We start from the raw sequence: 72,089 nt of genomic DNA on the forward strand, positions 1-72,089 counted from the left end.
GATTGAGATGTATTACTATAAATTTTTATAGAAGTGAATTTTTAAATCCTGCTTGTTGAGTCTTTTCAGAATCTTGATTCTGTCAACTGTCATATTAACTTACCCTTCTAGTCTGAGGTCACCTGAAAATGTGATAAGCATGCCTCTTTTATCTCTATCCACCACACAGATAAAAATGTCTCACAGGACAAGGCCTGATATACTGGTTGCACTTCTTTTTAAATCATGGACAAAAACTTGAATAAGTAACCATGGACACACAATAAAATTAAGACAAAGCTTTAATTAGTACATAATGAAATTAAGGTAGAAACATTCAGTTTTTCTTTTAGTAACCATGTCAGTGTAAGCTAGCAATGCTAATAATAAATATTCATAATTATAATACAAATGGCTATGATCAGGTTAAGGATAAGAAATAAAATAAATGTAGTGCCAGCCCATGGCATGGTGGTTGAGGATGCTGGATCCCACATAGCTGACTTCACTTTTCAAGTCCCAATTATAGTGGCTTAAAAAAGAAAAACACACTGGGCACATGTATGTGCATGCCCAAAATGTAGAAAAGAGTGAAAAATAGGGGAGAAGAGGTTACGGTGTGACCATTTTCCTTAGAGGGTTTCTTACTTTCTCTCTCTGGTGAGCATATGTGCCCTCCGGCAAATTTGTATTAAAAAAAAAAAAAAAGAATATCAAGTTTATCTATTACATATATTTAAAGTTAAAAGAAAATGACAATGATTGTTGTTTGTTTGTTGTTATTTCCAAAGACCACACCAAGTCCCCACCTAGACCAAACCCCTTTCTCTTATCTTTGAATGACCATTAAAATTCAGGGTTCCTGAGGCTGGCAGGTGGTGTGGTGATTAAGGGCCCTGGACTCCCACATGGCCAACCATGGTTTGATTCCCAGACCTGCTGGCTTTCTTTCTCTCTCTTTCTCTCACTCTCTCCTGCCCTGGCCAAATTAAAATAAATAAATAAATAAAGTTAAATAAAATAGTTATTTAAAAACAAAACAAAACAAAAAACCTCAAGGCTCCTGTTGCTGCTTGCCTCAGGTAGCTGTGGAAACAGCTCCCTTCTTTGCTTTCCAGCCATTTTCTTCACTTTGACCTCTTTGATGAAAATGCTCCCAATTTCTTTCATCATCGCCTACTTGTTTTCTTTACTGTCTTTAATCATGGTATCTGAGAACATTCTAATATTAAAGTATGAAACTAGGACCTAATTATTCTGAGTCTAAGTAGACTACAGTAAGATTAATATCTTCTGAATTATTATTCTACACTTTTCTAATGTTTATATGTATTATCTCAATTTTATCTTTCTGTTCAACTCCAAACAATATATTCTCATTTTCAAAGTCATTTAATCCATATTTGTAGTTTTTATTTTGCTCAGTATAGCCTATGGCTAATTCTTTTTGCCTTACAAAGCCACTTTTTAAATTTTGAATATTCTCTATGTTGCTAATAGTATCATTAATATTATATATTTGTCAAAAAATAAACATATTTTAAGGTATGTTAGAACATAAGTCATTATTCTTAGTATTCACTGCTTAATCATGTGAATATGAAGTATGACTAAGTTTATTTATAATTTGTATTATTGAAAACTGTTCATTTCAACACATCTGCAGTTACGTGTGTTACTTTTTTTCCCAGATTGTAAGATTTATGTATAATGTGCACAAACATATTCTTTTACACATATAAGGAATCCAGAGATAAAAAATAGTAATAGATTTGATTTTTGAAATTACTTTTCACTCTATAAATTATCACCCTTCCTTGTTTGAGCTACCAATATTCTCTTCAAATAGAATCAGTCTAAAAGTGAGCATTCTCTCCCACATGCAGCAAAATGAAACTCTCTTATCAAGAGTATACTTTTGATAATTTGCATGTCTTTATTTTTTTTCCCTCTTTAAAAAATTTGGTAATAGATTTAAAGCTTCAAAAAAAAAAGTTGAGTCATATAATTCTGTCTCAAAACAGGAATATTTTTGGCAGGCATCAGGACAATACCACCCTCACTCCCTCACACAGTACTCTTTTTCCAATTCAACTTGACCTTGAATGTGAATGTTTTTCTAGCCGCAAGTGCTATTCTTAAATATATGATGCCTACTGTGTCGTCAGATGGGTGGCAAATCGGAAATGTGCAAAATGAGAATGAGACATACAGCCAGGTGCACAGTTTGTGAAGGCCATATCCAGTCCTGTTGTGATGAAGTGTTAACATGAAAGGACTGCTAGTCATAAAAAAGGCCCTCACTTTGTACTCAGCTTCACCTAAATTCAGCCAGTTAATGCAGGATCCACTTTGCTTGAGGTAAAATTCATATGAACTGTAAATGCTTGATCAGGAATATTTCTCTGGCTTTGCCTGGCAAAAGAGACCAGGGAGAGAAAAGCCGCAGGCGAGAAGCATTCTGCTGACCAATCAGGGCTGGTCTCCAGCTCAGAAATGAGGGGAGAAATGGGGCATCATTAGGCTGCATGGAAAATGCAGGCTTTCTGACATTTCAGTTCCTACTGAAAACTCCTCACTATAGTGTTGGGTTATTATACATTCATTTCATACCAAAAATGTATTACAAAAAATAAAAACCCAACCTAGAGATACCAAACTCCTTTTTCTGTTTTCCATTTGTGTTAAGTCTTAACGTAGTAATTGGTGTGAATATCTGAGTTATCATGACTGCCAGTGTCAGCAGGTTCTTTTTCATTTGGTTTTGTTTTCTGTTTTTTTTTTTTTTTTTCCTAAGAGATATTTTTGCTATAGGGTACGTGCACTGCACTCACCAGAGAGACAGAGAGACAGAAAGTGAGAAATCACTCCCTTAGGGAATGGCCACACCACAATCTTCTCTCCTCCATTCTTCTCTCAGGATTTTGGGCACACACATCCACACACAAGTGCCTGGGGTAAGTCTCAAGCCAGCAGTTCCAGGATTTGAACTGTAGTGGGAGACCAGCAACATAACCATAATGCCATCTGCTTATCTCCGTCAGCAGATTCTTAGAAGTTGGGTTTAACCTTGGTTAAAATGGGAATTATGTGAGAGTTATTCAGGGTAAATCTGGGAAAGAACTTGAGATCTCCATCTAGATAAGTGGGACTAGGAGAGGACCAGGTAGTTTCCCAAAGGCAGAACCAGGTAGTGAAACTAAATATGGCATCTTGGAGAAATATTGATTGACTGATTGATTGATTGAGGTTTTTGCCTTAGGGTACATGTTATTGTTGGAGAGAGACAGAGACACTGAGAGGGAAAGTGAGAAATTGCACCCTGCTCCCCCGAGAAGGATGATTGTTTTTCTAGGATCTTGGGCATGCACGCACAGATGCCCAGAGTGAGTTTTAAGCCACTGGGTTCAGGACACAAACCATGGTCAGTCATATGGGAGTCCAGAGACATAACCACTATGCCATCTGCTGGCCCTGAGATTTTAAATTTAAAGAATTGAAGAATATTCCTCAGATCACATACCAATATATTACTGAATGTAAAGGCTGATGCTTACCTTTGCCTTTCTTGAGAATAAGAGAAGAAAAAGCCAGATCAAACAAAAGAGAAGAATGGATAAGATGGAGGCAGATGTGGTGACAGTGGCACAGATGGGTGGCTCAGAACATATTTTTTCCTTTGACAAATATTTATTAAGCCATTTTGCTGTTGTTGTTGTTACTTACTAAACCACTATTTTATTGTTATAGACACCATGCAAAGAGCTGGGGAGAGTGTAGTATATAAAACTAGATGCAACCCCTGGCATCCCCACTCTATTGAAAAAAGAATTTCATACATATACCGAGTCAGAACTTTGCTACTACTAGAAAGGACAGTGGGCTGATAAGAGGTCATAGTAGGGAGACAGCACTTATCATAGTCCAGAAATGCTTCCTTGAGAGAGTTCTGAGTTGAGAACAAAAAGTGAGTTTGCTAGATGAAGGAGGGAAGGAGGGAGAAAAAGCCTAGGCATAGAAAATTGCCTACTGAAGACCAAAACTATAGCTAACGGAATATCCAGAGGGGCTGGAGATAAAGAATGAAAATGAGTACAGGGAGAAATGAGGATCCAATCTGATTACTCAGGGCCTTATAAGCCACATAACAAAACTCTAACTGCATTTTAAGAGAACTAGAGACTGAACTACAAAGAGAACGAGTGTCAGTAGAAACAGATGCAGACCTACTGGGAAGGTAGCTCTTCTATGGGTGAAATAATAAGTTGATCTAGGGTTTTGTTTTGTTCTGTTTTGTTTTGAGAGGTTTTTGCTTAGGGCATGTGGACTCATTGGAAAGACTGAGAGGAAAAGTGAGGAATCACTCCCCAGGGGGATGGCCATACCATAATTTCTTCTCTATTCTCTTCTCAAGATTTTCGGCATGCTTACCCATCCAATGTAAGTTTCAAGCCACTGGGTCCAGGACTCACACCATGGTTGGTCACATGGGAGTCCAGTGCCTTAGCCGCTATGCCACCTGCTGGGTCTCATCCAGGGTTCTATTGTAAGAAATTGATAGAATGGGGAAATATGAGACACATTTGTGAGAAAAATTCAATATGCAAAAGTGCAACCAAAACCAGCCAACCATACATCCTCCCCACAACCACCAATAGCAACAGTTGTCAAGGTACTTCCGATGTAGGACAAGTACACCTGGACAACATGGGTATAAATGTCGCTGTCTGGTTTAGCTTCAGGCTTTTAAAATAGTTTTATTGTGATAAGAATAAATCTTAGGATGGAAACTGCAGGTGCAAGGAGGTTACCGAAAATACCTGGGAATAGAAAAAAGTACATTGAGCAGAGGGAGAGCAAACGTGTCAGCAGAAAATCTTATTACTTCTTTTTTTAACTTTTCTTCTCTTGGACTATGTGTAAGTTAAAGGCACTGCCCAAGCTTTGTGTGAGTGTGATTATGTAAATGGGGTGAATGAAGGGTTTTAGTGAGTGATGGTAAAGGATATGGAAAACCAGAAACGCCCTAGAAACTGCTACTCAATTTGCTTGGCTTCATCAGGAGACTGATTAGAAATTCAGACTCTCAGGCCCAAACTCAAGCCGATTAGGCTAGAATCTGTGTGTTAATAGATCTTCCTGAGATCTGGATGCAATTCAAAATTTGAGAGTTACTGATTTTTTGGTTTTGATTATTTTGTTTTTGTTTTAAAACAAACAAACAAAACACTGAGTTTCTGACCTGGCCCTATGGCATGGTGATTAAAACTGTGCACTGAGAACTGTATCTTACTTAGCCAATTGTGGTTCTAATCCTGACCCTGATGGCATGAGAAATGCTGGACATATTTGTACACATGCCCAAGATCCCAATGGAAGGAGAAATGGATAAAAGGGATTGTGGTATGGCTACTACACACTGGGGGTGCTTTCTCTCTACTCTCACTACTCCTCTCTCTTTCTCTCTCTCTGATGAGTGCTAGCACCATTTGACAATACTTTTTATTTTTTTTAAATCTAATAAACATCTGAAATCAGGATGTGGGGCTGTCCCAACCCGCGGGACAGTCGATCATTTGCCAGGGGGAGGGAGTGAGAGATGGGACAAACACACCACACACACACACACAGAGTGGAGACAATACGAGGTGCTGATCAAGTCTTCCGTCTTCTGTTTATTGAAGAAGAATTATGAGTTTATACAGGCTGGTGGGCATTGATTGGTTGCCCGAATTGCAAATGAGATAGAACAGCATGAACCAATCATTGGTGTGGGTGGATCTTTCCCGTTGTCTAGAAACCCAACGCCCCCAGGAAGAATGGTTGGTCACATGATTTCTGAGAAATGGTTTGCTCAGTCAGGAATTAAAACCTAATGGTTTCCAAGATGGTGGATAGCTCTCAAGATGGCGAACAGCTCAAGATGTCTTCTGTATGCAATGCCCTCCACATGGGGCACTTTGCTATTACATGGGATTTGGCAAATTGTAGTCCTCTTGCTGATCAGCCTTCTCCAAATGCACATGAAGACAATGGGACCTAAAAAGTATATGCTCGAGCACTGCATCAGCCTTCAGTCTGTTTCCTGCTATTCAAAATTGAAATAAAACTAAATCGAGCTTTGAAAATTACAATGGGTGAAAGTAAAATTGATAGCTATGACAAGTTTGGAAGACAAACATAATTCAGATATCATATCTAATAAAAAGAAAACCCCTTTTGAAAATCTGAGAGAGAATGTGCTGCTAACATAAATTTAAGTTAGAAAATGAAAGGTTTCTTTCAAGGTGACTATCTATGATGTCTCTTAAAATTTCCTCCTCTTTTCCTTCAAAAGCAAATTGCAGCTCTTCTAGTTAATCTACAGCTACATAACAAATCTCACCAAACTTTAGAGGCTTAAAGTAATCATTTATTATTATCTCTCATAATTCTGTAAATTCAGTGGCCATATTTGGTTGATTCTAGCTTGAGGTCTTTTTAGTTAGGTCGAGTCCGGCCTGGGAAGATTTGAAGCTTTGACTGGTACTAAGTCTAAGATGACTTTTCTGGTGATGGGCAGTTGGTGCTGGCTGTCTGTTGGAGACATGTTGACAGGAATGGCTACCTATGGTTTCTGCATGCCTTTGGCCTCTCATTGCAGAAAGGGTAGTTAATGAAGAGAGGGAAGGAGAGAGAGAAAGTAGAAGAGAGGGAAATGGAGTATAAGAGAGACATGGGGGAGAGGAAGAGGACAGAGAGGGGGAAAAGAGAGTGGGAAGGAGAGAGAGAGAGAGATATTTGTGAACACTAGATAACCTTAAGCAGAATTTCCACAGGTAGAACAGAATATATTATCACCACAAATCAGATGCTGTTTTTCACCCCTCCCTAAATATAGATTTCATTTGCATCATCATCTTGTCTGCTAAATGTCATTTTTAAAATGTGAATTTTTAAATGTCAGCTAACAAGAAAGTATGACTCCTCAGTCTCTCCTGCTATTCTGACTCCACCAGTCTATTATTAAGGACATTTTAGCAGTTGATTGCTGATATTCCTAATTAAACCTTGGTATGTGTAGATTGATTTAAGGCGACATGATTAAAAAAAAAAAAGACATGTGACATAGAATCTGCTGGATAGTTTGGTTACCTATCTCTTTTTTGCTCAAAATGCATTAAGCAAATTTGTACAAAAAGAGCTATAATTGCAATATAATTGCTGAAACTTTCACTGTGCCACAAATTACACACTCTTAAAGACCACTGCTCAGGGATTTCAAAGAAGAAATTTCTTTTTTGAAGGGAAGACTGGTCAAGAAACCTAAACAAACTAAAAAACCTTCTAAATCTTTCTACCTTGATGATCCTATAATTCTAGTGTCCACTCTAAATTTAACTCAAGCCAACAATAGTGGGCTTTCACTTTAACTCAACTCCCTTGGATGCTTCTAAAAGACTCACTTAATTGTTGTTTCCATTGTGACAATCAAATTATCTATCCTGTGAAAAATCTGACTCTCTAATTAATGCAGTAGCATATGTGCGTTTATCTGTCTTGTCCTTCAGGTCTCTAATGAGACACAAACTTACTACAAGATCTTTCTTAGGAAATAATAAACCCACTGACTCGGCATGACACCATCACCTAATTAATAAAAATGGTGACAATTTTGAAATCCCTGTTCTGCGATTTTTCTTTAAAGAAAACTGCTCTGCAGATTTGCAAAGGGACACAAAAAAAGGATGTAAATGTAGCAGTTAGCAACCTTTGACTAAACAAACAAGGGATTAGAAGGAATCAATACTGCCAGAAAGAATTTCCCCCAAACAGTCCAGGAAATCTGGAAATGCAAACAAAAATAAATCCCTACCAGAGAAAATGGTCTGTTTATGGTGACATCTAGTGGTAATTGTTTTCATGCTCGCCCATTCCTGAATGAACTCTCCAAGAAGGTATCAAATACAGAAAACTTATTAATTACTTTATTCAATAAAAAGATGTAACAGTTGTATTGTATGTAATTGGAGCAATGAGAGTAAATATATCACAGAACTACATAAATCAGTATCAACTTAGGATTTGAAGAAATTATTTTTGAAAGTGGTATGACTGAATGGATTGATACTACAATGACCACAAGAAAGAAAGTAATATCTGTCCTCAAATATTAATAAATGTATTTCTTGGCTTTGAAATAGTAACTATTGGGGGGTTTTTATGTAACTTTTTTTCTCCAGGTGAATAGAATCAACCAATCAGGAAATTCAGAGTAGAAAATACCTTTGTGAAAAGTAAATTCTTATGACAAATTTATCTTAAACTAAGATAATTCAAATTGCAATATTTTCACATGGCTATCATGCAAAACTACTGACACCTCTGTTATCTGCTAGTTTAGTTGAAAGAGTTTGGCTCAACTGTTAAAAGTGTGTGTGTTTGATGCATGTGCATGTGTGTGTATATGAACACATGATAAATTTGTTCTGACAATCAGAACAAATTTTTGATTAGAATGCATTTTGTTTAAATGGTGGAGGTTAATAGAAAAGTAAACTTTTGAAATAAAATAAACTACAAGAATTTGAAATAGTTAATGCGATAATTTTAAAAAATTAAAAATTAGACCAGCACATGACCTGGTGGCTGAGGTAAGCCATATCTCACATGGTTGACCAGGCAATTCAAGTCCCAGACCTAGTGGCTTGAGAAACATGCTGGGTGTGTGTGCATGCAAACCCAAAATCCTAAAAGGAGGGAGAAATGGAGAAGGGATTACAGTGTTACCATTCCCTGTGATCCTTTCTCACTTTCCCCTCTGTCTCCATCCGGTGAGTGCACATACCTTCTGGCAAAAAGGAAGATATAATCTTGTTATAATCAAGAGGGTTATAGCATTGCTAAGTAATACTCCCCTTAGCTACTTTAGAAGAGAAGAAATGTTGGCCAAGCTGCAGAGATGCAGTAGTAACACAGCATTCTGCAATGTTGAAGCCACATGAGAAGTTCTCAGGTTTGCATTTCAAGGTCTCCCTGTGTGTGCCCGGCATATGCTCATGAATCCATGGTACTGGCTTCTGAGACTGGGGTGAATCATGACATGGGTACCCTGTTGATAGTCTCTCTCTCTCCCTCTCTCTCTCAGAAGCAATAAACTTAAAAAAGAAAAAATAGGACAATATTTGACAAACAGCACTTTTAATTGGTGGAAGGTTTTGCTCTTTTCTGGTTCTAACCCTAATCTTTCTAGAAGGTCCCACAGAGAAATCAACCCACTGAGTTAGTCTGATATCGTCTGGATCTCACTAGAACAGAATGCATTCATTAGTGGAAAGATGAGTTCATTTAATAATTTATTCAACTAATATTTATGGCCACCCATCTGTGAACCTCAGTGAAAAGTCTGAACTGGGACAAGCCCTTGATCCCTAAAAAGTCTGTCTTCATTTCTTTATTGAAAAGAAAACTTACCTGGTATCACTAAATTTCTGTCTCCACAAAAGCCCCTAGGACTGTCTTTCTGCAGTTGGTACCAATGCTATATGATAGTAAGTACAAAGTAGCAGAATGTCCTTAAATGGTATGTCTGTCCACTTGTGTCCTCTGCACTTCAAGGCACTAAGACACTGCTTTGACATTTGTAGCCATTTCTTTACTCACAAGATGAGTCCCTTCCAGCCTGACAAAGTATTACTTTGGAAGCTCATTGTTCTTCTTGCTCCAATATGATAACCATTTGCCTGCAAGTGTCATGGGTGAATCTTTTGAAAGACAAAATGTGACAAAAATATCTCCAAGTTCTACTGTGAGCATTTTGGAAATTACCTTCTCCCAAGAATATATAATAAAGTTAAGTAACTTACCTTTTTCAGACAGTAAATTTGTCATTGAGGCATAAATTAGTTATACAGTGGCATGATTGAAATACCACTTCTTGCCCACAGTAGGGAATTACGGTAAACAGATTCATAGAATTTCTAGCCTAAAATTTTGTCTGGGTGTTCTAGGGCATAGCCACAGGCATACTTCAGAAGCCTTTTAAATATACGAATTGAAAATGTTTCATACATGTACCTAAGGATAGTAGAAAAAAATTTTACTTTTAACATCTATCCACAGGGTTGAATTTGACTGACTTACAAAATTTTCCTAAAGGAACAGTATTAGAATTCAGTAAAAATATTCAGTGATGCAACGTGTCAAACACTTGGTGTACACCTGCAGCCTTAAGAGTCAATGTCGTTCCCTTCCATCACCTTTGGTTTTACTGCGTGCTGAAAAATGTAGGCACTGCCTGGCAAAGTGTCATCTTTCCAGTCTGAAAAAAAAGAAAATCAGTGAGATTTTGTTAGTTTGACAGTGGCCAGAGCGTCTTCAGTATTTTGCAAAAAGCATGTCGATGGTAGCATATAGTCAATAGCACTTAAAAGTGTGTACATGCATGTATTGAAATTTATCACCTATATTTTTAAATAAGTAATGAGATATTTATCTTAACTATCATGCCACCTGAAGTGTCACATACGCCTACAGTAATAATTGTAATAAATATTACAAATGTTTTTACTCAGAAAATTATGGGCTATAGTAGCTCTCCTATTTATCTCTCCTTTTTCTGGCTGTCTTTTTATTTCATTTAGCTGATGCCTCATGATGGCTAAATCCAATGAAAACTTTAGTCAGCTGATAGTCATCTTTCTAGAGCTGACCTAGCTTTCAAGTTCAGCATGAGTTCTATTGTCTCCATAAAGGATTTTCTGATTATTCTAAACTGGTAGTTTCCAACTCAACTTATATATTGGAACCATGAGAGGACCTATTAAAAAAAAGTATGGGGACCAGCAGTTAGTGTAATAGCTATGTCGTTAGACTCCCACGTAGTCGACCGTGGTTCGCATCCCGGACCCGGTGGCTTAAACTCATGTCGGGCGTGTATGCGTGTGTGCCCAAGATCCCAAGAGGAGAATGGAGGAGAATGGATTGCGGCGTGGCCATCCACCTTGGAGGGTAATTTCTCACTTTCTGTCTCTCTGTCTCTCTCTGTCTGTCTGGCAAGTGCACATGCCCTATAGCAAAAACTTCTCCCCCCCAAAAAAAACAAGTATGTGTGAGTGTGTGTGTGTGTGTGTGTGTGTGTGTGTGTGTGTGTATTTGACAATTTATATATTTGACATTATTTCATTACAAATACATAAGTTATATGCCATCTATACAAGTAAATGTATCTAAACATTTATTTGTGTGTACATATGTATATACACACGTATATGTGTCTGTTATAAAACCAGGTCCAGAATTGTAACTGTGTGGTCAGCCATGTGGATCCTATATTCCTTAACCAATAGACCACAGAGCCAGCCCAATTCCTTCTTTTTAACAGTGGCACAATTTCACACTCAATATATAGAACACAATCTGTGTAACCCATCTCCACAGCAGTATTTCAATCTTTATATTTGCCTCTTCACCACTATCACATGTGTGAGAATATCTGTAGAATAAATTCATAAATTGGACATGTTAGATCCAATATTTTATGCATCTTTCATGTTGATCGTTAACATCAGACCTCTTTTCTGAGAGATGAGATCACCTAATACTCCCATTAGAAATAAGGAATGCCTTCATATCTATTGTCAACACTGCATATCAACAGCATGTTAATAACTGCCAATTGGATGAGTAAAATAAAGTCTCATTGTTTTACTAAATGTTCATCTTTTCCAGGGATAAAGTTGAACACCTTTTCTTATGCTTAAACTCATTAGTATTTCATCTTTTGTGTACTGTTTGTTCATATCTATCACCCATTTTTCTGTTGATCTGTTCATTTTTAACCTATTGATTTCAAGGCTTATTTTTATTAACAAAATCATTCTTCTATTTTGAGTTTCATTTGGTGGTGATTTTTCTCCTACATAAGATTTTCTTTATTATTCTGTAACTAAATGTCTTAATTGGTTTTTAATTGTTTGGGTTTTCAGCCATAATAAAAGGAATGCCTGTACTTTAAAATGATGTAAATATCACAGATATTTCTTATTTTTATAATTTCACTGTTACATCTAAATATTTGACCAATCCAAGATTTATTCAGAATTTGTAATTAGTGTTTATTAGTATTTAAATTTTGTACTTTGATATTATATTTTAATTGTATGTTGTTTTTTAATTAGATCCAAACTGGTATTTATAAGGGTTAATACTACATAATAGGTGAAAAAGTTTAAAATAAGTAAGAACAACAAAGAAAAAAGAGTAAAATAAGGCAGAGACACGTGAGTTTGGTATACAAATTGCACTTAAAAAAGAAACTGTTATTCCATCTGAAAAAGGATCACAAATTTGGTTATCAATTGTCTGATAGTGTGAAAAGGAAATACTATATAACCAGTTATTAAATTCACACCATTAAAATGAACATTTCCTAACACACACACACACACACACACACACACACACACACACATGCACACATCTTCTTTATCAATGAAATCAAAATACTTCCTAGCACTAAAAATAAAAAGAAATTTCTTGAGACTAGTAGATGGAATAATGGTTGTGTCGCTGGACTCCCATGTAGTCAGCTGCTGTTCAAGTCCTGGACCTGGCAATTAAAACTCACACTGGGTGCATACACTTGTGTGCCAAGATCCCAAGAGGAAAATGGAGGAGAAGGGATTGTGGTGTGTCCATCCCTCCTGGGGAGGATGATTTCTCACTTTCTGTCTCTCCGGCAAGCACATGTACCCTATAGCAAAAATACCTTTCTCTAAAAAAAAAGAAAGAAATTTATCTTTTTTATTTGTAGATAAAAGAAAACTAAATGAAAAGCTACACCCTAGAAAGCATCCTTAAACACAGTAAATTTTGTTAACTGCATTATTTATTATTTCTTAGTAATGCTGGCAGCAGCAAACCAGACACTCATGTCAGAAGATGAGTGCTATGTGGGACATTAATATGATTTGATCAAGGCATAGGTTATTTTTTTAATTACAAGGAATTCTTTTTTAACCCAGAGAAATGATGGACAAATAGCCTTCAGACAATCTCTAAGAAAGTAGCTTCTTTCAACTGAGCTTTGAAAAGTACCTAACTCTGAAAAGTATCTGTATTGAGTAGATGCAAGTTTTAAAATATACTTATTGAAAGTATACCTATCCTAAAAAAAATAAAAGAAAATATACCTATTCTGTTTGCCAATTAAATGCACAATCAATAATACTTATTTTTGGACTTGTATTTCATAAATGACCCATTATCTATATTATGAGATCCTTAAAGGCAGAGGTTATATTTATATTATATAGAGATATGTAAATCTATAGTATATAACTTATGAGTAGAGGGTTAATTCTCAATAAAATATAATTAATTTATATATAAATGATTCCACTTTTTTGGTAGTGTCTATCAGTAGGAAGGGATTTCAATTTTTAAATAATCAAAATTGTTATAATTTGCTAAGAGTAAGACAACTATATGTTGAAAATTATTGATCTGTTTTGGCTTGATTTGCTCAAGTATTTTTTCTGATCAATAGATGGAGATTAAATAATAACTTTGTTACTATGGTTACCATCAGACGAAGGCAGTTATCTGTCTTATTCACATCCATATTTCCAGCATGAGCATTATATGTGTTTTAATAAGCGGATAAGGGCTTATGTTAGTTTTTGACTAACATAAGGTAGCTTTTTTTTTTTTTTGGAGAGGTTTTCGCTATAGGGCGCGTGCGTTCGCCAGACAGAGAGAGAGAGAGACATAGAGACAGAAAGCGAGAAATCACCCCCCAGAGGGGATGGTCACGCCGCAATCCCTTCTCCTCCATTCTCCTCTCGGGATCTAGGGCACGCACGCACATGCGCCCTGCATGAGTTTTAAGCCACGGGGTCCAGGATGCAAACCGCAGTCGACTATGTGGGAGTCCAGTGACATAGCCATTACGCTAACTGCTGGTTCCCGACTTAAGGTAGCTTTTGACTTTAGGCAGTATGTTAGTGCTACATGATTACACATCTTCTTGTGTAAAACATATCCCTTCCTAGACTGGGTGGCACAGTCGGGTTGGCCTATCTGACTACAGTGCTGGAAGCCATATGGCTAACCATGGGTTAGGATTCCCAGGTCAATCTGTAGGTGCATCTAGCTTCTTTGCTGGCACCCAGGATCCTCAGGATCTGGAAGGCTGGGTAACAGAGATCCAAGTGTGATGAGACTTTGTGGAGGGTATTCTCTCCATCTTTCCCTTTCTCATGTATGTGCATACATTTTGTGTCTGACACACACACAAAAAAAAAAAAAAAAAAAAAAAGAATGGCTTGTAAGTGTTCTAGTATGAGGAGCCTTGGGATAAAGTGGTAACTAAGTAGTTTTTCTAGAAAGTGACAGAATCCTATTACTTTAAGCGAATTACTACTGTATTTTATAAAATTTCTTAGTCTCACTGGACCTTTGGTGAGTAAATATAGAAAATATTTGGTTGAATTAACATTATATTTCTATGTGAGCTAAAACAATATTTTACTCAAATTTTTATTGACATGATAATTGTATATATTCATGAGGTTCAATGTGATATTTCAGTACATGAATCACTTTGTCACATAACAACATTTTTTATGATCTCATTTATTTATGTATTTATTTATCTTAAGTTTTTGCCTTAGGGTGGGTGTGCACACTAGAAAGAGACAGAAAGGGAAAGTGAGAAATCACTCCCCAGGAGGGATGACTATGCCTCAAATTCCTTCTCCTCCATTCTCCTGTCAGGATTTTGGGAAGCATCACACCACCTGATGACCCATGTCTCTATTTAACTTCAGTTACTTTCATAGAGGCCCATCTCCAAATACAAAAAAGACTTCATCATAGGAATTTGATGGGACTACAAACACTCTGTTCATAACAACTAGAAATGATTTTTTCAGGTATGTCTCCCTCTTCATCGCTTTCTCTTCTCCTATGCTCTGCTTTCCTCTTTTATTAACTCTTCCTCCTCTGCCTTTCTTTCCTTTACTTGAACTCTTATACAGCATTTCTACTTCTAAGATATCTACTTAACATTTTTTTTCTCTCTCTTTGTTATTTTCTATTTCTGTTTCTGTTTTTTTATTTTATTTTATTTTTGTTATTAATTTGATCTTCCAATTATCTTCTTTATTCATCAGCTCTCTTTCTTGGGTGATGCATCTTATCTATAATTTTTTATTCAACTGCTATCTTCAAAATTTATAGTGAGGGAACCAACAGTTAGCGTAATGGCTATGTCGCTGGACTCCCATGTAGTCGACTGCGGTTTGCGTCCTGGACCCAGTGGCTTAAAACTCACGCCGGGCGTGTGTGCGTGCGTGCCCAAGATCCCAAGAGGAGAATGGAGGAGAAGGGATTGCGGCGTGACCATCCCCTCTGGGGGGTGATTTCTCGCTTTCTGTCTCTATGTCTCTGTCTGTCTGGTGAGCGCACGCGCCCTATAGCAAAAACCTCTCAAAAAAAATTTATTGTGATTATTTTAATACATTCCATCTATTTTTCTATATCTTCTTTCAATGTTTCTTTCTTTCTATCTACTCTTTTATGATAATCTTTATTTATTTATTTATTTATTTATTTATTTATTTATTTTGTGTCCTGGGATTTCTTCAATGTCTTATTTTGTTATTTTAACTAACTTTTTATTGTTTTAGTTGTTAATTTCTAAAGTTTTATTTCTCTCTTCTGTAAATTCTTCAAGGTTGACTTTTAAGAGAGGACCAGGAGCCTATTCTATTTGCACTCTTATTAAAAAGCAGAAGTCCCTGGTCTTACATGCAAGTGAAATAAAGAAAATACACATAACAATAGATGAATAGTTAATTGTACTTTTGAAATTCTACTTTGAAGCAAATAAATAAGGTCTCATGAGATAGTGGACTAGGGAAGGGTGATTTTAGAGGACCTCTTCCCTTTTAGATTTTTGCCACTGAGCTGGTGGACTTGTTAGAAGTAGACAGAAACAGAGAGAGGAATGTGAGAAAGCAATCCCTGGGGGATGACCATGCCTTAGTTCCTTCTCAGTTCTCTTCTTGAGATATTGGGCCTGTATGTACACGTGGCCAGAGTGATTTTTCAGTCTGCCATGTCCAGGAACCAACCATAATCACCCTGTGAGAGTCCAACACCTTAATCACTATGCCACTTGCTGGCACCAAAAGGCCCTCTTTTAAGAGATGATATTTGGGCTAAGATGTAGAGTAAGGAAAAGCCAGCAACATGCTCACCAGCATTCCAGGTCAGCAAATACATTTAGAGCCCTCACAATGAAAATGTTCTTGAAAGGTTTAATTCCACTGTAATTAAAAAACATACTTTGCTTGATTTCAGATGTTTTTAAATTACAATGAATAATACAGTCTGTCTTTATGAATGTTTTGTGTACACCTGTAAAGAATGAATACCCTGCTGTTGTTCTCTGTTCTATAAATGTTAGATATATCTGGTTGATGGTGTTGTTCAATTCTTTTATGTCTTACTGCTTTTCTTTCTAGTTGTTCTATTAATTTCTGAGAGAGGAACATTAAAGTCTCAAGTTATAGTGATAAACTTTTCTATTTCTCCCTTCTATAAGTTTTTGCTTCATACATTTTGAAACTATGTTCTTAGGAGCAGAAACATTTAGGATTATTATGTTTTCTTGGTGGATCATTTTATTTTTATGTAATGACTGTTTTTATTCCTTATAATCCTCCTTGTTTTTAAATTCACTTTGTTGATATTAATACAAAATTACTTCAGCTATCTTGTTTATTGGTTGCATAATACATCTTTTTTGCCATTAGTTTACTTCAATTTTTAAAATAATTGTTTACTTAATTTTATTTATTTATTTTTTAATTTGATCAAAGAGACTGAGAGAGAAACAGAGAGGGAAAGTAAGAATGCAAGCCACCAGGTCCAAAACTCAAAGTATGCGGGAGTTCAGCACCTTAAACACCACACCACCTGCCAGCCTCGCCATTAATTTACTTCTAACTATATGTAAAGTAGGGTTGCTGTATATTGACATATTTTTAAATACATTCTGATAAGTTCCATCTATTTCATTTTCAGTTCATTTATTTATTTTTCCATGAGCAAGAGAGAAATAGGAAGAGAGAGATAGAGACAGAGACAGCACCCTCAACAGAGTTTTCATGCTTTGATCCTTAACCCAGCTTCAAGCCTGCCTCAGATTATGGCTCCATGCACAGCTGCATACTCAGGTTTTCATGAACAAACCTGGACTTTCCCATGGGAATCAGCTTCAAAGTTCATCTCAGTTTGCTGTTCACTGCCTTCTGGCCCATATCTGTCTTTTAATTAAGTTTAAATAACTTACATTCAATATGTTTATTAACATGTTTGTATTTAGGTTTACTATTGTACTATTTGTTTGCTCATGTTTCCACTTATTTTCTATTATTATGTTTCTGTTTTCTTCTTTTGGCTTTCTTTTGGATTAGTAAAATAATTTTTTGGTATTTCATCTTAATAATCCATTTATACATAGTTTTCTTTTTTTTTTTTTTTTGAGAAGTTTTTGCTACAGGGTGTATAAACTTGCCAGAAAGACAGAGAGAGACAGACAGAAAGAGAGAAATCATCCCCTGGGGAGATGGCTACGCCACAGTCCCTTCTCCTCAATTCTCCTCTTGGGATGTTGGGCATGCATGCACATGTACCTGGCATGAGTTTAAGCCACTGGGTCCAGGACTCGAATCATGATCAACTACGTGGAAGTCCAGCAACATAGCCATTATACCATCTGGAGGTCCCCCCATTCATAGATGGTCTTTGAAGATATAATTTTGTTTAGTACTTTTTAAATTCTTCCTAAAGGGATTATGACCATAAATTTAATTTTTTTTTACATTTTACTTAGACTTAGTATTTGCTACTTTAATAAATAAGAGGAATATCTGCTGTAGCATATATTTGCTATATATGCCACATGTAGCATATATAGCAAATATAAAATATATATAAATATAAATGTTTATAGCAAATATAAAATATAGCCTGGAGAGCCTGGGCTTTAATTTACCTGCTCATCTATGTACTTTGCATAACTGAGTCTGAATTTGGAGCCACATCATGGAAGAATAGCAAAAAGGAAGCCACAGAGATTTCTGTGTTTTTTCAGGATCATATAGAGCGTATATAGCAAATATGAATGTTAATAGCAAATATAAAACATATATAAAACATGTTGTTTTACTCTCCCTGCCTATTGTAATTTTCATACAAGTAGATACATTAAGCATCTCATTAAATGTTATATTTTTTACTTTCAATTATCAGGCATTTTATTATTTTTATTTTTAGCTTTATGCCATAGGGTGTGTGCACTCACCAGAGAGAGACAGAAACAGTGAAAAGGAAAGTGAGAAATCACCCTCCAGGAGGAATGGCCACACTGCAGTTCCTTCTCTATTCTCCTCTCAGGATTTTGGGCATGTACACACCTATACCCAGGGTGATTTTCAAGCCACAACTGACTTGAACCACAACTGGCCATGTAGTAATTCAGTACTTTAACCATCATGCCACCTACTGGCCTATCATGCATGTTTTAAAGAAAAAAAAATAGTCTATATTTTTAACTAGATTCTTATTATTTATTAATATGTCACTTTTCCGTTATTATTATATTAAAGTATTTTTATTGGTAATAAAGTCTCTGTAATTAGTTTCATCAGAGAATAACTTTCACTTTGATTGATTGATTGATTGATTTCTTTCTTTCTTTCTTTTTAGAGAGAGGTTTTTGCTTTAGGACATGTGCAATCACTGGAGAGACAAAGAGACAGAAATTGTAAAATCACCCCAGAGGGGATGGTCATGCTGCAATCCCTTCTCCTTCCTTCTCCTCTTGGGATTTTGGGTATGTGCACACATGAGCTCAGTGTGACCACTTGCCTTTAGAACATGATTATAGTACTTCTTTAATATCTTTCTCTGATAAATAGAACAATGCTGTCATCTTGATTGTGATTTCCTTTTCTTAAGAGTTAAGAAAAGACTTCTCTGGTTCCTCATATGCCAAGTAATTTTGGATTGTATCCTGGACATTTTTAATATCATGTTATGAGACACTGACTCTTATTTATTGTAAAAAAAAAAAAAGAAAAAGAAAAAGCTGGTTTTCTTTTTTTTAGAAGGCAATCAACCTATTTATGAAGATGGAACAAGCTCAGATCTCTTTTTTGGATTATGTTCCCAAAATCAGTGTATTTTCTTTTCTTTTTTCTTTTTTCTTTTTTTTTTTTTGAAGAGGATTTTGCTATAGGGTGCATGTGCTTGCCAGAGAGACAGAGAGACAGCAAGAAATCACCCCCCAGGAGGGATGGCACCGCAATCCCTTCTCCTCCATTCTCCTCTCAGGATCTTGGGCACCATGCACACACACCCAGCATGTGTTTAAGCCACCGGGTCCGGGACTCAAATTGCAATCGACTCCATGGGAGTCCAGCGACATAGTCATGCCAACTACTGATCTCCAGTATAATTTTTTAAAAAGTGTTTACAGTGTTATCCTAATCAGTTTTCTACTAGCCATTGTAGGTGTGGATGACAGCCTACATTATGCCCTAATTTTCAGAGTTTTGACACCTTGTGACAATCATTCTCACATGCTTAGTTCATTGGTTCATTTAGGAGTTCATATATTGGGTCATCGGGAAAGTACTGACACATTTTTCCATATAAAAACAGAAAAATACATCACGACTTTCCCAACCACTTAATACAATTTTATGGGATCAAACTCTCTGTCTCTTTTAAGCCTCCTCCTCTGAGGGATCTCCCTGATATTTCTGAATTCTCTGAAGTCACCCATGCAGACCCTCTCAAGCTTTCATTTACCTATTCACCTATGTACTTTGCATAACTGAGTTTGAATTTGGAGCCACATCAAGGGAGAATCACAAAAAAGAAGTCACAGAGATTTCTGTGTTTTCTCAGGATCATGGATTCTCTCCCGAGAAAGGAAAGTTTTCTCTCTAGAATTTTCTGGGTCTCTCGAACCACCACAGCTGCTGGGTCAGTTATAGAATTTCCTGGGGATTAGAGTACAGGAGCTAACAACAACAGCAAAACAAACAAACAAACAAACAAAAAAGCAGTAAATAATGAAGGGATTTCTCCCACTCTCTTGTTCTTTTAGGAATCCTCTTTTTATTCCTTGGAATGCCTGAGCTTTTTATGTCTTCATCCCGTATCTAATTTTGTGCTTCCTATAAGTCTAGGCCAGGCAGTATAAGAGAGGAGAAGAATAGTAAATTCACCAGCAGTTTAGTGGCACTTTGAATTCTGTTCTTGTTTTCAAGTTCAACTGCTACCATTTATTTGAGTCCTCAGAAATCTGTTTTGCATTCAGTGGGAGACGCCCCTGTACAGGTACATCCCTTTCTTGGCCTGTTTAAAAACAGAATTTTAAAAAGAAATCAGAAAAGAGTTGGATTGGAAATTGGAGAAGGGGAGTGCAGTTGAATATTACAGACAAGGGCAATATCATAAGTGTAAGGTGTTTAGATTTATTCTAATAACAATTAGACATGCCTAAGATTTTAATTAGAGGATAGATATAGTTACATTACAAACAGATCACTTGTATTGTTGTATTAAAAATAATCTGTGGGAATTTAAGATATTGTTGGTAGTTTAACCATCAAATACTAGTTCACACACACACACACACACACACACACACACACACACATATATATATATTTTAGAGGTAGGGCAAAATAATTTGCAATGGACTGAATGTAGGAGAAGAGGAAACCAGGAGAGAGAAATGATGCTGATGTTGTTAGCTTAAATAATTAGACAGATGACAATAACATTGACTTATATGTGAAAGACAGGCAAAAAGCAAAGATTGGGATTAAATCTAAAACATGTTTTTCCCTTTGGATGTGACACATTAGACACACTCATTGGTCACCCAAGTGCCAAATGGTAATGTCTGGTGGGCAGTTGGATAGCTTTTATTCAATTGTCATGGATCCGAGTGTTGACAAACTATTTTGCATATATTTAGCATAAATGCTTAAAAGAGAAAGAGAAAATCTTTGTAAGAGTATTCCTGAAACACTGAAGTATATTTGACAAATATTCATGATGGCTTAGTAATGCTGTATTATTATGCACAAATATCATTCTATGTTTTTCCTTAAAACTTTCCAGAAATGCATTTGATGACTTGAGTAGAAGTCATTCCTAAAGAAGCCCCTAATGTTTAAATTTTATTGCATTATCTTACAGATGTGAACAATTATTTGTCTCTTTGGTCTCTTCTACAATCAAAGCACAATATAATATAGTATCTTTCTCAATGTCTGGATGATTGGATCTAGAAAACTATCTTTCAGGGTTTTTATTTTATCAATAATAGCTCCCAGAGTTTTTTCTCAGTCCATGTCACTCTGATCTCCCTCTGTGTATGATGAACCCATGATTGTTCATCCTTCATTTAGTCGTCTGATGTCTAATGAGTAGCATTACTTAGAACACCCATTTAATGAAAAAAGACTCACTGCTTTCTGAGCCTTCTTATTACATAAAATTTAGACCTTGATGTTTCTACTTGCTCGCAAATCATGACAATCTTTCAACTTCTTATTATGTCATAATTATTAGCCTAAATCAAGAAATGTGTATACACTCACATACACCGTACACATATAGGCATATACACTCACATTCACTAAATGAGCAATACTGAGGTGATGTGTGCTTTCTACTTTCTATCTGTATTTCTCAGGAGGTGGCATGTAATGGGAGCCATGTTTCCCTAGCAAATAAGAGACAGAAACAGAATGGTATCTAATTAAAATGTTTACAACATTTCCCATGAGGTATAAGCCACTGACATTTTCCAGACTGCAAGCCAAGAAATGCTTAGGATTATACAGATGTACTTTGCAATCTACAAGTGCCATGCGACAAAAACATAGCTTAGACACAGTTCAGGAAATATGGATTGGATAACCTTTCTTTAGAACTCAGAAATTAAAAGTTAGGTCCGATGAGAATTAATGGTATGTTGAGCAGCTCATCTTTTTTCCAAGTAAATCAACAACCCATTTTCTCTTTTTCATAGGCCATCTTCCTCTGCAATATTTTATCTCATCTGTATCTAAGTCTGCCAAAAAACTGTAGTTGCATCATTGCATCTTTTTCTCCTCCAAACTCTCCTAATTCCAGCCTGAACACTCTGCTCTCCTCCTGTCACGATCTAGCCCTCCAACATGAGACTCTTTCCAAATGTGAATAATAATGCTAACCTCAGCTTCTCTTAGCTGTCCCAGTCCTCAATTCCTTATAATATTATTTCCTCATGTATTTAAGCTATAAAAGTTTTTTGAACAATTACTTTGTTCCAGGCATCCTTAAAATAATAGGAATCTATCAATAATCAAAGTAGGCAGATTTCCTACTCTCATAAAACTTATCAAGGACCAGCAGCTAGTGTAATGGCTATGTCGCTGGCTCCCACGTAGTCAACCATAGTCTGAGTCCCGGACCCAGTGGTTTAAACTCACACCAGGCACGTGTGCATGTGTCTCCAAGATTCTGAGAGTAGAATGGAGGAGAAGGGATTGTGGCATGGCCATCCTCCCTGGGGGGTGATTTCTTGCTTTCTGCCTCTGTCTTTCTCTCTCTTTCTGGCAAGCACATGCGCCTGTAGCAAAAACCTCTCCAAAATAAACAACTTATGATCTGGCAGGTGGACAGGGCAAAACAATTATCAATCAATAAACAATCTATATTAATTTCTATGGTGACCAGTATCATAAAAAAATGAAACAAGTTAGGGGAAAAGATAGTGCTAATGGGTGGAGTAATTTGAGCCTTTACATTAAATACCTTTGTATGAAAATCTTCACTTTCTTCGCAGATCGGTATTTCCATAGAATTGGTTCCTTCACTCACAAACTCACAAAGATATTCATGAGGCCACCCCCCAAAAAAGTAATCCTCAGGTAATTTCTCATAGTTCATTTTCTTATATCTGAAATAACTGTTTTTGGAACAAAAATGGAGCATGCACTTTGTAACTCTAAGCATAATTTCCTATTGGCAGTAGATATAGGTCTTTGCATTATTACATAGACCATCATCAGTTTCCCTTTTCATGTAATCTTTTACCTTTAGAAGATGCCCCAAAGTCTTTCTGTGCCTTTTCTAATAGAGACATCCGTCTATTGTGTCTGCTTAAAATTTTTCAAAAAAAAAAAAATTGCTACAGAAAGTGAGGAAAGGAAATATTCCGTAAATTGAGCCAGAGTTTATTCTTAAACTTATTTTCTTCACTAATCACTGTTGAAGGGCAAGGTGGCACTATACAGATAATCTTCCCTCTGTAGAGACATGGACTGAAGTGGGATAGAGTAGAGTGGATATCATTCTCCCAGTAACATCAGTGGAGACAGGATATCTTAACACTTTGAAACTAAGGAAAGCATTCCAAATTAACATTTCTATGAAACCAAGCTTTACCTAGAAAGTCTGCAGACACATTTAGAGTTCAGTATGAATTTGTTTAAGAATGGATTTATAAAGCATCTTAAATACCAGTGAATTTCCAAAACACACAGGCTACAGATGACCCTTCAATGACTATTATTTATGTCAGAAGTATTGTCCAACACTGCTTTAACTTATTTATTCTCATCTCAAAAGGGATTTATAGAGGACAATTTCTGGCTGTTTTTTGTTGTGTTGGTTTTGGTTTTTACTTTTGATAATCATGTCTCCACCCATGTGCAGTAGGTGCTCTGGTGGCCTGCCCACATGTCCAGAGCAGAGCAATCCATATGCACAAAAACAGAATGTCATTGGGTTCACTTTGACAAGCACACTGTCAATAGACCTAAGAAGAATAACATACTTCTTATGTATCAATAGCAAAATGAGCAAATGGAGCTGCTTTTTTGGGAGAGAGTCATCATAGGTCTCTATGTCCAATGATAGGTATTAGCAAAATGACAAAAAAAAAAAAAAAGAGCTTTATATACAATTTGGATTCAAATATAACAATGAAATATATAAGGCTGGCAAACTATTTTCCACTCTTCTAATTTTATTTTCATAAAGTAGGAAATGTAGATAATTAAATGAAAAAACTTAGCAATGTTAAAATCCTATAACAATGTTCACATGCTTTTATTTTATTACAGAAATTGGGAGATTTACATTAACTTTGGTAATCCAATCTCCTTTTGTTCATGCTGGTCATGTTCAAGGTTCAATGGAGAATGAAGCAGATACAGATTGTGCATGCACATTCCATACTATAATGTATCTTTACATGTTCATGAATATTCATTATCACATGTATGCCTAAATCTATGTTTGCCTAAATCTATGTTTTGTGTGTGTGTGTGTACATGAGTTTATCCTCACACAAATTTGTGAGGATAAACTCCATTCGTAAAGGCAAACACGGATTACAGGTAGCCCTGGAGCTAAGGAACAGCTTTGATTTTTAGTAGAATTTACGAGTCCACAGCTTTCTGATAAACCTAGTGCTTCTCTGAAATCTTGTATTTCTCCTTCTTTGCGTTGACAATCTCACCTTCCCGTGTCTGGGCTTCCACAGTTTCTTTTACTTGAAGTAAGCATGGTAAGGTGCTTTGGGATTTTTACATTGCTAATAGCAATTTTCGTGGAGGTGGCAATGACAAATTTCTGGTGTGTTCTACACAGTGGAACTCGATTGAGAACCAGCAGTCCAATCACAAGTAGCAAGCCACTGCTCAGGACAACCACTCTCTTGCCTCTGTGGCATCCAGTGAGGATGATCAGAATGGTCCCGGGAGTGATGCTGGCTTGCAGCTATTTCATATGTTGACTGAAGGGTTTTTTGTCAAGGCTCAACAGCTTTTGAGGCACATCTTCAGTAGGATAATACCTAGGCATTTTGCACAGTTTTACCACCAGGGTACCACCATTCTTGTCTCTACCCACTGGTAGTCATGAGAACCTTCTCCTTTTTCTTTTCAATTCTGGATTTAGTGGCTGAGTATTTCCTCTTGGACATGGCCTGGAATAGATGGCAAATCAGGATTATATGCTGATGCCTTGGACTACAGCCAGGTTTTGGCTACAATGGGGCTTCCCCTTCTTGGCCTTTTTAGCCTTGGGGTTACCCTTTTTAACCTCGTCACTGGCATCAGTCTTGTTGGCTTCAGGTTTCTTCTCCTTAGTATCCTGCTTCACAGCTTTTTCACCTGCCATCTTGTATAGTGGGAAAGAGCTATTGTATATATGATTTAACTTTGCTATTTTGCCAGGCATTTAGTTTGTTCTCTACCTTTTTTATTATTTATAATAATCCTTCACCTATGTAAGCCTGGAAGTCAAATGTCCCTTTCATCCCACAAAAGTTCAGTATGACCTCAAATCCTCTCATCGAGTTCAGAGCCAGCTGTCAATTTGATTGGGTTAGAGTCCTGCTTCTCACTATAAGGAACACTTAGCATGCAAACAAAAAGAAAAGTTCAATCCAAAGTGGTTAATAGATTTTGATGCCTCCATATTCGGCCCACATCAATTCTTTAAAAGTCCCTCCAGTGAAAATCAACCAGCCAGATATTGAGTTAATGGAATAACTTAATTTCAGACACTTAGCAATTCCCCATATATGAACATTTTATATGAATGGGTGAGCTTTCCTTTAAACACAGTTTTGTTTTTTTTAATTTTAGGATTTATTCTTGGTCACTTTTCCTGACCTTGTTTGTTTTGTCCCATCCCTCTGTCCTTGTACTTGCATTCAAATTTCCTCTTGCTGTCTAGTTGTCTTCTCTCTTGCCCTTGCCACTGGCAGTGAACACAGATATAACACATTATTCTTGGCTGGATTTAACATACTTTTCTAATATTTTTTCTGAAAATTGCTTATTAGATGAATTGACTTTAGACATTTTGTTTACCTTCTTCCACTCACTGAACCATTGTTAGGAAAGACGGCTCCACCTGCAGCCATCTTTCAGGTAGTGACACTCGTTCAAGTCTACCATTCTTTAACCTAAAAAGCATTTGTATATATGAATCACAGTAATAATTTCACAATACTCACTTTTCTTCTTCACCAAATCATGGTATATTCTGTTTGAAGAAATAAAACAATAAATGTAAAAACTTCTAATCACATGTCCTTGAATCAAGAGGGCTTCGTGTGTTTGATTTAGAAGTTATTGTTATTCCTGGCATTTTTTAGCCTATATGATTTTCAAAAGATCAATTTTCCTTGCAAAGCATGAATGCAACAAGCTGAGTCATCACCACTAATATTTCACAAGACTGCTGAGTGTAAGCACAAGTATTAGAATGGTCTTCAGGACATTTTCCCTTGGATCCTCTGGATCTACAGTCACAGCTGGACTTCATATGGTTTCAAAGTCACACAGCTGCTTGGGAAACCCCATGGTTCTTCTTTTGACAAACAGGAGTTGCTTAATAGCAGGAAAGCCAGAAATAAGATCCTAATTTCTCATAATAGAAATATAAATCATAATCTCTTTTGTGAGTAGCATTTTTATGCAGATTGATGTTAAATATTTTTCATCCTTTATCAATTTATTCTTTTATCTCTTCACTGTTGAACACATGGAAGCTACAGGCAGCCTAGGAGTGCAAATATTTACTATGTTTGAGATTTAGAGGAACAAAACGCAGCCAAAGGAAGTAAATACATTGCACTATATAGAATTTAAAGTAAACATTATATAAAGAGGACATAATTCATCCTTTGTTTTTCTGCTAGATAAAAAAATCATATAGCAAAACATAATATAAGATACAGTAGTTACCATACATTTCGCATAATGGCTTAAACACATTTTCTCTGTAGGAAGTATTCCTATGATAATAAGGCAATATGAAAAATCATCTGGGACAAAAATAAAATATGAATGCAAAAGATAACTCAGTGTTTGTGACACCCCAAATGCAATATAATATCATGAAAATATACATTTATTCATAATAGATACACACTGTGAAATCTTAAGTAAATATCAATATGTAATTTTGTAGAGTTCCCTGATTGTTTTCTAAAATACTAAACTCAACATTTAATAAGTTCAAAGCCTTTTGCCCCACACTGGTACCTCAGGTTCTGAATTAAAAATCCCTTATATTTTATAATGCCAACATGCAAATAAACACTAACCTAGCCATTAAAACACATTAATCAAGTATTGTTTATACTGTCTGCATTCATCTAGGTCACACCAATAATGTTAACACTTTTCTGACTGTATATGATTGTGGCAAAGGACGTTTATATTAACTGAAACTCTTGGGTAAAAAACTCTTTAGAGATTTTTATTAACATGCTTAGTGTGGTAGATACCACTATTTGTCCACTCAGAATTTATTTAGTGTTTTTACCTTGCTTTGGGTACCTCGCTTTGGTTTATGCTGTTTAATGAGTGATATACCCCAACCATAAAACTCTACTCCTTGCTTTGGCAGTCTCCTTTGCAGTTAAAAGTAGCTTGAGATCCATTTGAGGTTTCTGAGTCTTAGGAGAAAGTCTCTTAGTGAAGTGATGTGGCTTCCCTGGTAAATCTGTACACACCAAGTTTTCCTTCTTCCCTCCATTTCTTCTATGAACATGGCGATGATATCTAGGTTTGCAGAAGACATCTTGAAACCAGGAAAAGAAAAATATGAGAAAGAATGAAAGCATGTAATTATGGCAGAGTAGGAAGATAGTAAGAATTCATTCCTAACCCACATTCGCCTTTGTTTATTTAAAGGATAAAAGCTCTCTAACAAGGATGCTTTCTAATACATCTTTCCTAAACGAAATTCTATGTCTTTAAATCTTCACAAGAGACTTCTTTACTGAAACAAAAGTTTTACTAGCAAGTTTACCATGATTCATGTTCTATATCCAGATTTGAGAAATAAAACGTTATAGCTCTTGATCTATCCCAAGTCTGCATTATGCTAGAGCTGTTTATTTAGTTTTATCATTCTCTTTTTATTTTCCTGGGCCAGTGTTTTTTCCTCTCTTATTCTCTTCCAAGAGGATGCTAAAAATACCCTAAATCTGTGACTAAGGAACCTAAAAACTATTAGAACGGTACTGAAGAATCAAGTTTTCATGACATTGGATTCCATTATGTCTGATTCTATAACTCTTGATTAATTTGTAGTTGATGTAAGTAGATATGGTCTCTTGTTCAGACACTCATCTCATGTACTGTAACACCAGAAAACAAAAATAAGTAATTCTTGCACTAATCAGAGATTACTCTTAAAAATCTGATAATTAATGCCGCTCTCATTGACTGACTAATCTGCTGGATTGATGTGCTTATACTCGATACTTTAAGTGCTTTTAACTAAAGACACCAGATACACAGTGAAAGGAGACTAATGTGATGGAGATTATTTATCTAATATGAGTCCAGAGCCTACAGATTATAGAGTTGGAACAGTGGTTTATGCAATACCCAAGGTCACTCTGTTTCTGATCTTCAGAACTTAGTAGTCAGCGATGTTTCACCATCCGGTTACAGGGTGTCTGTGACACCCTAGAAGACAATTTCTTCAACACAAAGTGGATAAGAAAAGAATGCTTTTCTTTTCATTTGCCAGTCTTTTTCCTTAGAAAATTCATGCCCAGAAGGCAAGTAGGAGATTCCCCTTGTGAGTCATTGGCGGGAACTGGATCCTGTGCCCTTTTTATATCCATGAGTGGCAGTTGGGCAGGGGATTACTGAGTGGGCTGAAGAGAGATTTACCCCTCTTGTACATGCTATCATCCAAAGATATCCAAAAAACTGAGGTTATCTAGCAGTGAGTATAAGGATCTCTAAAGTTTATTGTTTTGGAGGGTTTTTATTTGTAGCTTTAAAAAAATTTTTTTAGGGAACCAGCAGTTATCGTAATGGCTATGTCGCTGGACTCCCACGTAGTCGACCGCAGTTCATGTCCCGGACCCGGTGGCTTAAAACTCACGCCGGGCGCGTGTGCGTGCATGCCCAAGATCCCGAGAGGAGAATGGAGGAGAAGGGATTGCGGCGTGACCATCCCCTCTGGGGGGTGATTTCTCGCTTTCTATCTCTATGTCTCTCTCTGTCTGTCTGGCGAGCGCACGCGCCCTACAGTGAAAATCTCTCCAAAAAAAAAAAATTTTTTTAAAGAAAATTTAAAGTTCCTGACTGCATTAGTTTCATAGGGCTGACTTAACAAAGTGCCATAAACTTGGTGTGTTGAAACAACATAAATTCATTTCTCCCATTTCTGGAGGCTAGATGTCTGAAATTACGGGATTATTGGAAAGGTCATGATATATTTCCTATTTTTTTTTATGAAAAAAAAAAAGTGTTACAACTTTTCCAAAGACCCAATAGACATTTGATATCAAGACATCAAGAGACCATGAAAGACCATAGGTAGAATCTGTCCTATGCCCTTGGCATGGTTTTTGAAGTTGCTAGTAGTGCCTCGCTTACACCCACATTACTCCAATCCACCTGTCATCACATGACATGTTCCCCTGTGCTTTCTTTCTGTATAAGGTCACAGATCATACTGGAGTAGGCCCTACACTGACTGAATCTTCACCAGATCATATCTGCAAAGACCCTATTTTTGAATTCACCGATATAGGAGGTTAAGACTTCAATGTGCAGCTTTGTAGAACATGATTCAACTTATAATATGATGAAATTGGAGGAAAGCCTGGGAATGTAAAGTAAAGGAAATGACCCTCAGGAAACACAAAAATAGAGCTATACTTGAGAATACATGTAACAGAAGCTAACACATAGTATTGTCAGAGTGTTACCAATGAAACTTTAAATTATTTTTAGTTTTTCTCTTTAAGATAAAAATTTGTGGGCTAGTTCCATAGCACAACAGTTAAGCACTGTGTATGGAAAGTCAGATCCTACAGGGTCAACTATGGTTGCAGTCACAGCCCTGGAGACTTAGAAAACATGCCAGGTGCCTAGTGTGTGTGCCTAAAATCCTGACAGGAGGTAGATATGGAGGAAAAGGATTGCAGTGTGACCAAATTTCATAAAAAGTGTGTTCTCTCTCTCTTGCTGGTGAGAACACATACACTCTAACAATGAAAGAAAAAAAGAGATTCAAATTTCAGTGAATGACAACTACATTGGTAATGTTAACAACATACCGACTTATTGGCAGAGTGCAGGGAAAGTAACACAACATTTTAATAGCCCAGTGAACTTTCGTGTGGTGACAAAGCAGGAGTTCCTCTAAAGAACATCTAGCTGTGTTCACTAAGAGGAAAGAGAGAGTGCTACTGAAGTAAAATAAAAATGCACTGCATGGTTTTAGTCCATCCTGCCGTCTGCTCCACCACTTGGGAACTAATCCCTTGACTGGCACTCCAGCAGTGGGAAACTAGAATGGTCCTGACACCCACTGGACGACTTGATGATGAGACTCTGTAGGAGGCACAGATGGTGTTCTAATGGTACTGGACACAACTGGACAATATGAATCAATGGGTGATGTCAGTAAACTCACAATCTGTTGATGTTGGGTGTGCATTCAGTGCATATCAGCTCTGAATAGGGATACAAATAAAATGTAATATTGACTCCTATAGTGATAGTAAATACTTAGAACATTTATAAACAGAATACATGTTTTCCTTAGTAATGAAAAGAGATTGTAGAGGGAGAATTCAAAGCTAAAGAAAAGAAAAATATGAATATAAATTTCAGTGATCATTAACAAAATACATACCAAACTAATTCGATCCAATGTGTAGTTTAACATACTGGACGAGGCTCGGGACACAAGAAAGGATAAAGATTAAAGAGACCAAGTTCAGAGAGACCTGTACAGAAATCTGGGTTCTGCTCATTGTTTCCTTTGTAACACAGAGTACAAGTAAGGATATGGTGCTTGTTATATGCATGTGTGTATGGACATTGGTATTTTTAATTAAATGGTTGAATGAAGGAGTAAAAAGTGTCTGTAGTCTTGTTAGTCAATTACAACATATTCTTTTCTTTTTTTTGGAGCAGCTTTTGTTATAGGGTATATGCACTTGCCAGAAAGACAAAGAGAGACAAAGAGACAGAAAACGAGAAATCATCCCCCAGAGTGGATGGCCACACTGCAATCCCTTCTCCTCCATTCTGCTCTCGGGATCTTGGGCACGCACGCACACACACCCAGTGTGAGTTTAAGCCACCAGGTCCAGGACTCGAACCCCTGTCAACTACATGGGAGTCCAGCAACATAGCCATTATGCCAACTGCTGGTCCAAGTTACAACATATTCTAACATAAATAAAAGTTTGGAGGAGGGACACTATATACAGCTAAAGCTCATTTTCAACTATAATGTACATTACACTATACATAAAATAGGAAACGAGAATAATCCTTGACCAACTCTGATGATTATCTGTATACCGATTGTATCCTTATGATGAGAAATGTGTAATCTTGTGCTTTCATTGAATCCCTATCCTGAATAAGGCACAAGGGTTGACATTAATAAAGTAGACTAAAATCACAGTCAAAGTCTCTGTGTTAAAAACATATAAACTATTTAAAGTTGGGATGGGAAGCCTGTGTGTTAACCTAAGGCAAAGAGAATTAACTGATAAGAGTTCTGAGTAGCATAGGGAGAAAAAACAGACAGGATTAATTTTTCTTGACTGGTAGACCAAGAAAGTCTTCACCATTTAAATAAAATTTGAAATTAAATACTGTATTTATTAGTAAGATCTGGTTGTGGTGTTTTGTTTTGTTCTCCTAGTACAAGAGAGATATTAGGGAAATAAAGACACTATAAATTACCAGTCAATGGGCACTGGAGAGCCAGCAGGGGATGTGGTGGTTAACATGCTGGACTCCCACATGGGCAATTGTGGTTTGAGTCCTGGATGTGGCAGCTTGCTTTCTCCTTTTTTCTCTCTCTTTCTCTTTTTCTGGTCAAATTAAAATAATAATAATAATAATAAATAAAATTAAATGACTTAAAAAATGCATTGGAAGTAAACAGCCTTTGTTCCTTGCATTTTAGTCCTGGGTAATTTTTTTTTTCCTGAGTTTATTCCTTCCATAAAGAAGGCAGAGAGAGAGAGAGAGATATCCCCAACAGGGTCTTCATTCCAAAATCCTTTCCCCACTCTCAGCCAGTCAGAATCATGAGTATGCACACTGTGCACCCAGGGTGCCTTGGAGTGTCTCAGGATGTTGACCCTGGACCTTCCTGTCTGGCTTCAGCATCACCACCAAAGCTGGCCTGTGATCCTTTTAATATGAACCAGTGTTTCTCTCGGCGTTGATTCACACACTCCCCAAAACTGATTGTAAGATTCATTTCACTATTTAAAGAGCTGCTACTGGGAACCAGCAGTTAGCATAATGGCTATGTCGCTGGACTCCCATGTAGTCGACCGCGGTTCGTGTCCTGGACCCGGTGGCTTAAAACTCACACCGGGCGCGTGTGCGTGCGTGCCCAAGATCCTGAGAGGAGAATGGAGGAGAAGGGATTGCGGTGTGACCATCCCCCCTGGGGGGTGATTTCTCGCTTTCTGTCTCTATGTCTCTCTCTGTCTGTCTGGCGAGCGCACGTGCCCTACAATGAAAATCTCTCCAAAAAAAAAAAAAAGAGCTGCTACTTAACTATACAAAAGTATATTAAGAGGAATAAAAAATGTAAAGGTTAAAGCTGTTATTAATCATCATGTAAATAAACAGTCCAATTCAAAAGTTGCAGAGGAAAATACAAATGTCAGTTGTGTTGCTTCTGAGATACCTTAACTCTATGAAGACAAGAAGGGGCGGGTGCTGTAATAGCCCTCCACTGCACTGGATTTATTTACATCTTTGCATTATATTCTCTTATGGAGCTCCATTTCTCTGTCTTTTTTGTTTAGATGTGGAGGAACTATATGTATGGAAAAATTTACTTGGGTTAGTTTAACCACTTATTTTCCTGAACTATTTGTCAATATGTATGTATTCCACCCAAAAAAGTACAAAGTTAAAGGACAAGGAAAAAATAATCCTTTTAAAAAGCATAACTGAGTTTGTGTTGGAGGGTACTTAGGCTGATATATGGCAGAATTCTGAAAAATAAATAGATACATCACTTCAGTACAAAACCCACAGCCTTTACTTACCAATTCCCTTGTGTTCAGTTAAGAGTTCAGATATTTTTGAAGGCACTACGGTGTAAATTAGAACACTCTCTAGATGTTTGGGCACTGTAAACGGCCAGACTAAAATTCACTTTTAATGAACCGTATTTTAATGCCAGTCTCTCTTGTCTTCTTAAATGACAAAGAACTCATCTGACTTTGAAATAAATGCTCAACTGTTCTTTTCCACACTCTGCCACTTATGTCTCTGTACTTTTCCTGCAATTTCAAGATGATTTAGAGGTGTTGAGTAGGAGAAAGGTTACCAAATTTGGGAAAAGAAAACCTAGAATCAGTGAGATATAGACTCTCTGGATAGGATACAAAAACCTAGTTGTGATAATTTTTTTACAGAAAACTAGAGGTTTGGAGGCCAGAGAAAACATAAATAAATACAGAGAATATGGAACAGAATAAATCATGTGTAACTACAAACTCAGAATCCATGACTTTGAGACAGGTGTAATTCCAGTGTCACTTTATCAGATATATAGAACCACAGGTTTAAAGAGAATCGTGGCCATAAGTTTTGTAGAACTCAGCCTGAGGATTATTTGGATCAATGTATCTGGAATTGCTTTTGCTTTGTAAACTTACATATATATGATTTTTTTTCTCTACTAAAACAAAACAAAACTCTATTGAATAACGAAACATTGGACAATATGCTAGATAAAAAATAAGGTTATATAACTTTCTAAATAAATTTCTTCTTTCAAAAGACCTGATATATTCAATATCTGTATCATTTTACCAGATCAAATAGTGGAAAGACTTGATACTATTTTGAGTTTGGGAAGAAATACTGTTATTTAGTGAGTCACTAGTGTGTATTTGACACTAAGCTCTTTACATATCTTGTATATGTAGTAATCCTTGTAGCAAGGCTGAAAGATGAGCTTTAGTATCTCCTTTTACTGGTAAGGCATATAGCTTCAAGAGATTTAATTATCTAAGGTAACAGAGCTAACAAATGGAAGAGCTTGGAGATTCAAACCATATTGAAACTGTCCCCAAATTTATGCTCTTTTCTCTCCAGAAAACTTATTTCACTGTGTGATTATGATATCTCTGAACAATCTAATAAAGCAAGAGTTGAGTGTCTTTTAGAGTAACCAACTGTCCAAGTGTGCCCAGGACTAGGGGTTTCCTGGCACGCAGAGCTTTCACAGATACAACTGGTAGAGGAAACCATGGATTTGGTAACTTATGTTTCATGAAGATCCTCTACAAAGAAAGAAATAAAAATGAAGATATTTCTCTTACTGGAATAGATGCATAAATTTATTATACACTTTCTTCTAGATACTAAAAGCTAATTGTGATCTTACAAGAATCAATGGGTAAAATTATTTATTGATTTACCTACAAATATAAAAATATACATATTTATAAATAAGTGAAATCATATAGGAAGTGGTAATAGCAACCTTTTTACTTATAGATTCTAGGATCTGTGCTAAACATTTCAGGAATAATTCATCAAATTAATTTTACTACTGCAATTAGTATATGAATTCAAATAAAAATGATTTTATTGATCCATACCCTTTTTAAGTTTCACAATAGAAAAGGAGATATTTTAAAGTAATAAATGTATGTTACAATTTTAAAGCAAGGGAAAATATGTGTTATGCTTTTATAAAAACTAAGTCTTTACTTATGATATGTTAAGCACTTAATGAACTTGACATATTTCCTCATGATCAGACCTTTCAACCTTGTTCCCTGAAGCTCACTATTCTCTGAAGCTCAATGTTAAAGTAGATAAAGCTGCCACACTGTTTATAGCCAGAAACTACTCAAAAATATTATGTTGAAAGATGATACCTTTAAGACATTTTTTGCTTCTTTCATCAATTCTATTATTTAATTTGAATTTATGAATATCAAAAGGTTTTTAAAATGGATCATGGGAAAGCTTCAAATCAGTGGGCCCTTTGAAATGCACTTGGTTTTACTGTATTGCTACTTCATTTGCTTCCTGCATTATACCACTATTTTGTTAAATTTTGCATCTGAAATGTAATTGCCTATTCAGTAATTCTTAGCATTAGTCAGATTTCTTGGATGACATAAATATTGATTTACTTTTGGTTTGCCTGATATAAAGAATCACAATCACTGAAGCATGAAAAAAAAAAAATCTCTCCGTTGAGAAGTCTATTCAAAATGCTTCCATTTGAGCAATTTGTGTTTATAATTTTTTAATATGCCAACTTTATTACCAAAGACAAGTGAATCTGAATTGGCTGAGTAGAATTTGGAAAGTGTTTTTGTGGATTTGTGACTGTCAGTCCTATTAGCACCATCAAGAAGTCAGCCATCATTATCACACCAATAGGATATAAGAAGAACCAACTGAGTTCCTTGTATTTGATAACTATTAATATTATGATGAATAAAACAAAATAAATAGGTAAAATATAGTCTACACTAGATAGAAATTTAATTTTCCTCCATACTAATTCCAGAAAGCCAAAAGGCTAAATATGTAAGGTCAGGGGTCTTAAAGGCTAAAAGGTATAAGGCTAAAAGATGCCTGGTCAGGGGCCAGCAGGTGACATCGAGGTTAAAGCAGCTGAATTCCACATGGCCGACTATGAGGTTTGGGTCCTGGGCCCAGTGGCTTCCAAACATGCTAGGCACTTGTGCATGTATGCCCCAAAATCCTGAGAGGGAAATGGCGGGATGGAGGAGAAGGCATTGCAGCATGGCCATCCTCCTTGGTGGGGAGGGCAGTGATCTCCCACTTTCCCTTTCTGTTTCTGTCTCTCTCTGATAAGCACACACACTTATTGCAAAAAAAGAAAAAGGAAAAAAGAGAGAGAAAAGAAAAATAAAAGGAAAGGAAAGGAAAGAAAGCTGGTCAGTAATTGGAGTAGTATGTGAACTAATTTCTGGAGGGATTCTCAGCTCCTGTACCATAGTACAATCATAATGCTTTCACACCGGAGGCAATGCCTGTGACAAGATAGCAGATGCTCTTTAGTCCACTGTTTTTCCTGGATAAAAACCAGGGTCTCTCAACCTGGACATGATTAGATTTTGAGCGGGGCAATTCTTTGTTGGGAAGGAGCTGTCCTGTGAATAGCAGGATATTTGGCAGCATTCTTGGCTTCTACCCACTAGAGGCCTGTAGCATCTCCCTCATCATAGCAACCAGAAGGTCCCCAGACATTGCCAAATGCCCTCTGTGGGGAGAAAATTCCCCCACTTGACAGCTTCTAGTATAAACTACAGTGTCTTCCTCCAATCCTTAAAGTGTATCATATATTAAAATTGGGTTATTATTCAAATAACTTGTAGCTATATAAGATCTGAGTTAGTTTCTTCAAGTTGGAAAATGGATATATAGGAAAAGACCAAAAGAGAACTTAATAAAGGTTGGGTCAAACACTTTGTCCTTTAACTCTGAGAATGGTAGAAGGCATGTCACCATTTCACATGACATCTGCCTCGATTATCACCTACTGTACTTTATTTGCACGTATTCAGCCAACAGCTAAGGACTTTATGAACCTGGCTCACTGCAGGGTCAGACTTCCATGCCCGTGAATTGTTCTTAAACAAATTTTCCATTGCATTAGGCACGGATAAACTTTTCTTTAATGTCAGGCATGCCTATCATCTTATTCCTCCTCATTTTCTTCTAGAATATGTGTAGACACTGAAAAGACACTTCTGCCCTATGGCTTTAGTTTCTGTAATACATCCCCCATACACTCAATTCAACTCTTTTTTAAATAATTTTATGTAATTTTTATTTGTTTTTAAGGGCAAAGTACATTTGCAGTGTTTATATCATCTGAAGAACAAAGTGGTTTGAAAATTAAACTTTATGGTAATATTTATAACAGTGACTTCTAAATTGCAGTCCTGTAAACGATACCATTGGATCAGTTGGGAATTTCTGTGAAATGCAAATTGCCAGACCCCATTCCAGACCCAGTGAGTCAGAAACTCTGGGGTGAGACCTAAGAGTCTGTGCTTTAACGAGCCCTCCAGGTGCCTTCAACACTGAAGTTTGAGACACAGTGGAGTATAGGCTTCATTTTGAGACGTGTAATAGTTTACCCATCAACTGGAATGTGAGCACCAAATAAATGTGCTTTAATAATTTTCCTTTAGCTATCAGTGTGAGAGCAGATTTGATAAGTCAGAGAGTTGTAGGAAAATAAAGTATACGCACAGTAAAACATGCATATTAATGTTAACTCTCAAGCTCACACTCACCCCACTTTTTTCTGTCTTTTAGTGCTGTGCTTCCAAAAGGCCATAAGACCTTTCTCTTGGCCCCGTAAATTGGCAGTAATTGACAGCCTGACTGGGAGTTGGGCTATAATTCCAAATTTGAAGGGGCCAGGAACATGAACTCTTGCTTCACCTCTGAAGATGGATATTAGTCAGGGGCGAGAAGCAATGGGGTATAGGGTTCCCTGGAAGCTTGGGTATGAAGCTGTGGCCTGCAGCCTTTGCATTCAGTACACCAAGTTCAATATGAGGGCTGCCAAGTGAATAGACCTCTCACCAACATTGCAGTCATTTTTCTTTTTAACCTACACCTGAATGACCCAGAGGGGTTATACCCAATGACAAATTTATCCACGTTGGCTGAAAAACTCCAAAGGTCCCATTAGCCTAAAGAAAATGGTGCAAGAGACTGACTCGATGTCGGGCTGGTACCCAATTTAGCAAATGACAAATAATAATATGATCCTGATAATTATAAGCTGTTTCATACCACTGATGTGTCAGTATCAGTAATTGAATATATAAATAAAACTTCCAATACTACCAGGTTATAAATCAATGCTTTATCCTGTCAACAAGTGCTTCTTGAGCATCTATTATATCCAGGAAAAATATATGTACTATTAAACATCATAGTCCTTGGCATCAGATTGCTCTCTGTCTCAGCAAAAAAGCCATAAACCGATAGTTATTTAACAATCAAATGTGATGATCAAGCACATATTTAGTGCTAAAATAAATTTACATATGGATTTTTAAAGGCAATATGATATTTTATGTTTTATTCTATGACTTCTTGTTTGATATTGTATTTCTCAGATAGTGTATATTTCCTGATATTTAGCTTAGGAAATAGGCAAGCAATTATGGAAGTGGTATTAAATCTTATTTTCCTATATACTTCTTATATCCTAATGCTTATTGTTTCTAAAATAAATTAAGGAAATTACACATTTTTCTGTAGGAAATAGAATTATTTTTTGTGTAAATACTGAAGTAACCCAAGCACTTGCACACGCTAGGCCACCCAGTTAGTTTTATAGGACTAGCCGGAGTAGTCAGAATCCACCTAGGAGGGTAGAAAAGGTGCCACAACCTCGAATTGGGGCAGCAACCAGAGAGTGAGTCATTCCTTCATGCAGAAAAGCACCAAATTTCTCTTTAAGGTATGACATGAAATGATAGAACTGGGCTATTGTAAAAATATATCCCATTACTTCTTGAAAAATAGTAATAATGATGTAAGATTTTTTTTTTTTTGGACAGAGATTTTTCCTAGATGTGCATGTGCTTGCTGGGGAGACAGAGAGAGACAGAGAGAGAGAAAGCTAGAAATCCCCCCCACCCAAGGAGGGATGGCCACACTTCAATTCTTTCTCCTCCATTCTCCACGTAGGATTTTGGGCATGCATGCATACACTCCTGGTGTGAGTTTCAAGCTGTTGGGTCCAGGACTCAAACCATGGTCATCTACGTGGGAGTCCAGCAATGTAAACATTATGGCACCTGCTGGTCTCAAGATTTTTAAAAATATAAATATCCAGTAAAAAGTGTTCCTTTTATAAATTAGCATTTATAAAAACAGTTTTCCCATAACATTCTACTTACTAGCTTGTTCTACTAGACCTTCAGACTTTAAAAGAATATAGACATTCATAAATAAAATAAAGCTGGGACATGAAATTCATATTCTAAAGAGTGACAGAAGAAAATTTACTTTTGTACACCACCCTCCATCCACCATCACCAAGGCCCTCTTCAATGTTTCAGTTTATATCTACTCCATTGCTCAATACAGAAACCCAGGGAACTCTCTCAACTTCTTTCCCTCACTCTTCACTTAAAATCAAATCCTGCATGGGGCCAACAGGTGGCATGGTGGTTCATGAGCTTGGCTTCCACATGATCAACTGTGGTTTCAGCCCCAGACCCAGTGACTTAAAATCACACTGGGCACATGTGTATGCATGCGCCAAATCTGCAGAGTCAAATGCAGGAGAATGGATTGAGGCATGGCCATCCCCCTGGGGGAGTGGCTTCTTGGTGTCTCTCTCTCACTCACTAGCATACATGCCATACAGTAAGTTGGAACCTAAAAAACAAAAACAAACATTAAAACAACTAAATCCTGTGAACTATGTCACTAAATAGTAACTCCACTCATCCTAATCAAAACCAATATTTGCTTCTCTCCTTAATATGCTGTAATCTGCTATTACTTTTGTTTCATCCATTTTTGCTTCAGTCAGTTTTTTACAAAGAGGACAGAGTAATCATTTAAGAGTAAATAAGAATGCTCCTTCTTAAAATGTTTTAGTGGTTTCCACTGCTGTTGGAATAATACTTGAATAATAGCATATTAGGTAACTGTTACTTTTATGCCCAGATGACAGGTGAGGATACCAAAGCTTTTAAAAAAATTAATCAAGAATGTATAATTGTCAAGCAACTAAAACAAACCAGTCTAAATCCAAATAATGGATCCCCTACCCATTTGCTGCCCTCTGGTGTGCTAGGTTTACAGCAATTCTAGATCAGCATAAAAAGGTACAGAAGCCTAATCATGCCAAGGTCTGCCAGATAAAAATATTTAGAATGATAATCATAGCATCAACAATTAAAATTTACCAAACCTGCATATTGAAAGAAGATCTAGAAATTCAAGACTCTGTGCAATGTTATATTTTATCCTTACAGCATAATTCATTAATTTGCTTGGCATAACAACACAGTAATTTGATCATAAATGAGTGGGATATGGAACTAAATATCCTGGATTCAATGTATCTTGTTATCTCTTTGCTATCTTCTTCCTTTAGAAGAAAATTCTTTTAAAAAATGCCATAGGGGCAAGCAATTATGGAAGTGGTATTAAATCTTATTTTCCTATATACTTCTTATATCCTAATGCTTATTGTTTCTAAAATAAATTAAGGAAATTACACATTTTTCTGTAGGAAATAGAATTATTTTTTGTGTAAATACTGAAGTAACCCAAGCACTTGCACACGCTAGGCCACCCAGTTAGTTTTATAGGACTAGCCGGAGTAGTCAGAATCCACCTAGGAGGGTAGAAAAGGTGCCACAACCTCGAATTGGGGCAGCAACCAGAGAGTGAGTCATTCCTTCATGCAGAAAAGCACCAAATTTCTCTTTAAGGTATGACATGAAATGATAGAACTGGGCTATTGTAAAAATATATCCCATTACTTCTTGAAAAATAGTAATAATGATGTAAGATTTTTTTTTTTTTGGACAGAGATTTTTCCTAGATGTGCATGTGCTTGCTGGGGAGACAGAGAGAGACAGAGAGAGAGAAAGCTAGAAATCCCCCCCACCCAAGGAGGGATGGCCACACTTCAATTCTTTCTCCTCCATTCTCCACGTAGGATTTTGGGCATGCATGCATACACTCCTGGTGTGAGTTTCAAGCTGTTGGGTCCAGGACTCAAACCATGGTCATCTACGTGGGAGTCCAGCAATGTAAACATTATGGCACCTGCTGGTCTCAAGATTTTTAAAAATATAAATATCCAGTAAAAAGTGTTCCTTTTATAAATTAGCATTTATAAAAACAGTTTTCCCATAACATTCTACTTACTAGCTTGTTCTACTAGACCTTCAGACTTTAAAAGAATATAGACATTCATAAATAAAATAAAGCTGGGACATGAAATTCATATTCTAAAGAGTGACAGAAGAAAATTTACTTTTGTACACCACCCTCCATCCACCATCACCAAGGCCCTCTTCAATGTTTCAGTTTATATCTACTCCATTGCTCAATACAGAAACCCAGGGAACTCTCTCAACTTCTTTCCCTCACTCTTCACTTAAAATCAAATCCTGCATGGGGCCAACAGGTGGCATGGTGGTTCATGAGCTTGGCTTCCACATGATCAACTGTGGTTTCAGCCCCAGACCCAGTGACTTAAAATCACACTGGGCACATGTGTATGCATGCGCCAAATCTGCAGAGTCAAATGCAGGAGAATGGATTGAGGCATGGCCATCCCCCTGGGGGAGTGGCTTCTTGGTGTCTCTCTCTCACTCACTAGCATACATGCCATACAGTAAGTTGGAACCTAAAAAACAAAAACAAACATTAAAACAACTAAATCCTGTGAACTATGTCACTAAATAGTAACTCCACTCATCCTAATCAAAACCAATATTTGCTTCTCTCCTTAATATGCTGTAATCTGCTATTACTTTTGTTTCATCCATTTTTGCTTCAGTCAGTTTTTTACAAAGAGGACAGAGTAATCATTTAAGAGTAAATAAGAATGCTCCTTCTTAAAATGTTTTAGTGGTTTCCACTGCTGTTGGAATAATACTTGAATAATAGCATATTAGGTAACTGTTACTTTTATGCCCAGATGACAGGTGAGGATACCAAAGCTTTTAAAAAAATTAATCAAGAATGTATAATTGTCAAGCAACTAAAACAAACCAGTCTAAATCCAAATAATGGATCCCCTACCCATTTGCTGCCCTCTGGTGTGCTAGGTTTACAGCAATTCTAGATCAGCATAAAAAGGTACAGAAGCCTAATCATGCCAAGGTCTGCCAGATAAAAATATTTAGAATGATAATCATAGCATCAACAATTAAAATTTACCAAACCTGCATATTGAAAGAAGATCTAGAAATTCAAGACTCTGTGCAATGTTATATTTTATCCTTACAGCATAATTCATTAATTTGCTTGGCATAACAACACAGTAATTTGATCATAAATGAGTGGGATATGGAACTAAATATCCTGGATTCAATGTATCTTGTTATCTCTTTGCTATCTTCTTCCTTTAGAAGAAAATTCTTTTAAAAAATGCCATAGGGCATATGCAATCACTAGAGAGAGAGGTAGAGAGAGAGAGAGAGGGATAAAGGACACTCAGTGGAGTGTGGCCATCCACACTCCCTTTCCCATTTCTTCATCTTGTCAGGACTTAGGGCATGCACACATATGCACCTGGCATGTTTTTCAAGCCACTGTGGTAGGATTCAATCTGCAGTTGGTCATTTGGGGTTTGGCTGCTCTTAACCAGTAGGCTATGAACTGGTCCAAAACACTAATAAGCCTCAGTTTTCCCATGTTGTGAAATGGTTGTTACATTATTTCTTTTACTTAATTGTGTTGAACACAGAAAGGAGATGTTATAAAATAGTTTTAAATGGTCACAGTATCATTAGAGGTGTATTTACATATGATTCTGTGTTTGGATGTATTTGCAAAACTGACTTAAGTTATTGGCAATTTATTTATTTTATTTATTTGTTTATTTTTATTTACATTTTTAATTCATTTAATCACATTATTTAGCTTACAAGGTGATTATTTCAATATGTGAACATTTCTCCCTGATCGAGTTGATCAAAATATAACACTACCTATCTGTCTCAACAATGCTGTCTTCGTATCCCTCCTTCAAATGTTTTTTCCCCAGGCCCCACTCCTCCACACACACCACATCTGGCATTCACATCCACCTCTTGTGTTTGTACATCCTTTAGCCCATCTGTTTCAGTTAGAGTGCGGACATCTGGTCTATATTAAGTGGGGACATACAGTGTCTCTCCTTCATAGCCTGGCTTCCTTCACTCAGCAGTAAATCTTCCACTTTCTGTCAAATGCCAGTGTTTTGTTATTCTTAATGGCTGAATAGTATTCCATAGAGTATACGTGCCACAATTTTTCAATCCATTCAGCCATACGGGGGCATTTGGGTTGGTTCCATGTCTTAGCAATCATGAAAAGTGACACAATAAACATTGATGTGCAAGCACTTTTCCAGTGAGAAATTCTTCTGTCCTTTGGGTAGATGCCAAGAAATGGGGTTGCTGGATCATATGGCAGTTCTATTTGTAGATTTTTGAGGAATCTCCAAAAGGTTCTCCACAGTGGTTGGACTAATTTACATTCCCACCAGCAGTGCAAGAGAGTTCCCCTTACATCACACCCCCGCCAACACTTACCAAGTTATTGGCAATTTAAATCATGCTTTCAAATAAGTAAATCTGTGTTGACAATGGAGATTTGGTAGAGACAGTGGAATGGAGTTATGATAGTCAAATAACAAATCTTTTTCTTTTCTTTAATATTATCAATTTTACAGAAGTATTTCATGAGGACAATTTAATTGAATTTTTTTCTAATTAATTACTAGTAATTAATTTATAGTTTATTTGAATCTGTCAGAGTTCAGTAAGAGAAGCAGAACTACTAGAAGATGGAGAAATACCTAGAAGATAGATGATAAATAGATATTTTTTGTAACAAGATTTGACTTTACACAATTGTGGGAAGCTGCTTACATATTCTCTGCAAAACCCTGGTCTTCGTTTCTGATACTAAAGCATGAAGTCCACACAGAATGTGGTTGGGAAGGTAAAATGGATATAAAGCAGGGAGGCCAATAACAATTTAGAACTGATAAGCTCAAGCTGAAGCTCCAGGAGGATTTAGTCCAGTAAAAACAAATGCTGTGATGGAAGTCACCTAATAGAATCAATAAGACAAAAAGGTAGCTGACCAATCCTTTGGGAAATGATGCTGTCTTGGGCATACGGTGTTGGTTTCTGCTATTGACAAAAGGGAGACTCAGCCTTGGCTAGAGCTGCACTGACATGGGTGAGTGGAAATTCATGTTGCCGACTCCATGGATAACCTCCATTCCTGCCATGATGGCCACTTAATTCATGAACCCCTTGCATAGTGGAAGGGGACTGGGCAGAACACTGGGAACAGAAGGCTTGAAGTCAGTAGTTTACAGTAAGCTGGAACCTACAAATTTGAGCTGCAGCTGCATGAGAACATGCTGAAATCTATGTGATTTCTTGATGCCTCTGAAATTTGGACATGGGTGTTCTCTAAAAGCTGGAGTTTTGGGGAACCAGCAGTTAGCGTAATGGCTATGTTGCTGGACTCCCACATAGTCGACCGCGGTTCGCGTCTCGAACCCAGTGGCTTAAAACTCACGCCGGGCGCATGTGCGTGTGTGCCCAAGATCCCGAGAGGAGAATGGAGGAGAAGGGATTGCTGCGTGACCATCCCCTCTGGGGGGTGATTTCTCGCTTTCTGTCTCTATGTCTCTCTCTGTCTGTCTGGTGAGCACACATGCCCTATAGGGAGAACCTCTCCAAAAAAAAAGAAAAAGCTGGAGGTTTTTTTTGTTTTGTTTTGTTTTTCCCTTATGAAGTTAAACATTCATCTTGCCCAGGAGTCAAAAGAAACTGAAGGACATGCTAAGGAAAAGTGGAGCAAATGCAGGCCTAGCTGCAGTCTCACACCAGTGAAGTCAGCTGACAGGTAGGAGCCAATATTTGTGAGTTGAGAGATGGTTGCCTTTTCGCTCTTTCTCTAAATCTCATAGAAGAACCTCCTTGTGGTCCACTCTAATCAGAAACATAGAAGAAAAAGAATTCTAGATAAATGTAGTCCAACTAGTGAAGTTACACATTACACAGCTGCTTTAAAATGGTGAGAAACTGGGCCATCAGATGGTATCGTAGTTAAGATGCAGGATCCCACAGAGAGCGAACTGTGTGGTTTGAGTCTCCAACCTTGCTGCTTGAAAAACACACTGGGCATGTGCGTGCACACATGTGTGTGCATGCATGTGTGTGTGTGTGTATGTGTGTGTGTGTGTATACATGAATGCCCAAAACTCCAAGAGGAGAATGGAGGAGAGGGTATTTTCTGAGGGTGATTTCTCACTTTTCCTCTTTCTGTCTCTCGCTGGGGAGCACATGTACCCTATTAAAAAAAACTTAAAAAAAATAAATTGTAAGAAATTTTAGACCTCTCCATGATTGAAGTCACCATGAATTTTCAGTTTGGAGAACTTTATTATAGACATAGTAGAAAGATTTTAGAACAAAAAAATCTGAGTACTGGGAGTTTCTGTCATAGTATAGCCATTACCAAGACATGTGAATTTTATTAGTTATTTATTTTCACCCAGCCTTCATTTCTCCAGCTAAAAACAATATGGACACATGTAATTATCTTTGAGGCCTCACAGTGTAATATAATAGGTGAAACTGATTTTCAGGCTGCTGTGAATTGAATACTAGTTATACTACCTGTGTGACATTGTATGTGATCTTAGTCTTTCCATGCCTGTTTCCTCACTTGTAGATAGAGATAGTAATAATTGCCTAATCAGGATCCCTTAAGAATTGAATAAATAAAATATTTTTATTTTTATTTATTTTTATTTTTTGAGAGAGATTTTTACTATAGAGTGCATGTGCTTACCAGAGAGACAGAGAGAAAACAGAGAGAGAGAAAGCAACAAATCACCCTGCAAGGCAGATGGCCATGCCATAATCCCTTCTCCTCCATTTTCCTCTGAGGATTTTGGACACATGCACACAGGCCAGGAATGAGTTTTAAGCCCCTGAGTCTGGAACTTGAACCATAGTCGGCTGTGTGAGAGTCCAGTGACATAACCATTATGCCATCTGCTGGTCCCAAAATATTGAATGCTCTTAAAAATCACAAGAGGTTTTGTAGTAAGTACATTTTAAATGTTAACTAAGAGTAGTAATTGGCTTGTGAATTTTCTAATTCCTTGTTTATTGTAGTGGTCTAAAACCATACTGATTATCTCCAAACCCTTGCATTGGCTTAGGAATTAAAAAGAAATTGCCAGAGGTCTTTATAAATTTGTTTTGTCATTTGTAAAGCATATGATTTTTCTCTTTTTTGATGCTGATGCTATTAAAAATGCTTGAATATCTATAATGAGGTGGACATGGTATAAATATGCAAATAAAGCAATTATTTAGAGCCTTAATGAAGGGTTAGTGTAACGGGGTATGGAGGGTTATTAAAGGTATAAAATATGCTGACATAGGCACTTTCTCTCTTTAATAGCAGTGTCCAAAAAAATGGATTTAAAGTAACTTAAATAAATCTGATGCGTGTTTAGAGAACTATCAAAAATATTATTTTAGACACTAAATCTGGAGTCAAAGTAGAACCTTCACTTTCTTTTCATTCCCTCACCTATCTCTTAACTTGCTTCAATAATCCCAAATATCATGTAAGAATGTGTTACGAAACCCACTCACCTCAGCCTTCCCAAATAGCTGCCTACTGCTCTTGCTCTTCTGAATGCGTTCTCTTTCTTCATTCCCTGCTCTAATTGACAGTATATAAGAAAGACCTAGCTAAAACAGAATCATTTGGAAGAATAAGGAAGAATTATATTTAAAGAAGGAAAAGAACAAAAAGGAAGTTACTGCTTCATGAAGTTAAAAATTCCAGCAAGTATCACTGGCTTCCAAAGTGACTGGTTCCAGAATTCCAAACAATGCATTGACATTCTGTTTTCTTCCTTCTCTTCTCCCCTATCTCCCATGTCAACATCTTTGGTGACATATCATCTGTACCAGCAAGTTTTCTCTGTGTACCAAGCATAATGGCTTTTAGCAGCTCTAGGATTTTGTTGTTAAAGCTAGTGAGTCCAGAAAAGTAGAATTACCCTCTCTCCCTCAAAGTTCACATATTCTAATGCAGTCTATGTTGGTTGTATGCCCATCTGTATCAGTCAGCTCAGGCTGCCATAACAGAATGCCACAGTCTGGGTGGCTTAAACAACAGAAATTTATTTTCTCACAGTTCTGGAGGCTCAGTCGCTAAGATTAAGGTGCCAACACAGTTGGTTTCCTGGCTTGCAGACAGCTGCCTTCACATGGCCTGGATGCCTAGTTTAGTTCTATTTCTTGATCTGAGTGTGGTTGCTTGGGTTTTAACCGTATTCACATATTTTTGTGTGTTTTCTGCATCTGCATGTTCCCTTATAATAAAGGTGAAACAATGGCTGAGTCATGTGATCGCTAGTTTCTAATCTGAAACCACATATTATCAATCCTCATTACACTAACTAAAGCTAGCTGAATCACCAACACTGAGTTTGATGCTGTGAGAACTATAATTATCTTATAAGAAACTCAAACAATCAATAGGAACAAAATTCAATCTGTTATAAACAAAATGACATAATACTAACAAGTGATGGTCACCCAAAATAGAAGAGTAGTCATAAGACTGGTGATTAGTAGCTGGCCTCTAGATACATTAGTGAGTGGGAGGGATCTAGGAAATTTTGATGATTAATTCTATGTGGGTGGTAGAAGGAAAAAAAGAGGATTATTATCCTGGTTTCTAAAATGAAGCACAAGATCCACAATGACATCATGTGAAGGTAGGGAACAATTAGATATGTAAGCCAGCTATAATAATGTTGGGAGGGAAGAGAGATCATGAGCTTCATTAGACATATTCTTACTGAGGCACAGTGATATGTTCAAATAAAATATCCAAGGTATAACTAGATATTTGGAAGTCATCATCAAGTAGATCCCTACAGAAGCCGTTCCACAGAGAGTATGTAGGCTGAAGAAAGAATGTGAATTTCTATGGATTAGCAACACTTTAGAGATGGGCAACGAAATAAGATTTAAAAAAAAGATTCTAAGATGAAAAAAAAGAATGGTACAGAATGGTATAAGGAAAAATAGTAAAGTTAATTTTTTTTAGAATAAAGGGAAAATAAAATCCAGAAAATAATATAGTTAAATATTTAGAGAGTTCAATTAGATAAATACTAAATAAAATGTTTTGACTGTAGTTGAAAGTTTGTCATTGTTATCTCTATATGGTTCGATGGAGAAAGCAGGTCAAGGGCATTGAGAGGATAGTCAAATAATATATTTACTGACAATGTAGATGGGTCTTCTGCATGAATGTTAACTTCATCCAAAATGATAGTAGAATACTAGGGAGAGAAGATGTCTCTGAGCCAAGAATAGAACAATCAGTGCATGGGATAGATAGAAGGTAGAAAAAAAAATTTCTTCTGCTACAATTTTCAACTTGAGCATCACTTCTTTAGGAAAGTATTGCCTGACCCTCATATCACCAAGTCAGATGTCTTCTAAAGTCCCTATTGTATCCTTTAATTATGCCATTACATCCTTACAAACTCTGCAAACTCTGCACTAATTGAACAGTTGGCTTTCTCTCTGTGATACTATTAACTCTTTTAGCCAATTCCAAGGCTATGCCTGTTATTTCTCATCTGTTTAGCACTATAATTGGCATGAAAATGTCTCTTTGTAAATGTTTGTTGATAGAATAAATAAATGAAAAGATAAATAAGCAGGAGGAGTAGGGGGGATATTAAGAGAGCAGTAGGGCTTATCCAAGACTAAAGGAATACCAAGGGAGAACACACTGCAACTTCTGCTCTTCTGTAAGAAGTCCAACAATACTAAGATTATTGGCGCTTCTGGAAATACCTTAGTCTAGGATTGCAAAATTCAGTTATTCTATTCTCAACCAATCTATCGAAGATCCAGAAAAGGGTTTAGTATCATTGGAAAATTCAAGATTACACATTGTTTTCAGGAAACATAACATGTTCAACTTACTAAATTTCAGTATTCAAAATCCTGTATCATAAAGCAAACTATTATAAATTAAAATAAATGTTCTTGGTCACATCATAGGAGATGTTAAGGAAAAGATAGTGGATTACAAAAAGATGTAAGAGTATATAAATACATGTAACTGGCACCCAAACCTAGTAGACCCTACCCCAGTTTTTGGTACCTGGGGTTACTTTGAGTCTTTACACCCAAGAATGTACAATGAAAGGTTATATCTGGATGTTAAACTTTATAATGGCATAATATACATAGATGTGTATATAAGGAGACTTTAACCACAAAGACGGATTTCCTTAGGGTCAACAGAACACTCTAAATACTGTACATTGATACCTAGACTAAGCAGATTCTAGGTTTATTTTACACAAAGTTGCCAATTCTGGGTTGAAATAAATTATCACACGCATTGTGTTTATTTTCACTTGCTACTATGGAATTATTTAAAGGTCACAATATGATTTGAGGACATAATCTCATTATGTGGCAATTATTTCATCCTCATATTTTGGAAAAAAATATATGTAATTTCTTTCAACTCTTTATATGTTAGATTGTAATATTTTGAATTCAATGTATATAACTAAATTTAAAAAAGCAGTCTTTTGACACATTAGAAATCTCCAACTTAAATTTGAATATACTTTAAATGAAAGTATCTTTTTTTAGTATGCAAGTGTATGTTATAAAAGACATATTATTGTATTAGCTTCTACTTGGATAAAGGATTAAAGGAGATAGATATAATTTAATGTAAAAACTATATGACCATGCAGAATCTTAATTTTATTTTGGAATTGGTTTAATTGTATTTTACTGTGGTTTTACTTTTGAAAATAGCTGGTATTTCTGAATTCAAATTAAATTAGTCCATAGATACAAACTGCTGAAAAGTTTTGGAGGTTCATGGTGTCCGAGGGTCTGTCACTGTGTTGAGACTTCCCCTTTGACTTTTAAAGAGAAACGAGTTGACTCACTAATAGGATCACCGGTTCTGGTTTTCCAATGTGGTTTTGGAGGTCACGAGGTTACAGAATTCGATTTCCTTGATGTCAGTCTCAGTTCATCAGTCCCCACATGGACTAACTCCTTCTTATGTTGTCCGAGACTTTTTGTTTTCTTTTCTGGGAAAGAAGAAGAGATATGCAACTTAACTAAGTTTGTTTGGTGAAACTTTTTAGGCTTATGTTAGCCAGACTGGGAATCACATCGTAACATCTATGTTTATAAAAGAATACAAGTAAATTCTAAAGTATCACAGATGTTACATGATGTTATTATGCTCTTACTATTTGAACAGTATTTCAGGTTTGAAATTCTCTCCCCATAATCACACTTGGTCATAAGAATACATTAAGAACATTTGTTCACAGATTTTATTTTTTTACTTCAAATTTGTTTTTAGTGTAATACTTAGTATATGAAGAAAATATAATAATTGTCTATTATGTACAATATACTATGACTAAATTAAGTGTGGAAGTCAAGCTATATGAGCCAGATACTTCCATACTGGCTTATTATTTTTTTAAAGAATTATTTGATTTAACTTTATTTATTTACTTATTTTTTTTTAAATTTAACCAAAGAGGGACAGAGAGAGAGAAAGAAAGTGAGAAAGCAAGCCACTAGGTCTGGGACTCAAACCACAGTTGGCCATGTGGGAGTCTAGCAGCCCTAACCACCACAACACCTGCCAGTCCCAAGTACTGGTTTTAATTTAGAAATTGTGGATTAAAGAAGATAGATTCCATTTGAAAAGATTTGCAGGGTTTTAAAATAGGCAGTAGAGAGAGGGAATGGCAGGAGGCTATTCATGGAAGTTAGGTGGTATCTGGAATCCTGTCCAGCGTCTGATCTGAATGATATGTGGGGCCACGGGCTGGGAGGCTGGGTAGAAATAAAGCACAATCAGAGAGGAGAGGACCACAGGCTGAGGCTACAGTTGGGCACACTTGTCACTGACAGAAATCCTATCTCTTTGTCTTGTCTCTAAAACACAGATACATTGATGCATTCAGTCAACGACAATTTACCATAAGTCTGTATGTGTAAACTATTCAGTTGCTTGCTTAAAGAGTAGCTCAAGCATACGGTACGAAGACCTATACATCTCTGGAGAGTTGTATTTACAACACTATCTGAAAAAAATCTCTGTTGACATCTACCTTCTTTGGATCTGAATTTGTTTACTTGGTTTTTAATTTCTAGGTTTTAATCTTATATATCAAGGTCAATTTTTGTTTTTCTTACAAGGTGTTCAGAGACACTGAAATGGTGATTTCAGATATTATTGGTTTGGGAAGGTCCATTCTAAACTGTAAAAATATATATAATGTTTTGCTGACACGGTTAAGTGCGTTACAGAGTCAGTGTCTCAAATCTCTCTTTTTCTTCATCTAGCCTCTCATCTCTGAGGTCAGCTGGCTGATTGTGTGATTGAAATCAGAGAAACCTCAGGTAATATATATTTGGAGGCAGGTGTTTTATTTAACCCTGGATGATTCAATCTTATATGACTTGGTTAGATAACTATCAGTGAGCCATGAAATTTCATATATCTCTGTGGCTATTGTTTTATAAATAAAATCATTGAAGAGAGTTTCATTATAATAAAAGCCTCCATGTAAGATGTATAGAAGAATAAGTTGGTGGACCATAGACCGATAACTTTTAATATTTTAAGAAAATCCAAAATGCATACACACACACAAAGAAACTGTATTCATAATTTTGTTGAATATCTGCCATCTTGTTTTTTTTTAATGTTATAGAAAAAATAAGCTGACACAAAATAGTTCTTTGTTCTACATGCATAAAACGTAAGGGTACATTGAATATTCATGTCATTAACAAGTGCAGGTACTAAATAAACCTTCCCTTAGTGCAGGTCCCTTTGTTTTTAAATCTTTTGATAACAGAGATGAAAACAACAGTAATTCAAAGTGCTGGGCATTGGGAAAGACTGAGGTGACATTTTGAATGAATGTCCTTTAAAAGGGAACTCAAGATGCAAACACAAATTCTCTTTATCTATCCTGATGCTCAGGCTAAGACATTAAACTGAATATTGATTTTGGAAAAAGTGATCATGGTATTTTAATGAGAGATGGATGAAGTAGAGGGAGAATGAAAGAAAAGAAAAGAAAAGAAAAGAAAAGAAAAGGAAAGAAAGAGAGAAAAGAAGGGAGGGAGGAAAAGAGGAAGAAGGAAGGAAAATGAAAGTACTGATTATCCAGAGGATGGAAATATGTGGATGCCTTTAAATCTCTCTCTAAGGTATAATAGTTTGGAAAAAAAAATAAGACAAAAATGTGTCAGGGTTGATTGGTATTATATACAGAAGTACCAGAAGAATTTAATGAGGCTGAAAATATGGACCTAATGAAGAAGTATTACCAGAAGAAAGAAAAAGCAAGACTGGTGTGAGGAACTGAGGTGAAGTAAGGAGCAGTCAGTGAGGAGTTTCTCTAAACCCCCAGGACCTCAACATTCAAAGGAGCCCAATTAGAAATAAAATAGCTAGAAGAAATGTTTCATAGTAAATTGGGGATTATCAATTTGCCAAACCAGAATGAAATCAGAGGATTCAATTTTCCCTGTTTCAAAACCACTTGCTTTATTTTTAAAAGATCAGTGTCAATGTTCTTGTTCTGTATGTCATTTAAAAAAAAATCATATATAAAGCAAATTAACAACTATCCAAACTTTCTGATATCTGAGAAAGGAACTGTTTTCTACTGAATCATGAATACAAGGATATTTGAAAAGTGCCTGCCATTTGCTTTATCTTCTTGGCTCATTGGCACAATGTATGTCTTTAGCTATTCACAAATTTCAGGGAGACGTTTTTGTCTGCTGATTTAACTGGAAGCTTCTCCAGATACAGGTAACATACATGGAAAGATGATGCCTGGCTTTAGTTTGACAGAATACAGATGAGCAATTTACAGTCATTCCTGAATGCTTGGATATATTAATTGGAAACATGACAGCAACAACAGCAAAAAAGAATTTTTAAAAAGGCAGAAAAAGGGACTATACTTAATGTCAAGATGCTTCAGTTCTGGCATCTTTTTCTATATAAGTGGAGGGCCTCTGGTCAGCCACTAGGTAAACTGAGAGGAACACAAATTTTTATTATCCTTAGGAAATAAGAGACTTCATGAATCAGGGCAGGGCAGTTTCTCATTCTCCACTGAAAGATATATTTTTCATTTTCTTTACCACAATATATTGTGAAAAAGAAAATTTTTTATGACCACGGAGTCTGGAGTCAGTGATTCTCCACAGTATCCATGGGACACAAAATATGTTATCCTTTCATGGCTATTCCTGATTTTCTGGAAGTCAGACTTGAATCTCACTTTTGAAGATCCCAGTTGTCTATCCTTTCCACACCAGAGGGCGATCTAGGCAGGAGTTGGAGGATTAACCGCCATGTGTTAAAATGATTAGCTGAGTAAATTTATTCATTCATTCCACAAATATTTGTTAAGCACCTGGTTTTTGGCTTGGTGGTTAGGGACCAAGCCCCCAATATAATACATTCTCTGCCCTCGAGGAAATCACAAATAAGCATATACTTACAATTCAACATAGTAACGGGAGATAAAGAAAGCACAGAGAAGGGGCTATGAGGCAATTTGGAGGGGAAGGACAAAGTCAGAGCAGGAATCCTAGAAAAGCAAGAGAGTTTTGAATTGAGTCTTACAAAGCAAAAGAAAAAAAAATTGAAATTGACTACTTAAAGGTGAGATTTTTCTGGAGAAGGAAGTTAAGAATTAGTGTTTGGAAAAGAATTCTTGAAAGAAGTATTATTTTTTGTTTCATTTAGCAAATACATATTGGGCAACGCTTCCTTTGCTTTGCTCAGCCCTGGGAACAATCATGAACAGGACCAAAATAAAAAGTCCAACCTTATATGGAGTTCTCATTCTTATAGGGAAACAGGCAACATGCAAGTAAGGACAGGAAACGCTAATACAGATAAAATGCATACTATGTGCCCGCACTGATCCAACTTTATATCAAAGCACTAACTTTCCCAGAGGATGGGAAATCGCTGTGTCAGAGAGACACATCCGTATTTATTGCAGCATTGCTCACAGTACTTAAGACGTGGAGTCAACCTAAGTGCCCAGTAGCTGATGAACAGGCTTAGCAAATGTAGCACATGTACACGGTGGAATACGTCTCAGCCTCTGTCACTGGACACAAGTGGATGACCCTAGCTGATATAATGCTAAGGCAAATAAGCCAGGCTGTGAAAGACACATGCCATATGTCTCCACTTCACACCAAATGTCTACACTGTAAGAGCCATATGTCTCCTCCACTTAACTTACACCAAATGTCTACACTGTGTGGCAGGAACCGAAGGACTTGGTGCGGTAGAGGGAGTAATAGAAGAAGCTGCATGGATAGGCAGAAGGCCGTCCTGGGATCAGGAGAAAATGGTTAGCATACACAAGAGGGCAGGTGAACAAGTGGAATCAGTTAAGTAATGTGTACTGCTGCACAGTAAAGAATGTCATGGACAATTCAATATATACTTCCCCCAAATATAATTTTAAAAACCTAATAGAACTATTTTCAGATGTGTACAACATTTGTTGAGCATCAACCATGAATATATTCACATCCTTGAATTTTTTTATTACATTCCCCTACCGGTGTTTCTCTTGATTTCTTAAAGGTCAAGAGACAGCACAACTATTTTACTTAATCCTAGTCTCTGGTTCTACTTTTGGGGAAAAAAAAAATAGACTTTCTGGTCAGGAAGTATATCTCTGAGGAAAAATTAGAATGAAGAACATTCTAGATAGAGAAAACTTATGCCAAGAACCTGCTAAGCCATTAGTCAGTTTGCTGTGGCTACCTGGATAGAGTGAGAACAGGGATTAAGTAGCAAATGAGGTAGAGTTCTCAGCCAACACGTAGAGGAGTAGTTTGGAAACTGAAAAGTATAGCACACTGTTCTGTATAAAAAAGGAAAGAGAGGAACCAGCAGTTAGCGTAGTGGCTATGTCGCTGGACTCCCACGTACGTAGCTGACTGCGGTTGGCGTCCCGGACCCGTTGGCTTGAAACTCACGCCGGGTGTGTGTGCATGCCCAAGATCCCGAGAGGAGAATGGAGGAGAAGGGATTACGGTGTGACCATCCCCCCTGGGGGGTGATTTCTCACTTTCTGTCTCTATGTCTCTCTCTGTCTGTCTGGCGAGAGCATGCACCCAATAGCGAAAACCTCTCAAAAAAAAAAAAAAAAAAAAAAAGGAAAAAGACCAGTCAGTGGCATTGTGATTAAGGCTGTTGGATCCCACATGGCTGACTGAGCAGTTAAGGTCCTGAACCTGTTGGCTTACAAAACACACCAGGAATGTGTGTGTGCATGCTCAAAATCCCAAAAGGAGAAATGAAGGAGGAGGATTGTGGCATGACCATTCCTCAGGGGGGAGGGCGATATTTTTCTCTTTTTCTTTCTCTTTGGTGAGTGCTTGTACACTGTACAAAAAAAAAAAAAAAAGATTAGAGAGTTAACTATACAAACAGACCAGAGAAGATCTATTCTAACACTTTTATAGTTAAGGAAAGTGAGGCCCAAAGGTAGACTATAATAAAGACAAATCTTATACACAAATGTGAATCTTAAATCTGATTCCACACTTAGGGGAATCATGTTTATCTTTGAAGCTTACCGTAGAAGTAAGCACAATAACAAAAATGTAAATTAGTAAAAGGAAAATAATATCAAGAGTACCTGAATGAACCAGCAATATCTGGCTTTTTTTTTCTCTTTAGCACTACTTCTTCTAGTTCATTGCTTCTAATTCCCACATATAAGATAGAGCAGTTCTTTCCACTTTTCCCAGCAAGGGGTGAGTGGGCAGAGGCAGAGTTGCAGGTGCTATCTCTCCAACTGAATTTCACATAAGCATAGGCAAGGTAGATCTGCTAGCCAGGGCAAATTTTGCATGGCCATCTGCATTGAGAAATTTCTGCTCTATGGGCTCCATAACTCAAACCCTGTCATTAACATGGATTCTAACACCTGTTAGTAATGGGAACTTAATATTACTAGGTAACTCAATCATTCACTTAAAATACTCTTTCCTTATAATAAGTTTGGTGGATTGACTCTCCATGTAGCTCTTTTCCACAACTAGGCAACTGCATGGTGAATTAATTTGGTGAGTTTGCTGTTTACAGCATAAAACAAGATGAATTCTAGTAATGCCAAAGGGAGGGATTGAATCATTTATTAAGTGCAGTCTTGGACAGGTGTCTCAAATGTCAATTCTAGAATTTAATCTAAACTAATCTTCAGAAAAGTTAGATTTAATGGAAATGAGAACCCAAAGGAATTCAGCATGGAGGGAGCTAGATGCTTAAATTTCAAACGCCATGGTTTATGACAGTTTTTAAAGTAAGCTCTCTGCTTGGCTGTTATCCGTTTTGTGTTCTGAGGTAGAAAGTGTTCGAAAAACTGAGCTAGCTAATGAGTAGGCAGGATCTATACAAACAAGTTGCTTGCTCTTTATTTCTGACTCTAGTATATATCCAATTGCATGCACATGGTCATAGGATCAGATTACAGAGCTTTCCCTCTGGTCCTTTTCCCTGCAGAGTAGACACATAGTGGATACACTTACAACCTGCTACACCAGGTCATATATCCTGATTACAGAAAATGAAGCCAGGTTACATAGTTCGAAATTGATAAAGAAAAACTGCACAAATAGCTAATATACATCATATCTTATAAGTCCCCCCCTCCAAAAGAAAATGAACGTACCCATTACTGAATGAAAATTTGGAAAATAAGTCATGGATATTCATCTCCTCTTTGGGGCATTGTATTTCTGACCAAATAATATTTTAGTTGTGGCTTAATATTTTCTGTCATGTATACATACACACACACATACACACACACACACAAACTCTGGCTTTAACAGCACAGAATTAATTAAAAAGCATACAGACAGATGTTAGAGAACTAGAAAGGATGCATGATGTAGTTTGTGAATGTATTAATCCAAATAAATCACCCAAAGATGTCATTTTAGAGGTCCTGCTGGTGACCCTTATAACAATAGAGATATCTTGATAAAATAATTACTTTTTAATATCAGAGAGAAAAGAAATGAGACAAAAGCAACTGCTACTAATGTCCCATTGCATGCTAAAAAAATCTAGACTATATAAAGAAACCAATCTTTGCTAAGGAGTTCAAGTAGAAAGGGTATCATTGAAGTAAATAAACAAGAGCACAGCTTAAGGAAATAGATTGAGGTAAAAGAACATGAAATAAAACAGTGAAGTCTATGAAGTTACCAGACACATTTTTCTAGGCTCTGCAAAAGTTAACAAATACAAGGACACTTTAAAAAGTTCATGAAGTGCAAGGTTATTTTGGTGCAAAATATTGTTGAAATACATGCATAGGTTTGTCATAATGCACATTTTCCATTAACTGTTTGAGGAACCCTGGTATTTTCTTCATTACGAACATTACAGTCTCACTTGAAACTATTGAACTCTACCATTGTATTGTGAAAGCAGCCATAGACAATAATAAGGAAATGGCCATGACTATGTTCCAATAAAACTTTATTTACCAAAATAAGCAGTAAATGGAATTTGGTCTGAGAGCTGCAGTGCACCAGTCCTCATTTCAGAAAATGATCTTGCACAGAATCATTTCTTCTTTTTTCCCTGAGCAACGGGAGTATGAGTGATATTTTTGGCCATAATACTCAAAGGATGAAACTTTTTATCCTCATTACTGGTATTTAATTATGAGAAGAAATTAATCTTTTACAAAAATTAAGAAGTTCTAGTACAGTTTTCAGAGTTTCACATATATGGTCTTAGTCTTGTGATAACACTATCAATTACTGTAATTATCTGCATTTGGTAGGGATGCAGCAATGTTAAGAAACTTGAATGAATTTGTTTAGTTGCCAAGTGTCAGTGTTGGAATTTAAAATCTTTCCCTTTTCCAAATATTTGTACGTGTGTACATGCATAAAATTTCTATGATGTTAAAAAAGTACATCTCAAAGACTTCCTAACAGTGAAAATTTAGATAGTATACCATAAGTCATACATAATGGAATAATAGCTAGACCTTGATTTCAAACATTTTATGATAGTCCACCTTAAGAAGGCTTGTGTCCAAAGCAGTTTCCCTGTTTTCAAAACATATCCAGATTCAAGGAAGAAAACATCAAATGCCACTGACCCTTTTTAAAATTATTTTAAAAATTATTTTAAATTAGAAAATAATAATTTATGTATGTATGAGGTATGATGTGATCTTTTGATTTATGTAAGCACTGTAGAAAGTTTTAATCAAGCTTATTAACATATTCATCACTATACCAATTTATCTTTTGGGGGGGAAAGATGAGAACAGTAAACTCTTTTAGCATAGAGACCAGCAGTTGATGTGGTGGTTAAGGTGTTGGACTTCCATATGGTTGACCACAGTTCAAGACCCAGTGGCTTGAAAATCATGCTGGGCACATGTGCATTCATGTCTAAAATCCTGAATAGAGCAAAAAGGTCACTCCCCATCCCCGGTGGTGGTGATGTGATTTCTCACTTTTTCTCTCTCTGTCTTTCTCTGTCTCTCTCTGTCTCTCTCTGTCTCTCTCTCTCTGGTGAGTGCATGCACCCTGTCAGGGGTGGAACTAAAAAAATTTTTAGCACCTGAAAGTGTATATATTGCTTTGTGGTTGTAACAATGATGTGGGGGAAATGATACACTAACAAGTGTTTTATGAGATCAAGGATGCAAAAAGCTTTTCTTGAGAAGGTCATGCAATGAAGAATTGTCTTACCTATAATGCTCAAAGTTTCCACCTTGCACACTCATCAAAAGCAAAATTAAACAAGGACAGAGTTGTTGGTGATGGCAGATCTTGTTGATACCTACACAAGTCACTTTTTGCTTCTTCCTTGGGAACATAATTTTTATTTTATTTGAGTAACTGTTAGGTGCTAATGAGTTCAGGAAATACTCAAACCACAGTCGGCTACATGGGAGTTCAGCGACATAGCCATTATGCTAACTGCTGGTCCCAGGAAGAACAGCTTTAAAGAAGGATAGTATAAAACAATATATATTCTTTCCAAAAAATCTGTTCATAATTGTTATGCTCAAATCACTGAAATTACTGAAACATAATTTTATAGTGAGTAATCATTTGAAATCTAATAGTAATTGGAAGGCTTACAAGTTAAGGTTCATGGAACTATGCAGAGGAAAGAAGGTAAGATGGTGAGGAAGGAGGATACTATTTATCATAAAGATATTTTAAAGAAAAATTGATTACTACTTAGAATCATTCAGTCCTATGTAATCCCACCAAAATAAATATTCTTTTTAACTAAGACACCGTAATATGTTGAGTCTTTTAATCAAATGATGCATTCCATAGACTGTATCTACAGAAATAACATTTTTTAATGTGTATATTATATCCATCAATCAAAGAGAAGAAAGTCAGTAAGATACAAAAGAATTTAGGGAAAAATATGAATGGGCTTCGACTAGTTTTGGAGCTTATCAATGTCTCATCTTTCTGACTAAACCAAGTTTGAAATATATCAGAACAGAAATAGTCTTTTATCCTTTTTTAATGTCAGTCCTTTTGATAGTATATGGCATCATATATTTGATTAATGCCATTGGAGCTTTTTTGGACATTTGGGTGTGGGAGGGACAATAAGCATTTGCAACAGAATCTTAGTCTCCATGACTTTTCCAGTGCCATCTGGATTCCTGCATATTCTCTACATGTCTATTCAGAAGGAAAAATAGATAAAAAATAGATAAAAGGATGTAAATGTGTAAAGGAAAAGGAAGCCTCTCTTGTTCGACTCCCCCAGTCGAGCTGCTTTCTGATTAAAATATTAATATACAGCAATTGGCCTGGGAAGTTCATGCCGAGGCAAGAAAGAGTTTGGCATGATCAAATGAGAGTATCAATTCTGCCTCCTGTCAGCAGTAACTGAGCAACCCAGCCTGGTGATTGGAAGAGCTCATTTTCTTTGTCCTGCACATGCTGTATTTATCCTTCACGAATATCCACAAAACTCAGCAGGGATTTGGCTGAGAGAGTTGGATCACTCTTTACAAAAAACTGGTAATAAATCTGGGCGGCTTTGTACAAGATCTGAAAGCTGCCTTCACAATTTGCCGGAGGAGGTGTGCATAGCCAGGAGTAAGGAGATTATGTAAACTAGGGAGGAGGACTGGGAAGTCTTGGCAAGGCAGGACCCAAATCAGAATGCCTTGTGAATATTCCCTTAGCAAGACAGAGTCTGAGGTTCACAGTAACCTTCTGGGAATATAACCTTTCCTTCTACCACTGGAAGTCAAATAGGAGGTTTACATACTGGTTTCCCTTGAAAAAAGGTAGAAATTTAAAACACTTTTCTGTCACTAACTTAGCCAATTTAAAGGCCAGTTTCTATCTGCACAGTTACCTTAAGTATTGTTTGGTGATACTCATTTGCAGCATCCTCTAATTACTCTTTATAAAAAACTTAAATTCTCCTATTATGTTTGAAAATATGCAGTCGAAAGGGATCCAGGGAATAAGACTGCAGCGTTCTCAGAGAAATACCTTCATAGGCATCACTTAGAATGCTTATTTTAACATTTGGGATCCTGTCCTCCATCCTCCTCCCCCCATCCGGGAATTCCTGGGTGAGGGGCCCATAAATCTGTACTTTCAGCAAATTCTTTGGATACACACTAACAATCGAGCATTCCTGTTTTAGGAAGTGAGTAGGTAAGTTGAACAAGAGAAAACAAGCTGACTAGGGCTAGGAAAATAAGCAAACCAGGTGAATTTCTTTTCCACCTGTTTTTAGCATTCCTTGTGTATCACTAAATACACACCACTTTTGCTTTAGCATGCCACTTTGCCCACGATATATATTCATGAGACTCTTTCTTAGCAAATCTCAATTTCGTAAATAGGAATGAAAAGTTTCTAAATCTGATTTAGCTGAGTCTGAAAAACAGAACACGACATCTCATAGGGAACATCTTTCTATATAACCTTACAAAGAGAATTACTGTTTCTATTTATTACCTTCTTATAAAACATAGATGGAGGAACAAACCACCCTCTCAGGGAGGGAGGGAAGGAAGCTAAACCAAGGTGTTCTCTGATCAAATATATTAATATAATAGTTTTAAAGGTGCTTCGATAAGCAGAAGTGCATCACAGAATTTTGGGTGGGTAGCCCTCCATAACTTCTGTTAGGTTACTTGAAGGGATATTGCCTAGCAGCTAATGTTTCTCTTGTGCCTATGTTATTCTCCATGGGTTTTCTAAGAACTACATCATCAGACTTTTCATCTTTTCTAAGAAAACAATTTTCGGTTACAGCAAACACAAAAATGAATATAATAGTATAGGCATGAGATTTTGGCAAATTAGGAAAAATTCCTCTGCTTCAATTTTTAGATGAAAAAAATGAATGTTCCCAGATTCCCACTATAGCTGTAGACCTTGGCCTAACAGATAGGAGGCTTCTGCTGGAGTTCCATTGTTCTTTGGCAAAGATAATCAGGATTTCTCTCTTTGAGAATCTTACATGTAGCAATGCTTCAGACTGACAATGATAGGAAAAAGATAGTATTAAATTAATTAGATAATTAGTAAAATTCACAGCTGCACCCTTTGACAACACATTCAGTGCCTCTGAGGCAGACCATAAACTTTTCAAAATGAAATTTATGAAGACATTTATTTATCTGATAGTTAATGTGAAAACTGATTTAGAAGGCCCTGTCTTCTAAGAAACTAAGCTATTGTAGATGGTAATCAAGTGCCTATTTTCATAGTCTTGATTTTGTATTTCTGAATTCATAAGCATACACAAAAATGTGTATTTGTACTTTTATATGAATATCTATAGTTCAGTTGTAAGATATTTATTACTGGTTTTCATAATCGAACCACTAATGAGATGGTAGAGTTGTAGCCATGTGTCTCCATCAGGCAAAATACAAATCAAAAATCCTGTTACTCTCAAAGGGAGTTGTTATTTCTTTCTCGCTTTCCTTTTCTTTATTAGGGCATATGAGATTAGTTTCCAAGAGGGTAGATATTATTTCCAGGCACTTAAATATTCTTTCAAATATCTTCCTAATAAGGAAGTGAGTATTTTCTTCTGTTGTCAAAAAGTGCAGCTGTGAGTTTTTCTAATTGCTCAATTAATCTAATGATACACTCTCCCCATCATTATCAAACTAATAAGTTTCAGCACCCTAGTCATATTCTTTATTGGAGCTCTCTTGTTTGTTTTTGATAACATTGACTTGTGAAATCATCTACATGCTTATTATAATTTAGTAATAGAAGATTCATATTTTTCATTGTGAATGGATTCATTTTAGAACCTAGAAAAATGGTGCTTTATATAAAACATCTAACTGTAACTTTAGCATTTTCACCTTGTTGGAATTTCAGCCACCATTTTCTTAAAACTATGTAATGTCTAAAGGGAAATAAAAAAAATACTAAAGGAAATTTTATCACGATAATAATTAACAGTAAGAAAAAGAATAAATGAACAGAAAAGCTTTCTGCTACCTTAATATTTTATCCCAAATGTTTACAAAAAGAATACTTACTTGCTTTTAATACAAAATAAATTGCATCAGAAAATAAATTACTGTGTTATTATAATTGATTTTAAGTCATTTTTTTTCCTTTTTAAGACTTTTGAAAGGAAGCTTAGAACATAAGTTTAGAACACCCTTCCCTGTTAGATTGATGAACTTCTCCAGAAATGGCATTGTTTCATACATGTATCCAAATTATTACATGTTATCCCTATTACAAATTTCTCTACCTTTGCCAATTCTTCAGATCCTAGTTTTAGTGGAAGAACTGCCCTCCTTCCTTGCCCTCACATTGTTCATTTGCATGATCCTTATAATCACCTCCTCTTCAATGACATCATTATCTAACCTTAATTTATCTCTTGCTGCAGGCTGGGAAACTGTTGGGCCTTTTACATTCATTGTGTTATTGAATTTGTGTTGATCTTTTCGGGAAAGCATTATTATTGTTAGCCTTTCACAAAGAAAACTAAGAATTGGGATAAGACACTTGAAAGGACAGAGAGTGAACACGTGCGACCCAGACGCCAGTCTACTCTCGTTCCAGAGCCAGTGCAGTTCATCTTTGCGTCGTACGGCTAAGGATCCTGCTGGATTTATTGCCCACGATTTTGAATTGCTGGCCAATTCGACTTGTTCTCTAATATGAACTGCAGCTCTCTGTCTCTTGGTCCTAGGGAACTCAGCCTTGTTAAAGTGCTGGTTTTGATCAGCTTGTTGAGTTCCCTTTGAAACTTGTTTAGCATTCTTCTCTTGGTTCCTGTCACATCGCTATAATTTAGTAAGTTTGATCTTTGTTCTAGTTACAGTGATGGATCTGTGAGAAATTCTTCTTGAAAATCCCATGCCCTTTCTCTCTTACTTTCATTTGAAAGAAAACAAAATAAATATCTATATAACATACTTGATGTTATAGTGGTACATTGGTCAGTATTAAACTATCAAGTAATTATTACACAAATAGTCTGTGTATTTTATTCATTATTTAGAAAAATTAAAATTTAAAGGAAAGAAGTAAAACCCTTTGAAATATATTACTGCTGATTTTTTCTATTATTAGGAGACTTTAATTTTTCTACCTCTTTCTGCTTTGCTTTAACATTGAAAAGATTATATGTAGAATGGAAAGTTTACTGAAAATAATATATTTTCTTCTTTCTAAAGCTGTTTTTATAATTCATTCATTTATATGCCTTATTGTTTTTATTATTTCTATTTTTATCTCTATAATGTACCTGCAAGAGTAAATGATTTTCTAAGATTTATTGTGTGTGTAGATACACATTGAGAGAGTGTGTTTGTATATAAATGTATACACATATATGCTATATGTATACACAGATAGATATACTAGGTACGTATATACAGACACACACTAAACACACACACACACACATACACACAATATATATTGTGTGTGTCTGTGTGTATGTAAATTAAATCATTGAAGAAACAGCGGAGAATTTACTTTCAATTTCTGATCTCAATTGTCAAGAAAGCTAGATAGTAAACTAAGGAACCATTGTTTGAAGAGAGAAACCAAAGCTAACTCAGTAAAGAAAAATTAAAACCACACACTTGTTCATGACCTTATAGATGCTTATAAAAGTATCTTCCTCCTTCAGTTGCTTTGGATGACATGATAGTTTAAAGCCTGTCAACCTGAACTTGAAGTTATGTCTTGACCACTGTCAGTATTTTGAGCAGGATTTTATTCACATGCCATTCAAGACCTAAACATGTTTTTATCATCACTGCCAACAAAGTCATAAATAACAAATGTCACGTGTCAAACTCTTGGTTTCTATCAGAATAACAATAACCAAAAAAAGGAAGAAAAAATAAAAGCACAATCTAGTCTAGCTGAACTAGGAGTTTGAGACCTGATCTGACTACTAGTGGGCTGTGTGACCCTAAAAAATAAAATAAAATTTTCCTGGGACTCAGTTTCCTCAAGTGAGTGATTTGGGTCAAATACTACTTCAAATCTCTGAAGCTTTAAAATTTGATTATGTCCTACTTGAAGCTTCAGCTGATGCATGTGAAAACTATTTTAAAAGTTAACTCTGTCCTCCAAAATTTGAAATTTTTTTCTAAATATGGATAGCATACATGATACATGCAAAGCTTTCTTTCTCATATTATCTTTGAAAACAAGAAATATCATCTCAAAGAAGCATCCCCTGCATTCTACGTATTTGTTTTGTAGCTCTGGCTCTTGTTCTTACTCAGCAAAGTAAACAAACATTCTGGTGGGGTTAAGGATTAATGGCAAGGAAAATATATATTGTGTGTGTCTGTGTGTATGTAAATTAAATACTTGAAGAAACAGAGGAGAATTTACTTTCAATTTCTGATCTCAATTGTCAAGAAAGCTAGATAGTAAACTAAGGAACCATTGTTTGAAGAGAGAAACCAAAGCTAACTCAGTAAAGAAAAATTAAAACCACACACTTGTTCATGACCTTATAGATGCTTATAAAAGTATCTTCCTCCTTCAGTTGCTTTGGATGACATGATAGTTTAAAGCCTGTCAACCTGAACTTGAAGTTATGTCTTGACCACTGTCAGTATTTTGAGCAGGATTTTATTCACATGCCATTCAAGACCTAAACATGTTTTTATCATCACTGCCAACAAAGTCATAAATAACAAATGTCACGTGTCAAACTCTTGGTTTCTATCAGAATAACAATAACCAAAAAAAGGAAGAAAAAATAAAAGCACAATCTAGTCTAGCTGAACTAGGAGTTTGAGACCTGATCTGACTACTAGTGGGCTGTGTGACCCTAAAAAATAAAATAAAATTTTCCTGGGACTCAGTTTCCTCAAGTGAGTGATTTGGGTCAAATACTACTTCAAATCTCTGAAGCTTTAAAATTTGATTATGTCCTACTTGAAGCTTCAGCTGATGCATGTGAAAACTATTTTAAAAGTTAACTCTGTCCTCCAAAATTTGAAATTTTTTTCTAAATATGGATAGCATACATGATACATGCAAAGCTTTCTTTCTCATATTATCTTTGAAAACAAGAAATATCATCTCAAAGAAGCATCCCCTGCATTCTACGTATTTGTTTTGTAGCTCTGGCTCTTGTTCTTACTCAGCAAAGTAAACAAACATTCTGGTGGGGTTAAGGATTAATGGCAAGGAATTGCATGACTGTACAGCGTGTAACCTTGAGGGAAGAGATCAAGGGAAATGTCAGTCAAACACCTGCCCTTAGTGCAGTTGCTAATTAATTCGTGAACATTGACTCGAGTTGCAGATTTGCTGGTGTACAAGGGAATCAACTTCCATCCTATAAATACTGCCTTGATTTAATGAGGCTTTAATAGGATTAAATGGTTTTAACTTTATGACTTCATGTTTTTGATTATGGTTGTGTAGTGCTTTTCGATATGGATAGATATGAATTTCTCTCCGTTTTAACAGTAGACTCTAAATGAATATAAGGGGAATAAAAACTAGGAATTGGTCATTAGCTCAGTAACTTAATTTTCTGAAATATTAAGATACAATTAAAGGTTAAAATGGTTTGGGGCTACCTAGTAGTAACTTACCTACAGTAAGTTACTCAGGATATCCATCTAAATTAATTACCATCTAGTTAAATAGACTGTTTTCTATTATTCTGAATCTGAGGTATTTCGGCATACCAGGGACTCAAATTTATGCAAACCTAGATTCTAAATCATTTTTAAAATTGTATTTTGCTATCTTTCATCATTGAAGATGACACAATAATAACTGTTATCTGTGAATATTTTGGTATATAATGAGAATATAATTTGGACTTTATTATTGGTAGCTACATATTTTTATTATTAAAATTTTATTTTTTCTCAGAAAAAATTGAAAAGTGATTTTGGTATACAGCATTTTAGATATCATGATTTAATCTAACTAATAAGGTTTCAAAATGAGTTCAGGCTTCTTTATTTTTATTATTTTCATCATCATCATCATCATTATATCAGTCAAGATAACTAGAAATCCACTATTTGATATATGTGTGTACACACATACCAAGATATATGGTATCTAAGAATAAGATGTTTTTATGTTAATACTTACCATGAAATGGAATAATTGTGCAAATGAAATCATATCAGTCCCTATGGAGTATTGCAAACACTTCATTATTATTTTAGGATGAAGACCAAAATGTTTACTTTTGTCCTACATTCTTTTTTGGGGGGCGAGATTTTTGCTCTAGGGCGTGTACACTTGCCAGAAAGACAGAGAGAGGCAGAGAGATAGAAAGCAAGAAACTCCCCAGGGGGGATGGCCATGCCACAATCCCTTCTCCTCCATTCTCCTCTCGGGATCTTGGGCACGCATGCACACACGCCCGGCGTGAGTTTAAACAGCGGGGCTGGGACTTGAACCGTGGTAGACTACATGGGAGTCCAGCGATACAGCCATCACGCTAACTGCTGGTCCCTGTCCTACATTCTTAATCCAGCCTATCTTTCCAGCCCATGCTGTTCTAGTCTTTGTAGTTTCTACAATAAACAAGACAGACAATATCTTTATTCCTAAAGACAAATGCTATGGCATAATAAGGAGGGCATACAGATAATAAGTAAACTAAAAACAGAACAAAACAAAACAAAACAAACAAAAAACCCCACAAAAAAAAGTAAAAACTATAAAAAATAAAAAGGGGGGGGAAGGATAATACAGGATCCTTAATAGAGTGACCAAGGCAAGACAACCAAGTTAGATGTAGTGGCCAGCAAACACCTACAAGTGGATACTACTAATAATTAGGCTGAGAAATAACAATCAAAAGAAGACAGCCATAGTTGCTAAGATCTGGGATCAGAATATACATTAGGCTACAATGAAGGAACAAGTTTAATAGTTTCAAGGGGTTGACTGGAGCTTGGGCAGGTAAGAGAAGAGAGAGGCAAGTCCTAAGTCAATCGATTGCACTTCAAACGTTTCCATGTATCAAGATGGAATTGTGTCCTATGATTCTGTTTCCTTGCCCTGTTTAGTTCTTTACAGTGAACCACCTCTGCTCCAAGCCAAAGCATTCTGTTTGATTCTTTTCATGATGGTATCCTCAGCTTCTGAATTCTAGTCCCAAAGTATTGGGTTGTCAGAATAGTCATGATGCATTTTGCAAAGAAAAATATATCATGACTTTTCCGATGACCCAATACTAAATAAATACCTGTAAAATGAAAAATGTTATTTCATTAACATATCTGTATTGGCTACTGACAAGAGCCATCATCCTTCCCATCCTCTCCTTCCTTCAGATAAATGCTTTTGATTGGTTCCAAAAATCTTCCACAATCTCTCTCTTTCTCTCGCTCACTTTTTACTAAGGAGCTTGTAGTTTTCACTATGCAAGTCTTTCCTGCAGCAGAGGGTAGTCAGATGAACCTATTCTGATTAATAAGAACAGAAAGCAGGAAGGAGCAGTTTTTATTTTCAACGAAAAAAGCTGAATACTTTTTTTGCTCTGATATCCATGTGCTTCTTGCCTTCGAATGTGGCGTGTGTGACACGTGGAGTTGTGGCAGCCTACTTGATACCAAAAGGAAAAACCTGAAAGAATTACAGAGCTGCCCACCACTCCCTGATGTTGTAGAGCTGCTCAACCAACCTATGACACTGCCTGCCATCAGGCTCCTTATTAAGCAGACAACAAATACTCAAGTCACTGATAACTGGGTTTGAGATAATTTGCTGCTCAATCATATTTCTCTTTCCAATCATATTTCCTTATTGCTCTGTGTATTTTTTTTTTCTCAAAGATTTCTCTTACTTTCACTGAGAAATCAGTTATGACATCAGATTGGAACTAGGAAAGAATTTTGTCTATAAAACTGTTGGTTCCTTCAATATCAAACTCTGCATCTACAGAGTACAAAAGTATCAACACAGTGTCTTTCCTGATCCTGGCCATTTGTCTTTGGTTTTGTGCCTGTTGGCTGATCTTCCTTTCCTGACCTTCTTTCTTCTTGTAGCCTTTGCAAACACAACAAGGAGATGTGACTTCTGTTGTGGACTTCTTCTTGCTGCATGGTAGATAATTAGCTAGCTAACTAGTCCATTTGTATATTTAGTGCAGAATAATTTGATTTGTAGAACAGGAAAGGACTCCTTGTTTCTACCGGTTCCTAAGTAAGGAGAAAGTATTTATCATTTTTGTATTTTTACTATTTGGCTTCTTTAACTGAATTCAATTATTAACATTCGATTATTTAGCTGTATTTCCCTAGACTGTCAGAGTAATGTGGAAAAATAAAAATTTGTCTGTTACATGTTTATGGGTATTTTTATTTTCAAGGTTGTTTATTTCCTCTACTAGAAAGAGAGAGAGAGAGAGAGAGAGAACTAACGGAATCTTCATGCCATGAACCACCCCCAACATCAGCTGGCCCTGGGTTCTGGGCATGCCTATGTAGCTCTGGGAGGTCCCAGGACATAAATCCGGGACTTTTCCAATGTGAGCTGAGTCATGTTACTGCTGCATGACCATCGAGCTCATGTTTATAGGTATTTTTAAACTCTCCAGTGCTCACTCTAATCACAAACTCTGTGCTCTATATCAAGCATGACTCAGAAGATTATTTTATGCTAAGGACTTCACTTTATAATATCATCTTCTTAGTGCCTTTAAATCTTACCCCTCTGTAGGAAGTTGATGGTCATATCTGTGATCCCTCAGTGAGTCATGGAAACTGTCTGTGGGGCCCAGCTACAACAGTGCCCTGCTCCATGATATTACAACCATATGGAAGACCGGGGGTCGGTTCGCAGGTCAGTCTGTCCGTGCCAGGCAGGTGCATGTGATCGTGATCCTGGCTGGCTAGAAAGGCTCAAGGCCTGTGAGGGTCTTCTCTTTCTCACTCTCACTCTATCCTTGTTTCTCTCACATGAAACAAAGAAGAAACTTGTAAAACAATTGTATCTGCCTCTGTGCGGCTGAGTGTGTGTGTTCTTACCAAAGTGCTGGCCTCGTTGCCTTGGTATTCCTGATTCCCTCTGTCTTCCTCAGGAGAACACATGTTCTCAAGGGCAGCGATCTCACTCCATTCTTCATAGGATCTTCAATTCCTAGAACAGAGACAAGCATAGAGCAAGAAGAGTAAAATGATCCTGAAGTAATCATTGGTAAATCACTGGGTAACTGAGTGAGTGAATGAACAAATGTGTACTCTACTACTTCCCACATCATATACATACAGTGACTTTATATTTCTGGAGCTGGAAGTTCACTTAAGTCTGTAAAAGCACCAAAGTACTATTGCTCAAATACAGTTCATGATACTTTTTTAATATGATCTGAGCATTTGGTAACTCAGTTCCCACAGAAAAATTAACAGGTACTCTTTCCTGATAAAAATCAAAATCAAATTTATGTGATATAATATGTTTATGCAAACTACAATGTAATCAAGTAGCTCCGGCCTTCTGTGGTCAAGAATGAGGTTGATGATATTAGATGAACTTCAGGAGTATTTCTGAGAAGAGACTACATTATGCCAAACTTTCCTTGGCAAGTACATGGAATAAAGATTTTTATTAATTGGGAGCCAGGTGGTAATCCAACTGCACCCACATGGTACAAGTCACTAACTCATATCTGCCCTGATCAATGACAAGAGCTATTATGCTTCCTGCCCTCTTCCTCCTTACAGACATGCCTTCGGTTGGCTCCCAAATATTATCCTCATTTCATTTTTCTATTCCTGGGAACTTCTTGAGCACTCAGGGCACACATGTGTGCTCATGATCTAAGCTGGCTGAGACTGGCAATTGATCGCAGTGAGAAGAAACCCTCTCCTTTTCTCCCTCTCTATGTCTCTCAGAAAAAAAATAATAATAAATTTCTTTTTATAAAAACTATTTTGACTAGGACCAACAGGTGGTGTGGTGGTTGGGACACTGTCTGCAGTTCAAGTCCTGGACCTGGTGACTTGCTTTCTCACTTTCCCTCTTTCTCTGTGTCTGTCTCTCTCTGGTGAGTATGCATGACCTATAGCAAATTTAAAATATAATAATAATAACAACAAATAAAATTAAATAAATCATTCTTTATAATAAATTAAATTAATAATTGTTAAAAATATTTTGACTAAGCTTTAAAAATCCTAATTACATTTTGACTAAGCTTTAAAAATCCTAATTACAATGAAAGTTGTTCTATTTTCTATCTATTCCTCTCTTTTCAGGTTTTATAAAAATTATAAAGTGAGGTTCTCTTAAAGCATTTCTTATTAAGTGTTTAAAAACAAAACCGTATGGAGAGCTACCAGGTCAAGGAGCAACACCAGAAGTGATCGTGGGACTGAGATGCCTGGGCCTCTCCATTCTAAAGCACATCTCTATCCCTTCCTTTAAATTTATCAAAATGGACACGGATTAGAGCCTGGCCTTTGACACTTTCCAACTACCTACTCATAGACAGAGTAACCCATGCTCACGGGCTTGCATGAGTTCCTAGGCCAAAATAGATATCTAAGAATTTCATAGAGAAAAAAGAATATATCAAAGTGACCAATAATATCAGAAGAGTATTGGGTTGTCAGAAAAGTCATGATGTATTTTTTCTGTTTTTCTATGCAAAAATACATCATGACTTTTCTGACAACCCAATAATTGTTGAAACAGGCAAGTAAAAATTTAAAATAGTATTTTGAATATATAGGGGCCAGCAGTTGGCGTAATGGCTATGTCACTGGACTGCCATGTAGTCGACCACAGTCGAGTTCTGGATCTGGTGGCTTAAACTCACCCTGGGCACGTGTGCATGTATGCCCAAGATCCCAAGAGGAGAATAGTGGAGGAGAAGGGATTGCGGCATGGCTATTCCCCCCAATTGCAGGGGGATGGTGGTGGTGGTGGTGATTTCTCATTTCTGTCTCTCTGTCTTTCTCTGTCTTTCTGGTGAGTGCATGCGCCCTATAGCAAAAACCTCTCAAAAAAAATTTTTTTAATATACCAAGATTAGACAGGTAGATAAAAGCAACCTAAAATGAAAAATAAATCATAAAGAAACTAATGTGATATATAAAAAATAATAGATAATACACTTACTGATCTATATAGCTACAAAGATACAGTTCAAAAGTGAATTCATGGGGCTGGCAGGTGGCAGCACGGTCGAGGGTGTTGTATTCCAACATGACCAACTGCGATTTGCTTTCTTGCTTTCCCTTTCTCTCTCTCTCTTCAGTCAAATTAACAAATAATAATAACAAATGGAATTAAATAAATGTTTTTTAAAAATGAATGTGTGTGTTCTAAGATCAGATTGAGGAACTTTTCTAGAATGTAATAGTTAAGGATAGAGAGATTAGTTTTAAATCATTAGAAATACTGTAGACATAATTAGGATAAACTCCCCAATTAAAGAACTTAGTCTCTTATATTAGATGATAATACATAAGTAAAAACAATATTTAAGAACATATTGGATATAAAGACATATTTAAAATAAAGCAGACACAGAGATGATGTGCAAAAGATAGATACCTATAGAAAATAGTAGAAACTAACATCACAAAATATGATTTAAGGTACATAATTCAAAAGGTCAAAAAAT

The 72,089-nt window shown here is 36.4% G+C and overlaps 1 long non-coding RNA gene across 1 annotated transcript; it reads right to left on the reverse strand.

The window, feature by feature from the left end:
• Positions 1-20,200: 20,200 nt before the first annotated feature.
• On the reverse strand, positions 20,201-46,608 carry LOC102486229 (uncharacterized). Its single transcript, XR_335732.1, has 3 exons — positions 46,484-46,608; positions 27,388-27,645; positions 20,201-20,397 (listed from the first exon to the last, which is right to left on the reverse strand). It is a non-coding gene; the product is annotated as an uncharacterized LOC102486229 (long non-coding RNA).
• Between the last annotated feature and the right edge of the window lie 25,481 nt (positions 46,609-72,089).

The sequence above is a fragment of the Tupaia chinensis genome, unplaced genomic scaffold, assembly GCF_000334495.1.
Source record: "Tupaia chinensis unplaced genomic scaffold, TupChi_1.0 Scaffold000519_1, whole genome shotgun sequence".
NCBI lineage: Eukaryota > Metazoa > Chordata > Mammalia > Scandentia > Tupaiidae > Tupaia > Tupaia belangeri.